Genomic DNA, 51,252 nt, shown 5'->3' with positions numbered 1-51,252 from the left:
GCACTTCACCTTTCCTCTACCAAGGCGATGTGGGACTGTGCACCCTTAGCTCGCCAATATGGTAGCCTGACAGTGTCTCTTGCACCCTCTCACGGCACACCCGCCCACAAGGTCATCACATGAGGTCTCCCTTATCATCCGTTTATGCGAGATAAGAGGAGATCCGTTTGTTGCCAGATTTGTTGAGATATGATTGACTCCTTTGACTTCCTCAAATTGTACCAAGGTTATCCTTACCTTGTTGAACCACGTCATATTTCATTATCTTTGATAATGAAATATTATCATTCTTATCCAATGGAAATATTTTCCCTATCAGGTGGTATAAATAAAAAAGAATTTATTTATTTTTGCATTTCATAGGCAATAATTTTGGTAAAAAATAAAAATTCAATTATTCCAAACGTAACAATTATACAGAAATCAATAATTCAAAAAAATAGAAGTATTGAATTTCATGTGCTAATAACACCTATCTATTATGAGAATAGTAGCATATTACCCCATTGTATTTTTTTATAAAATGTCAAAGTAAGGGCATTTTAGGCTAACTCTACTTTAAATATGTCGATAGGACCTATTTGCACAAATTTGATACATTAGAGGTGTTTTTCGTACAAGAAGGGTGCGATGTGCATTGTAAACATGGTACATGGGCGTTTTATGCACTTGACCCTATTGTAAAACTAAAATAACTAAAACCACCATTAGTAATATGGTCTCACAACCCTACATGTGTATCACTATGCGTCAGTATTTAATAAGCTAGTGATACTATGTCAACACAATAACCAGTGTAATTAAAATTTTCTCATCAGGAGACGCCCTCACTCTAGCCCCATTCTACCGTAGAGATAAATGGTTCTTTTGTACGTGTAAAAAGTTTTATTGAGAGTAAACTGGCTAATTCGAATGTCAAAAAAGGTATTTTTCACAAGATTAAAAGGTACAAAAGTAATTTTATAAGATTATAAATTTTCACAAAATTCGGGCTGTTTTAACAAATTTTCTTTCACCTGAAAAATAGAAATGATATTAGTTATAAGAATAATGATATTGGAACCGAAAACTTGCGCACCGAATGAGCACCGAATTTGACTTGGCTTAGCCACATCAACATCTTTCAACGTCCTCTCAACGAGAGAATAAAATTCAAGAAAAACCAGATCAAATCCATGGTCGACGGCTCATGTACGGTAACTCTACCTACCACATCCACGTCGGCGACTGGACTCCACTAAGCGACTCCGATGACGGTCGGTTGGTCGTCTGGTAGGGGTTGGCTGACCCACTCCGGCTTTTAGTAATATACATCGGACTGGACATTGGTCCCGTGAAGGCGTGACCAAGGCGACCCCATCACCATGATCGAAAGGATTTCTTGATCTTCTTGGACTCGTCCTTCGAATGGGTTTTTGGATCTTGGTGTAAAGCGTATCTTGGTTTCTTGTTCTTCTTGGGTCAAATAAATTTCACACACAAAACACACATATGTACATAACAGATAAAAGTATAAAACCTGAAATAGTCAATCTCTTGTAAGACATTGTGTTCACAAAAATACAGAAATTGGGTCAAGAACTTTATACTTATACATACTATATATATGTGTAAGGTGGGACCTGAAAATATTTAATTTGACAGTTAAATTGTAGGCACTTTGATTCCCTGTTTCTCTCTGTAAATTCTTTCCAATAAACTTTTTTTTTCCTAGTTTTATCGCGTAAAGTAATATTTATTTTTATAGTCTGCCATGGATAAGCTAGGTCACATTCGATAACTCTTTCGGGTGTTTGTTTCGGGTTTCGATCACCACTCTAGTTATAAAATGATATAGAAATACGTAATATATATGTGTGTGTTTTATATTTACAAAAGGACATTTTAATATTTTAAAAAATATATAGAAATATTTATGTAATTATGAAATATAAACCTAGTGGAACACCACGGGATACCCATTACCCATCTCTGTCTCAGCCCGACCGTGCCTATCTCCATCCCAGCCCCGACCGCACTGGACCAAACCGAGCTCATATTCGCTCACCTCATCACTGGATACACCACCACCACCAAACTTCAATTAAGGTAGAGTAATCTGGCATCCTGGTATTAGATGTCTAACGAAACTACCAATTAGATTTTTCATTGGCAAAATATTCATACTTATCTTTGTCCACTTTTCAAATTAAGAGGTAAGAGGAGATACCATACTATAACAAATAGGTCGATAAGATATTGAAAAATAAAATAAATAAATAACGATGTCCCTAGTAAAAATCTCAGTTTAGGTTTATACTGATTTTATTTGGAAATCAAAACATGATGTATCATCCTTCTTCTCATGTTATCAGGTTATTATTTTATATAGAAATTTGTTTTTGTCTATTTTTAGTAAATTGGTTGCATTAATATGCTTTTGTTTGCACTAGAAATTATAATAATAATTTGGGTGGGGGTAACAAAGTATGTGTGCCATGTGCGATCTCTAAATTTAATAATTTATCAAGATCGTATTGAGGAAAAAAGGGTTGAATAGATCGATGCTTTGGTCCCAACAGAAATTACAGAGGAACTTTTCACAGAATACAATCTAAACCATCTAGAGCGGGTTCCTCATCTACGTCTCTCATGCAAGATGAAAATTTAAAAATTTCTCAAAAACAAACCTGTAATTGAAAAAGGGTAAAATAATTCTTTCAGTCTTTTCGTTTCCCTCAGCAAACAAGAAATGTCAATTGCATGCACCATAAATAAAATAAATTTTGCATCCCAGCAAGATGAAACACAAACCACATACTGTTTAACCAATAAACTCGGGGAGAAACAATAGCATCATCAATCGATACACAATAAAACAACTCCATATAGCTATTCAAAGGTGTAATGACATTTATCCTCAACGGTAAACATAACGCGCACCTCTGCAACTCAAGAAGACTCAAACCAGCACATGACCTAAGTACACAAGCACAAGACGTATAAAATTAAGATCCTATTTTGCACGAAAATTAAACTACTCTTAAGGCAAGACACAGATGCCAGAGCAGACTGTAGGAATGCGTTAGCATCAGTTCGGTAACACATCTATCATAACTTGAACGCCCCTATGATTCAGTGATCAGCAACTGAAAAATCTGATTGACAAACTCAGACTATTGTGCGACTTTCATGCGGGGATCATGTTGAACTGAAATCTCGAAAGTTGCTGTGGTATTGTAGATATAACAGGTCCATATCTCTGTGGCCAAGTAACAAATGCATGTTTCAGTATTCAGGAAGTAATAGATTGCAAAGACAATATTGTTCATCAAAAGGTATAGTTGACAGTATAAACACAATATAAAAAGATGAGAGCCAGATCTACCCCAGCCTCCAGTATTATCGGATGTACATATCTAAACAGCTGATGGCATTTCGAAAACCATCCTTCTTGTCATAATACTTTCAGAAGAATGACTTAAAAATTTCACTTTATAGCACTTAACAAGTATTTTTGAAATAAAAATACGAAGGAATAAAAATTAAATGTCTACACACCTGAACGTTGTCGTAGAGTTCAAACAGGGGAACAGCTAGCAGTTTCAGATTTTTTGGCACTGCAAAGTACTCTCTTTCAGACAAGTGAACAAGGAATAGTTTCTTACACTCCTGGAGTGCAAAAAATATTTTCATGTCAGCGGAGATCAAGAGAATGTGGTCTAGAAAGCAGAATACACTCTGAAGACAGAATATCCATTACCTTGGCTTTTGTGATGTGTGGAGGGCAGTATGGGTACATAATAGTTTCAAAATTTGGCCGCCACCAAGTAGCAACGCACTCACCAATCTGCAACAATGCGTAACAAAAGCACAAATCAATTCTCCTGCACAATAATATTATACTCTAAAGCAAGCAAATTCATAAAGTTTTCTACAAAAACGATGCATTTGGAAAACAGCAATGTGGAGATTTCTTTTAAATGCATGAGAGAAACAAAGCAATTTAACTCTACATGACAAGCACATGAGTATGCATCTGAGATGCGCCTAATATTCTGCAGGTGTCCATCTTCCTCATGAATTAGGCCCATCTTTTAAATCTGTCAGTAAAGGAAAAAACAACAATAATGCACACAATCATGGAAGTCATCATTTGCTTCACATATGTCCACCATTAATTGTGCATTTGATTTGAGGAATTGAAGGGAAACATTGTGCAGGTGTCCATCTTCTAGGCACATCTTTTAAATTCCTCAGTAAGGGGAAAAAAACAACAATAATGCACACTATCATGGAAGTCATCATTTGTTTTACATATGTCCATGATTAATTGTGCATTTGATTTGGAGAATTGGAGGGAGGAGGAAGGAGTGGTGGGGAGGGGAAAGAGAGAGAATAGGGAGGGGCTCTTCCTCAACCATACAAAGTTCTCTTCTGCCTAAAATCATAAGGAAAGGAGAACTTTTTTGCCCTTATATAAAAACCATTTTTATTACATATATACATATATCTTGAAAGGCACATATAGATATACACACATGTATATCTTGAAAGGTACATATCATTCTTTTAGCCTTTGTGATGAACCTATTTAATGTGAAAGGAAAAAAAAATAAACTTTGATATAATGATCAAATCACTAATATTCCTTCCCTTCCCTTCCTACTCAACCAAACAAAATGAGAGGAAGGATCCTTTCTTTCCTACATATACTTCTTCCTCCTTCCCACTTTTGCTTCCATCCAATTTTTCATCCTTCCTACCAAACAGACAGTTAAGGGGCCAACTATTGCCTTTGTTTCTCATTTACCCCACACATTTCTTTGTTCGCACAATACTCAATTATTAGAAACAATGAAAGAACAAACCTGCCAATTAGGCTGTAGTGAAGGTGAATTAGCAGCAAGTTTGCTCGACAATTTCCTTTTCAAGCCTTCAATTTCTGCAAAGAACAGACGGTCATATGAGAGAGAGAGTGCCTGAGAGAGATTTTTGAGAGGATAAGGGACAATATCTACCATTTTCTCCGGGCTTCAAACGACCACCAGGGAGTTTGCAAAAAGTGTTTCCAATTTGCAGAAGGAGAATATGTGGGTGGTTATGCTCTTGTACCTGCATAATTAAAGTGAAGTATGTTTTTGTTTACAGGCAGCAATTACAGAAATGAAGCTTCATGCCAACTGACAAATTTTTTTTTTTTTGAAAAGTAAATTTTATAAAAAATGCTCAAAAGGGGAGCGGATCCCAAAGAAAGACAAAGGCCAAAAAACGCCTCAAGCCTTCAAAGAGGCCAACTGACAATTTATGGGCACAATACATCTTTGTAAAATAATGCTGTAACATGGCTTCAGTGAATACTTTCTAAATTAAAGTTAAAGTATAAAATTTATGTAATGCAACTTGAAATTTTAAATGCGAATGACCAGATTAAATTACTATCATTGTTTTTCAATTCAGATACATGTATAGCACATTTCTTTGTGAGGATAAACTAAAAAATAGTCTGACAGTCAATTCCTGCGACTACTGAATTTGTCGTGAAATGGTATTAAGGAAGCAATTTGCATCTAGTTATCCCTGAAACATACTCTATTTTGGGAACGAACTATCATGTCTTCCAAGGATTTCGTTGAGAACTTAAAAGCAGCAACAAAGTAATAGAAAGTCTTTATTACTTCTCAATTCATCAGAATACATTAGATGGCTGGAGGAGTTAGGTAGCAGCCATTGGAAGTTTGCTCTAAAAGAGGCCTGGTGGTAACATCAATGGGTGATAAGTTAGGAGTAGTGGGCTGAGGACATTTTGATTTCCATAATGTTGTGGTAGTGGAAGTAGTATTAGCGACAACCAAGATGGATGCTTGGTGGTACTGTTGCCAGTTGAGGCAACATATTTTTCAAAGCCATATCAGATTATAAAAATTAAATCTTGGATCCATTCACAAATCACAGGATTCATTGCACATATCCTACATAAATCATAGGCCAAAGACAAATCATCTCAAAAAGTTCTTTAGACCCATACGTATCACTATATTGGTCACCTAGGGATGGATTTCATCATGTATTCAACCATAGCTAAATAAAATATAATAAAGGTTATTGAAATTGAATTTTGATTTTACATGCAAAAAGAAAAAAGAAGGCAACATTTGTGAATATTGTGAACACTGACCAGTAGGATTGCTTCAACGCTGGTTCTCATGCCTTCTTTCATATAGCTGTAAATCAAAACCAAAAAATAGTCATTCCATCCATTCTAATTGTAACAAAATAAAATGGGGAACATACATCTCTGTTTTTTAGGTGGGGGGGATCAACATAAACCTATCATAGGAATAGCTACTGTTACCCCCATTAAATACTAGTAACTCTTTGTGAACTTATAATTTCGCCATGCCCACTTTAGTATTAAATGCATTTACCATACTTGTTATTCACACCAAATATCAACTTAATTGGATGTGCATAAGCAGCTAATCCATATGCACTTTTTCCGATAATTATTAGAATAAAATTTTAATTTAATACATGATGTCAATACAACAAATCTTGACGATGATATTTGTAATACATGAGAACCATCGGAGGGACATTCAATCTAAAGGTTGACTTGACGAAAATCACTCATTCTCTCCGAGAAGCTCTTGCCATCAGGTTTGTTTTAGCATAAGTTTCTTTTTAAGTACCAAAATAGCTCATTGCAACATTTTCTGCCTGGATTTCGAACTTCCAACCCAATAACAATGTCTCCAAAGCAGCAAGCTTACATCTAATTTTATTTTGCTTTATAGGTACACACACATAAGCAATTCAAAACCGTGCTTTGCATTACATTATTAACCATCTTATTGATTCGCTTTGTTAAGTTTGCTTCTGTGTATCTCATTACATATATTCCAGCTTGAGGTCCAACGATATGAAAGAAGAAAAAAGGCTATAATTTTATGAGAATAACAAAATTACAAGTGCATTAAAAACCCTAAAACAAGTATAAACCCTGACTTTATTCCATACACAAAATTCAAGTTTTCTTTGAACTTCCGTTTCCAGAACGGAGGGGGAAAAGTGCAGATTACAGTGTATTCTTTGTTCTTAAAGAAACACAAAAAAAAAAAAAAAAAAAGGGAAAAAGAAAAAAGAAAATCAAAACCAGCCAAAAGCATCTTGGGAACTAAAACAAATAAAAGGTTGCGACTTTCAATTTTCCTTTTTATTTCCCGCAGTTTCTTGGTAACCAAACAGAAGGCTAGGGTTATTGTAGATACTGAAAGATAGATAGCGTACGTACTTGACTTTCATACGAGCGAGACGATCCGCGACTGAAGTGTCTTTCTCCATCTTTGGTTCTTTCGTCCCGAAAGTGTAGCTCGATAGAGGGTATGTGTTCACCACTGCCGACATCACCATCTTCACCTTCCACCCTCTCTTTCTCTCTCTAAATATATGTATATCAATAGATTATATACCCGGAGAGTATTTCTCAATCGAACCAGGCTGAGATCATCAGTTTATTTCTATTCTCAAGCTATGTTGAATTTCTGAACTACCGGTAATACCCCCAACATTTTGTTTATTTACCAGGAAAACTCTTTTCATTTCACATAAATGCCCTCGTTAATATTGGGACAATTGGAATAGGTATTCTTGTTAGTCACCCCTTTCTTGATCAATTTAGCTAAAACAAGCCTGTGTTTTTTTATTTTATTTTATGGTTTACACCCACGTCACAAAAAATGATTTTATAAGAATTTACTTGAGTTGTCGCTATAAAACAACTTTATATTTTAAATAATATAAAAATTAAAAAATTGTATAAAAATTAAATGTTTTGAAAATTTAATAGTATAAAAATATGTTTTTAGAGAACTTATCTTTTATAATTTTTTGAAAATGATTTTATGTTTTCTCAAGTTATTGATAATTGTTTACAGTCAAATTAAACAGGCCCTAAAAACATGCTTGGTTTGTCATTCAAAAAATAGAAGTTTGTATTTTCAATTCTTTTAAAATAAAAAACTTTACAAAACTCTCATTGGTTGAAAATTTAATTATAAAATACATATTTTCAAAAAACTGTATTTTATAATTAAATTTTCAACCAATGAGAGTTTTGTAAAGTTTTTTATTTTAAAAGAATTGAAAATACAAAATAAAACTTCTATTTTTATTTTATAATTTTTTGAAAATGATTTTATGTTTTCTCAAGTTATTGATAATTGTTTACAGTCAAATTAAACAGGCCCTAAAAACATGCTTGGTTTGTCATTCAAAAAATAGAAGTTTGTATTTTCAATTCTTTTAAAATAAAAAACTTTACAAAACTCTCATTGGTTGAAAATTTAATTATAAAATACATATTTTCAAAAAACTGTATTTTATAATTATTTTTTATATATTTCTAAATCGTTGAAAATTACCTATTTTATTTGCAGTGACATACCAAATATAACTAAAATTTTCAAATGGTCCAACCTAAAACCAAATACAATCAAAATCACTTATGCATTTCTTGTCACTTGCCAAAATTGACCTCTCAAGCAAACGCATGTAATATTCAGGTCTGAAGTGTCTTTTTCTAAAAAGGCTAATATGGTAATTACACTCAAATATTGACTTTTGTTTCATCCCAATTGCAGACGCTTCTTCCGGAGTTCTCAACACAACACAACACAACAGGGCTGTCAGGGGAGAAAACTCTACAGACAGCATTATGGACGAGGAGATGATATATTCATCAGCCTCAACAGTAAAATTCATATAATTTGATTTTGCTTTCTAATTCAATTCTTGCTACGTATCTATCATTTCATATATCCACTGAACGATTAAATGATTGGATATTTGTGTATACTCGTGTATGTATATCTAATTGTTCGTAATTTTAATGTACTGAAGTTTGGCTTCTTACCCTTTTGTTTTTCTTTGAAAATTGAACATTCAAGTGGCGTAATTGCATGTTTTGTCTAATTGGCTGATTGATATTCAACTGAGAAAATGATATTTTTCAGAGAAGTTTGCTGTTGCATTGCTCGGAAGTTTTTAATGGTTCTTTTTATTTTATTTTATTTTATTAATTAATTATTATTATTATTATTATTATTATTTTTTCTGACCTCATTTCATAACATGCAGCATGAATTGTAATAGGACCCAAGTATTGCCATATTAAAACTTGAATTTACTGGATAAATGGAATAGTTAGAACTCAGTCTATCAATGAAGGGAATACACTCTGATAAGTCTTGTGAAAGTATTCTAATTTCCCAGCTACCTATTCAATGCACCATTTTAGTTCACTATTCTTGTGGTGAGCATGCTAGATTGCCTACACAATAAATTTTCACGATGTAGTTCATGAAACTATTTTTTATGACGTAGGCTATGTAGCATTGCTCATTAAGTTTAATTATGATGCCAGGAGTTAGGGTTGTCTTGAATCTCACCATCTCCCTACCCGGGACCCTGCCATGTCAGGACCGTAAATGGATAATGTCTTTTCTGTACAAGCATTCAGTCACTTAGTGTGTCTTTGTTTCTTTTGATGCTTATTGTTTAACATTGCTTTCCAGTATTTATAAACACAATATCACATCTCACTGGATAACATGGATACATTTCTTCTATGAGTTTCTGTTTAAAATGGAAGCACATTGGGTATTAAAATTTCATAAATATTTTGTTTTCTTAAATAACTTATAGGAGCTTAACATGGTTACTTTTATGTTGCAACTCCTGATTTTTTATGGTGGATTTCAGGACTTAGTGGAAGAACTAAGCAGCAATGAAGTTGAGGTTCACAATTGCTTGATCAAGCTGGTTAGTTTGTTGTTTTTAATCATTTTTTGTTTTTGTTTTATTTTATTTTATTTTATATTATGGATATTAGATATGCTACGAAAACTGAAAAGCAATGAAAGAACTGAGTAAAATTGTTTTGAATTGAAGAGGGTGAATCCTAAAAGGAGAAGGGAAAAGGTTTACATTGGATGTGGAGCTGGATTTGGAGGTGACAGACCACTGGCAGCTCTTAAATTACTTCAGAGAGTCGAGGATCTAAACTATCTTGTCCTGGAATGCCTAGCGGAGCGCACCCTTGCCGATAGCTACCAAGCATTGCAGTCTGGTGCTGATGGTTATGATCCTCGTCGTATGTTTCTATCATCCATCTTTAATTTTTTATTTCCAATATGTTGCTAGGTGTCCTCCACAACTGACGCACTCCATAAGAAACTCTAGAAGTAGCAAATTTAAAGAAGAGATTAGAAATTGATTTTATTTTAAAGTGGTGGCCCACTTGGGACCTTGCGTTCTCGGCTCTTTGTTTTACAAGAGTCTTACTTGTTTAGTTTTAACTTATATGCTGCTGTTCCATTCCATATATGGTCTTTTTTATATTTTAGGAGTTGAAGGTATTTTGATGATTTAAAATTTTTTGGACATGGATTGTAGTAGTAATTTTGATTTATTTTTTGTATTAGGTTATGCTGTTGGATTTTTATATACGGTTTTTGACAGCTTTATATAAGTTGTACTAGTCAAAGTATTCTACTTCCTAATATGCAGTACAAGGCATGTTAGAGCTAGGAATACTTAGAGGTCTATATATTGCTGTACAAAGTTCTCATTTAACAAAGAACAAATTTAGGGAATTTCCAAAGCTTTTTAGTTTGTCTGGTATAATTCTGACTTCTAGTCTGTTGCCCGAGGGAATCAAAGTTTGATGCCAACTGATGCTTCTTCTTCTTTCTTTTAAGCTTATTGCAAATTTTTTTTTTTATAAGTTAAGCTTATTGCAATTTTGTACTTTGAACAAGAAAATTGTCAACCACTCTTTTCATCCTAAACCTTATTTTAATAATCTTATTTATTCCCTTCACAACAGTCCAAGTTTGGAAAAAGAATACCTCTTGTATATGTTTCTTGCCTATAATTCTTACAGAATCAATCTTTTTATGTATTAGCGAAACATAAATTCTCCCAAACAGGTTGCAGTTTTTTTTTTTTTAATCTTTTTTTGTGGGAATACGTAAGATCACGCACACCCAACACACTCAGACACCTGCTATTGCCCCAAGGGGGACTTATACCTCTACCTCCTATGTGGTAGGAGGAGGAAATACAAACATATTACAGCATGCTATTGTTGTTTGTCGGTGACATATCAGACAAGTTTGATAAATGTTGTTTATTAAGTGCTGGTTCTCTTCACACTAACTTTGGAAATGAGTGAAAGATATACACGGATGATAGAAATCAAATTCCAAAGCCTCCCTTCTTATCCCCAAAGAGGGGAAAAAAATAATTGGAGTGGTTAAATGAGAGTTTTGTTTGTTTTTTTTGGTATTTTCAATGATTGTGCAGTTACAGAGTGGATGCGTTTGCTCTTACCTTTGGCTGTGGAGAAAGGAATTTGCATAATTACCAACATGGGTGCAAGTAAGAAACTGAAGACTTGAATCGCCTGGCAAATCTGCAAAATTTGCTTAGCACTTTTAGTCAGTGGCCCTCTTTTTATATATGATTTTGGTTGTCTAAGTAAATATATATTATTTTCTCTGGGGAAGCGAGCGCGCTTGGTGCTCAGGAAAAAGTTCTAGAAATAGCGAGCAGTCTGGGTATTAGCATTACTGTTGGTGTGGCTCACCAACTCGCTATCGCAAAATCAGGTATTCTCTGACTTCCATGGAAGTTATGAAATAAATTCCGAAATTATTTTGATGCCACTTTAGAACCCAATTATGAATAATTCTTACTCCTAGCAACGTCATACATGTATTTTGATTTGAGATTTTTGGCAATTTTTTCTTAATATTCTCAAAAGGTCAATTTTGAGTGCCTGCACATCACTTTTTTCTTCACTTGTTCAGGTCTGGATCATCACCTGATAAATGATATCATGCACGGTGTAAGAAATTAGCACTCCTGAGTATACCTTTTCATTTTGGTAGTGTACAGTCTTTTATTATTATTATTTTATTTATTTATATATATATTTTTGGCGCTTATCTATAGTTCTACGTGTCATTTTTTGAGCTACCATTACACATCATTTTCACAAACATCTATATGATTGTTACCTTTATTTATTGTGTGTGTGTGGGTTGGGGGTGATGAAAATTTTGAGTCAGTAACAGAATTTATGTTTTGTTTCCTCCCTTTTCCTTTTTACCTAAATATTTCATCTTATCTTTCTGTTTAATCCGTGCAGGGTATTAGCACGTACCTGGGAGCAGCTCCCATTGTTGAATGCCTGGAGAAGTACAAACCTAATGTTGTTATTACTTCTCGAGTTGCCGATGCTGCCTTATTCTTAGGTCCAATGGTATGGAACTATCCCCCTCCCTCATCCTCCCTTTTATGTGAGATAGCTGTGTTCTTTTGCAGAATTCTTTGATATATTGGCACATTTTAAATTATTGCAAGTCGATTGATATCATCTTTTGGGGTTGGGGTTGGGGGTTGAAGAAAAAAGATTCATATCTTCCTGCAAGGCATGTGGTGTTATTGGACTTGCATCTCAGAAACTGAGTGAGCGGGTACCATATTCCACTTGATGGTATCACTGGAATCAATTATACTTTACTTAAAATGCTGCACCTCTTTGTGTGATGTGGTGTCGGAAGAGGGTGATCCTTTGAAGGACCGGAGGTCCAGAGGAGCCTACTCAAAAGTATTTTTTTAGGGAGGAGAGTTTATACCAGCTGCGCTCCACTGGTGTGCCTACTCAAAAGTTGAGGAACATCTTTTTGCAAGTCCTGTTTAGTTGGGTTTTTGGGAGGGCAAATTCTGCATTTGAGGTGGAGATTAGAGTCCTTTGAAGGAGTGGAGGGTCTATTCAACTAAACAGGACTTGAAAAACTAATCATCTTTATTTATTTATTTTTTAAAAGAATTAGTTTTCAAGTCCTGTTTTGTTGGGTTAGTGGGAGGGTTAATCCTTCCCTTGATATACTTAAAGAGAAAAAATGACAATTTTCCTTTTAACTTCCTTTCTGAAATCGATTTGAAGATCTCATTGTTTTATGATTAGATTTATGAACTAGGTTGGAATTGGAATGAGTTACAGCTGCTAGCACAAGGGTCTTTAGCTGGCCACCTGCTAGAGTGTGGTTGTCAGCTCACAGGTGGATATTTTATGCATCCGGGTGAGCATTTTGTTTTAGCTTTCTATTAAATCTGGAATTGTGTAGCTGTGTGTTAACCAAACAGAAGTGCAGCATTTGCTTTCCACCTCAGTATAACTTGTTGAAGTGTTCACACATTTGCCCCACTGTAGGAGATAAATACCGAGACATATCTTTCCCATGTCTCCTAGATTTGTCACTTCCTTTTGCTGAAGTTAGTTTTGATGGGAGAGTACATATAGCAAAGGCAGATGGCAGTGGTGGGGTTCTAAATTTTAGCACTTGCGCTGAGCAACTTCTTTATGAGGTGGGAGATCCTGGTGCTTACATTACCCCAGATGTGGTAAGTCAGATTTGCAAATTCTCTTACGATTTATAAACCATGTAAATTTATTTGGATAAAGAAGAGAAGAACTAAGTTTAAACTATCTTCACCTGAAGCAGGTGATAGATTTTCGAGATGTTTCATTTCAGTCGTTATCAAGAAGTAAAGTTCTTTGTTCCGGAGCAAAACCATCTGCTGCACTAAGACCTGATAAACTTTTGCTGTTGGCTCCGAAGGTAATATCATCCTTTCAAGTTCACAAAGTGCACAGTATAAATCAGCAACTGCAGAATTTACTTATTTGCCCGTCTTTTTTTTACTTTATTTTTTTTCACCCTCTTATAAGTTCAGGTTTGTTGGAGCTAGCACATGTATGCAGTTAAACTGGGGAATAAATTCTAAACATCTCCGAGAAAAAAAATTCTTATATGTACTTGTCCCTTCAAGGTCACCCTTGTGTACTTAGAGAAAAACTCAATGAAGTTTGAAGGAATATTCAAAATATGAGAGTTCTAAGCTGTAGCACAAGTACTCATCCACTGGAGATAATATCTCTTGCTTCAGCATTTTTTTTTATTTTATGATGACTGAGCTCTGGGGTACCTTCAATCTCATAGGAAATTGCATGCCAAACCTGTAAGGTGGGACGATGAGTTGCTTTCCTCGAAGTCTGGGAGTGCTTTCGAAAGACAATTTTGTCATTTCCTTCTTTTAGAAAAGCAATAAATTGTCATTTCCTTCTTTTAAAAAAGCAATTGCTGTGCAAGAGTAGAAAAGTTGAGTGATTAAATATCATTTCCATTTTAGATTTTGGTTATTATTTATTTGTTGTTTAGGTTTAGCTATATAAGGCCTTCATGTAATGGAAGATTATAACATTTTGAAAGGTAATAAACTATAAAATATATTGTTCCTCTTGCTTAATCTCTTCCCTCCTTTCCTTCCCGCTTGTTTCTTTCTACTCTTCCATTCTTTCTTTCTATCCTCTTTGAATCAATTTGTTGTCTGGTTTGTGATAAATTTTTGACATGCATCTTGCCAGTGACAATTGAATTTGATGGCGACCATTATTTTGTCATTGTAGTACTTATTTGCACTAATCAATTTATACAATGTGTTTTTCATCTACGTGAGATACTGTTCATTTTCTTTAAATTAATTTCTTCATTTCGAGGTTAGTTGAGTATACACGAGCATTATTTTATTCAACAATACTCTATTTGGCATTTCTAAGAATAATTATTTTATTCAACACCACTTCTTCGCTAATTTCTTTCTGTTGATAATGTTCTGATTCTTCTTCTGTCCAGCACTGTGGATGGAAAGGCTGGGGAGAGATATCCTATGGAGGATATGAATGTGTAAAACGAGCAAAAGCTGCTGAATATCTGGTAAATGATCTTACGCCTTCATAGTATTCTCCTTTTTATTTGTTGTAAATATTGTGCTACTATTATTTCTAGATAAATTAAATTCTTTTTGGGTCAATTAATTCATGCAAGACTCTAAAATTTGGAATTCTAATGATGTGGGTGGCTTGGCAACAGGCACTAACAGGGACGAAAAAGCTGTTTTAGGGAAGTATTTGAAAGAAACTTGGATAAGGGATGTATGTTTGTGGAGGGATTTTTGAATGATTTTCTTTTGCAGTTAACAAGTGTGGCTGGAGGATTATGTGGCTTGGGAGGAAGGGAACATGCAATTGAGTCCTAATTTTATAGTGTGTTACCAGGACTGGGAGCTTCAGGCAGTTATGGTTTTAAAGTTGTATAGGCATATAGCACTAACTTCTTTGGAAAGGTGAAGGTGCTATTATCATTTGGAGGTAGTGGTCTGGTTTTGCATTCTTCATGCTAGAAGTTATTGTCAGAAATGAAAGAAGGTGACTTTCCAGGTAACGAGGTGTGGGTTTGAATGTTGTCGAGGAAGCAGTTTTTGTGAGAAACAAAATTAAGGATGGATGTTTTATAGTGGACTTTTAAACTTTAGAGAGTAGGTAGATCTAGTCAGTGTTGTTGTATGTGTAAGTTGGGAGGCACATCTGTGAATTATCTTTTACTTGATTTTTTTTGGTATCAGTGAGCTTTGGGTTTTCTTATCTGTTTGGTGTTTAACGGGCCATGCCTAATGCGTTGGATATGTTGCAAGGGGTGATGTTTTAAGGTGGGACTAAGATTAAGAAGGAGGTTTTGTATAGGCTGTCCTCAAAATAGATCATGCTGTAATGGATGCGGAGAATATAGGAGGTTTTGTATAGGCTGTTGTAGTAGTGAATTTCCAATGATGCAGAACTCAATATAAAACACACAGATATACTTTTTTGTTTTAACTCCCGAATCCCATAGACATAAATTCTTAATGATTGTTGATGGATTTGTTGAATATTTGAAGATGATTTAATATGAGTAACGGTTTGTAAATTGAATTTTAAATATTTGTAATAGAAGCTTAGTAATTTCTACATTCACTAATTTATTGCAGTAAATACATATTCCATATTACTTATCAAAGAAAAAAAAAAAATACATATTCCATATCAACATTTATAATAAATTGTAAATTGAGTATTGGCAAATTACTGGGTTAGACCAAGGACCTCGAGAATTATTTGAGGGGCTTCCCCTTTGTGATTGTTGGTCTGTATGGTAAGAATGAAGGATTTTTTGAGTACTAAAAACTCAGTTACCACCTTGGTAAAGGATATCTTGACTTGACCGCTTTCCTTCTATGATCTTTTGTGTCTAATATTAGATGTTCTTCTCAGAATTTGTTGATAGTTGCTGTTCAATTGGAATGTTATAAGGTCCATGCATACCCTGTGTACCAGAGCCTTTCATTTCAATATTGATAAATTATTTTACTTATCTGAAAACAAGAGAAGTCATTTTAATATTGCTGTTAAAGAGAAAAGTGTTCAATTACCTATGTGAAAAGGACTGGTGTTTCATGAGTATATCTCATCAGTTGGTTCATGATGCAACATATTGTTCTTAATTCTTTTAGGTGAGGTCATGGATGGAAGAAGTATATCCTGGTGTTAACAACTGCATAATTTCATATATAATTGGATTGGATAGCCTTAAGGCAACCAGCATTGACAACAGCACCTCATTGCAAAGAACTGGTGAAGATATTAGGTTACGGATGGATGGTCTATTTGAGCAAGAGAAGCATGCAGTCCAATTCACAAGAGAATTTACAGCTTTGTATACAAATGGACCAGCTGGAGGAGGTGGTATCAGGTATATTTCTCATCAACTACTGGGTTTTTTTTTTTTTGGTGAGTCAACAGCATGTTGCTGATGGATGATTTTTAGCAAGACCTTTACTAACAGAAATCATGATTAAAACATTATTTTAATTGGTAAATGAACTAATCTGAGAGCGTTTTGTCTGATCATGAAAGCTCTGTTATTTCTTGGTAGCGGTCCAGAATCATCTTAGCTTGATTTTAATATGCCCATGCTGAAACCTTGGTAAATTTTGAGGGTTGGCATTAGGTCAGTTGGGGCATAATTTCCTGGACTCGCAAGAAGCTTAAAAGCTGAATACAAAAATCTTAGATTATAATGCAAACCACCAGGATTTGTGAGTTTACAAGGGGTTCACGATTTACAAGACATTTCAGTTGCGTGTAGGGATATGAATTGTGTAAGAGTAATCCTAATGTTTAATATAAAACATTGGAGAACATTTAATTGACTGGTAGTATAGGTTTTGTATAGATTACATTCTCTAAATCTTGGGAGAGGAAAATCTAAATATATGGAGACATTCATCAAATAATACTCTTTTCCAACCTATACGAGACGAGAATAATTTTGAGCTAGCTAAAGCAAAAGATATTATGTGCCCAAGACAAAACAATAGTTCATTTATTCTCATATTCTCAGAAATTAAAATAATAATCAACTTAAATGCTTTCAAAGAAGGCTGATCAGACCTCAAACCACTCCGATGTCGTTTATGTAGATGATTTCCTTGTCTCTGCTTCAGGTAGCTCCATATTATTCGGTTGTAACGCAAAATCTTTTGGTGGACATTGTAGCTCTTTGTTGTAATAATACCCTTCTATTTTTTTAATTTATTTTTGGCCTGCTGTAAATCTCTTATAATTTTAATGATCATGCAACAAAATTCTATTGCGACTGTCATTACAGTGGTATTTAAAAATGGATGTTATATCCCAAGGACAGTGTATTACATCTTGATTCTTGACAAAAGGGGCATCATTGATCATTTGGGTTATGGTATACCCATAATTTTGGTTTCTAATTTTTGTCATAACTTCAAAAACCGCTTATGATTTAGTCTTCATTTGCATTTGAAACTCATAACTAGTTATTACTTGACTTTTCTTTCTCTGAGAAATCTTTGGTTTCTTTGATATTTATTAATCGAAGCATTTATGTTCTACTGTTCTTTAATTCTCCTGCCCCTTGTGATCTTTTTTGTTCCTTACCAGCTTTTTCCCATTACACTCACATTTTTTATTATTTTTGTACAATTGCAGCACTGGACACAAGAAAGAGATTACACTTGAGAAAGGATTGGTATGGCTTCCTCTCCAATAGTCATTCTGTGTGCGTGTAATCATATATTATTAATTGATTTTGCAGTTATGATCATCATTAATTCTTCTCTCTCATCCTCTTCTTCTCTGTTGAAACTCTTTGCAAATGCAGTCAATTAAGTTACAGTTTTGGTTAAATAACCCCAAACTGTTTTAAAGTATGATTGATCTAAACTTGTCAACTTTCTAGAGTAATTAGATCATGTTTTTCATCTAATGACACTTTCAATATCATCAAATGCACGGGAAGGAATTTTTACAAAAAAATTCGTTTAGTCATTCAGGTAGGACGTGAACATGTTTATTGGCGAATTACTGCAAAGCAAAACAAAATAATGAATACAAATAAAGAAGATGCAGTGGAAACCCAAGCGCGGCACGAATCAGCCTCACCATCAGTCCCACAGGGAGCAACATACAATTCTTGCACGGAGTTCTCATCACCGGAAATTGAAGTCTGTCCTGCTCCATTTGGCGAGAAGATTCCTCTTTATAGTGTAGCCCATAGCAGGGTTGGTGACAAAGGAAATGACTTGAACTTTTCTATTATCCCTCACTTCCCACCAGATATTGAGAGGCTGCAGATGATCATTACACCTGTATGGGTAAAGGAAGTCGTCTCAACACTTCTAAATCCCTCTTCTTTTCCCAACTCCGATGATATCAGAAAGAGAGACCAGTGGGTCCATGAACATGTTAAGGTGGAGATCTATGAAGCTAGAGGGATTCATTCTTTAAATGTTGTGGTTCGGAACATTCTAGATGGCGGTGTCAACTGCTCTCGGAGAATTGACAGGCACGGGAAGACCATATCAGATCTCGTATTGTGCCAGCAAGTGGTGCTGCCTCCATGATTATACTTCCACTCCGGTAAGGCAGATGTCCTGCCGCTACTCAATGGAGTAAAACCTTCCATTAAAATATGTAGTGGAATTTCACAGCTATGTTATTTGAAATGCTAAGCAAAGTAAGTAAATTATGGTTTGTGTAAAATCCTAAAACTGTAACTTCATGCCTATCGAACAGTTTTTTTTTTTTTTTAGGTAAAAATGCCTATGAAACAGTTCATGATGTATATTCCATTGTTTTTTTTTTTGCTTCTTTTGTGTCACAGTTTAATATTATTTGTGCTGAAGCTGTCAGTTTCAATATTGTTGTAATGTCTTTCGATACTTGATGAGGGTCGCTAACAGAAGTGTCACAGTTTCAATATTGTTGTACTGACTACTGAAACTGTTAGTTTCAGTATTGTTGTAATGAAGCAGTGTCTCCGTACTTGACGAAGGTCCCTAACACTTCACATAATTTTTCGCATTATTATTATTATTTTTTCATTGATCTCATCATTTGAAAATTTATTCCATTTAAAGTGGTGGTGTTTTTTAAAGTTATATTCAAATTGCATTATCCATTTATTTAGTTAATTTATTTTTTAAAATAAATATATATATGTATGAATATATTTGCTTGCAACATATCTAACCAAAATAGCAATAGAAAGGGGGTTGCCTAACTTTATTTTTCCATTTTTGTCTTGGAAAGAGTCAAAAGCATCAGCCATGTTTCTCTCCATTTTCATCGGATTACATCCATAATTTACAGCATTAACATTCTTTCTCTGCCTCATAAAATTGGGATCTCCAATCACGTGTCTGTCATGAACAAATGCAACATATACCATTGCAAGAAAAGAAATGGATGAAATGAAACCCTATTTTAATCTCATACATAAATCACTTTTTCTTTGGATAAACACACACTTTATTTAGTTTCAATTGTCCCTCCTCTCCTTCAAACCTCACTTTTATCCTTTGACCCCTCACAACCCAAACCTATTGGGTTCATTTTCAAATTTACTTCTTCCAAAAAATCATTGGGTTTCTCACCATTTTTTCTTAGAAGAAAATTAAAAGAAAATGGCATTCACGGGGACTTTGGATAAATGCAAGGCTTGTGATAAGACTGTTTATTTTGTTGATTTGTTGTCTGCTGATGGAGTCACTTATCATAAATCATGCTTCAAATGTACCCATTGCAAAGGCACTCTTGTGGTAGGTTTTCAATTTGTTCATCCGTTCTAATGTGACATTTACTGAATAGAAAGAAAGAGACTCTACCTTATCATATATCGATCCAGTCTTTTATTTTTAATGTTTTATTGATTTAAATACCTTTTATTATCAAATCAACTTGGAATTTTTAAACAAAGTTGTCAACCAATTGAAATGATTTATTTGGGATTTGCAAAATACACAATTATTTTAGTTTTATGTGGAGTGTTTTCTTTTCTTGGTATTTATGTGAAGAATCAGATTATTTAAAGATGAATCATGACATTTGCTTGACAGATGAGTAACTACTCCTCCATGGATGGAATCCTCTACTGCAAACCTCATTTTGAACAACTTTACAAGGAGTCTGGCAACTTCAGCAAGAACTTTCAGACATGTAAGAAACTTTTCACTATACACACACACACACACACACACACACAGAGATTGAGTTTCTTTAGGTTTTATAATTTAACTTATTCAACTTGGCTAACTGGTACTTGTTTTTTATGAACAATTTAGCTGTGAGGCCTGACAGGGAAATTATGCTGGTATGTTCATATTCCTAAATTTCTGCATTCTTAGTGTGCATTTGGATGTCATTAGAAAGTACTATTGTATCCAATTTCTTTAATTTCTCAACCATTTAACTTGATTTATCATAAAGCCAATTTTAGGATTTCTTAAGATGGGCATAAATCTAATTGTTTGATGTGTCATTTGTTTATGACATATATATTTTGCTCTCAAATGATGAGCACTTAAGCAGTTAACATGATTTTTTTTAATATTAGAAGGATGTCTAAAAATAATCCTTACTTCTTTCTTTCAATATATATTTTTTCCCACTCCATTGATTAATGATAAAAATATGAATACAGAATAGGACCCCAAGCAAACTCTCTTCCATGTTCTCTGGAACCGTAGACAAATGCTCTGCATGTGACAAAACAGTATATCCATTGGAGAAGGTTCGTAATTCCATAGCTCACATTCTATACATACATACATACATACATACATATATATAGCTTAACACACACATATATACATGTATGTCCATAAACAGATATCTATGGAGGGAGAATCATACCACAAGTTGTGCTTCAAGTGTGCTCATGGAGGGTGTCCCCTTACACATTCATCTTATGCTGCTCTTGATGGAATTCTCTACTGCAGACATCATTTTGCTCAGCTTTTCATGGAGAAGGGGGAATTAAGCCATGTCCTCAAGGCTGCCACACACAGAAAAAGTGGCGTTGTGCGTGTCGATCCCGTACCAGAAGCAGAAGCAGAGTCCAAAGAGGACGAGCCTAAATTGGACTCTGACCAGACACAAGAGTAGCAAATCCTAAATGTATGAACCCTTCATACATATACAAGTTTCCAAAAATTTTCAGTCCTCAGCAGACCCTCTATACTGTAATTTAATTCCGAGTGTTCAAATTATATTTTCAGTTTGTAAGCAAATTCAAAAAGTTATGTATCTTATTTATACAAATACATGGGACAATATATAATTCTTTTTGATATTCTTGCTCAAGCTTAATGCAGTCACAGGTAATAGTTTTAATCATGCATGATTGTTCTGCACAGTTGTTTTTCACCTTTTTTAATAGTTTTGAGCTGAAGAGCACTCAATAATTTTACTGCATACAAGGAATATGAGTTACTAAACATGCAGCTACAACATCATATCTTGATCATTTAGCCAAGATGGTTGAAGCAATTTATTATACACACACTCCTTTATATGTATCATCTATATATTATTCTATATAAACATACATATATTCACCATATCAATATATTATTCAATGATGTTTCCACCTTCTCAATATTTTCACTATATAGTTTTATGGAGATCACAACACCATAGCTGATTATAAACTTATTTGGCCAACACTATTTTTGTGATTTCTTGTCAAACATGCATGTATTGCTACATTCCTAAAACATTCTAAATATGGTTCCAATCAAACCTGAGGCAGCAAAAAAGTATCTCCTAGATATCACATCGACAGTCAATGCATTATCATCTGCAATATTTCTGTCAAGACGAAAAGTTTTCAGAAATAAGGGTTTTATCAAACTTTTCCGTAATTAAATTACTTTTTTCTAATATTTTCTTCAGACCATTTTATCCATCAGACGGTCGGCGGGGCTAATTAATTGTGATGCAACAGCAGAATGACATTCCATCATCCAACTGAGATTTATAATGGTCGTTAGATCTGCCTAAGCACAAACCTGCATATTTCCTAGATTTTGTTTTGCTACCAGATAACTCTTATTAAGATATAATGAGATATGATTGCAGAAACAACAGAGATGAAAAACATATACAGGGTCCAAAAGAATAAAAAACTTGTATAACAATAGGTGCAAATATGAAACCAACTTTTAAACGCATCTGAGAGGGGATGTGAAACAATTGGTGAATCATTGAAAACATAAAAATGAATGTAAATATAAAGTCAATACAGATTTAAGCAGATAATTCTGCTGCTCATTTATTCTCTCCATGCATAAATTATAAACGAAATACAATTGAAAACATCAATAAACTCAGAGGCCTTCAACTTGCTTCCCCAAGAAGAGACTAGTACACTGCTCTACCGTATCCTCAGGGCTGGTAACTGAGAAGAAAATAAATAAGCAGTTCAACTACCATTTTACAGAAGTCACATTTTCAATTTTAATTATCACGAGGAAAAAAAAAAAAAAAAAAAAAACACCCTAAACAGAGTCGATTCATTTTTCTTCATGTACACCATTTCAAGATAAGCAAAAACATTTCCATTAAGCTATCTATCATTTGTTGGTGATGGATTCAATTTGTTTGCAACCATCCCATTCTTAGCATTCTAACAGATATATACACACACACACACACACACACATATACGCCTACGGTTGCAACTGAAAACAAAATGAATTGACTTAGTTCTGTGCTTTCTTTTTGGTGACTTCATTTTAACAGATAGATTTGGGCTTCTCGATGCTACCAGAAATAGAAATGGAATGATTTGCTCACCCTACATGTTCAATCAATTATTGAATAAGCTGATATTTAGAGCTAACCTGTGTGACCTACGGTTCGCTCAGATTCATAAATCTCGAAGTCATTTCCTCCCTGCTCAAACAAAACAACCATGCCTTTACTTTTAGTCCCCCCAAAAGAGAAAGATTAGTGAAGAGAGAAAAAACTAACATGATGTAATAATGGTACACGGAACACCCAACAGAACATCACATTACGAAGCCAATAAAGCTTCAGAATAAACAATTGGTATTGTGGAGACAAATGTCTACCTTGTAAGTTTTATCTCCAAAGAAGTGGATTTCGTGACAATCGTCAAGGTATCTCAAGCAATAAGTCTTGTCCCAACCTTGAGGAAAAACCTGTCATAGGCATTGTGACCCAAAATAAATTCAATCGCAGTACTCCCAACATTTAATTTCACCAACTTAAGAATAATTAAATCATCAATAAAGATCAATATAACTTACGTCAAAGCTTATTTGCCCCCCAATGGAAAATGTGAGATTAAAGTGTGCAAATTTCTCACGAAGCACAGATACCATTTTTGGGCGTATGTTGTGTATCTGAAAATAATTCCAAAATGCAATTTATAAAGGGTCACTAGTCATATAAAATGTAAAATACTCAAGCAATGAATTTTTGCCAGAAAGAACCTTCATTTTATACCTTATCATACTTTTCAAACTCGTCTCGTTCTTCCTGACTGCAGTTTCGCCCAATTGGTGATATATTGAGCATCCCACTTCGGAACTCTATAAAGGTCCCCCTGGAGGACAAAACAGAAAGAGGGTCTAAAAATTAGATCATCCCACTTTGGAACTTTATAAATGTTCCCCTCGAGGAAATAACAGAAAGAGGGTCTAAAAATTAGCACAAGTGAAGACCTGCTATTCAGGCATTGCTTCATTACCTTTTTATTGGGATATCTAGGTCAGCAATGTAATGTAGTGTAAAATTGATAAATTCCTGCACCATCAGTTGCAATTTTATCACAAAGAAATACCAATTAATGTTGTCATAACAATAATTGTTTTGAATGTTCGGTGTTCAAGGCTATCATCTATGTACAACCACAAAACCTATACTCCATAAATTGATCACAGAGATTGATGTCATCAGCCATATTAGGTGTCCTGATACTTTGATTCATTTGGCTTCTTTGGAGTTGCTTACAAAGAGAGAGAAGTGTGTTATGGTCTTACCTTGAGCTTTTCTTCCCCAAGAGATGACTTCAAGCTCTACACAGACGAAATCGATTGAGGGAGTCATTGTCAATAAAGAGAGAGTAAAAAATTAACATAAACTGACAACGAATTCAATGCATTTTCTTATGGATTCAAAGCATTATCAAATTTAGGTTGAGTGATTAAGAATTTCAAGCTGTGCATGTACCATATCCAAAAAGTTACAACATTAAGGAAACTTAGGTTGAGTGCTTAAGAATTTACATACTCATAGCATTATCAAACTTAGGTTGAGTGCTTAAGAATTTCAAGCTGTGCATGTACCATATCCAAAAAGTTACAACATTAAGGAAAGTGATAGAATCCAGAGATTAAGTCATGAAATCCTTATATCAAAAGTTTTGAGTAACAGTTCTCCTATTACTATTTCATCTTTCTCCCAGTTGTAACTCATTTGGCACATTTCTTTTTGAAGTACCTCCAGAAAATTTATATCACCACATAGGAAAAATATTTTTGGTCCTTAAACAAACATATATTTTTGGCCTTCAAGATAGGTTTAAATTTTTCCATGTCCACTTCCATCACATATTTAACATAAATCCATGGAATATTATGCTGGTTTTATTTTTTTCTATCACACAGCGGGTCAGCATATAACCCCAAAAATCTATTTGACAGGCATCCTTCATAACGTGTTTGATGCTTTAGAGAGTTAACAAGAAAGTATAGTCTTGGTGCTACTTGTATAAAGTTTTCAATTATATATCAATTTCCCAGACATCAGTGTCCACCAGGGGAAGTGAGACTATGTATGCATAAAAAGTACCCTCTATTCTCGGATTCAACTAACAAGATTCTAATTTAAGCTTTAAACAATACCTGAGTCCCAATAAGCTTCCCATCCTTATGAGCCACAAGGCCATTCTCAGAAAATACATAATCATAGTCGTTAATAACTGCACATAATTCACGGGCAGTGGACTTCAGACAGTGAAGTAGAATATAAGCAGTGAGCCACAACATTAATTTTGAAAAAGAAAATGAAAAAGGGAAATTTAGATAATAATATTTGGGGAAACAGCTACAACGTTGTAGTGTTACGTGGAGGACTAAAAAAGACCATCTGGAGAAATGCAGAAGTTTAGCTTCTAAAAATGGCAGGTACTTCATTGCCAATTAATTACCATGACTCGTAGAATCATATGGGTCAAGATAAATGTGGCATGAAAATATAGATGGGCTGGTGCATCACTGCAGATTGTTCCTCTATATAGTTCTTCGCAAATGAAACTTTTATGTTTGGACGCCCTAGATAATAAAAAGGGAGATAAACATAAAGTTGAGACAACCAACATTTTTCTTTCAAGTTATTAGGAAAGAAATAAGGCTTACAAAATGGCTTCCTCTTGGCATGGTTTTATAAAGCTTATTTATTATTTCCCTTCAGTATCAGTAATTAATATTTATTTATCCATGCAACTCTATATATAAAAGCTGAGATGAAAAAAGGATATTTGCATTTATAAGTTAATGATACATATTTTAGTAAAATAAGCACAAAATTTTCAATAAAAAATCTATTCAATGAGGAATTTTATTTTTTTCTTTTTATAGTAGCATCTTCAAGTTACCAGAAAACTATTTTGCTTCAAGTTTAGCAATAGCTAATGTAAAATACCAGTTGTAGTGCCACTTCTATTCTAATTTCAACAGGAAATGTAGATGAAGGAAACAAATAGTACTGAACGAGTAAATTTTCAATGCCAGTATTGAAGAACAAACTACGCCTTATCAATATAAGAAGTCAGGTCAAATCTGAGCCCTCAAATGATACATCTTGATCTAGAACCACAACAAAACAAATGTAAAATTACAAAATTTCACATTTCTAGCCCCATATTGTTGATCTCTCTAACAATTATTATTATTATTTTTTGATAAGTAAGTCTCTCTAACGTGAGAAATTTTAGGTGCTAGTTGGAGAAAAAAACCTGTCTTTCCAAGCTGCTCTGAAATTTTAACAAGGTCAGATCCACCAACGACACCAACAGTAATAACCTGTAGGCAGACAAAGCCGTAAATCAAAAACAATTTTACAAAGTAATCATATTTTAAAAAAGATAAAAACTGCAAATGAAGAGATAGCTTATGGATTTTGTGCTCATAAGGGCTGTTTGCTGATTTTAGGTGGTGAAGAACATTAACCAAAATACCTTTCGGAGTTCCTTCATGAACTCTAGCATCTTCAGAGTAACCTCCTGGTAGCCATTTGAGGGCAAAACTGAGTAAATTATGATGGTACGATAAAAAAATATCAACGGGAAATACCATATCTGATGACTAATAGATCAATGCATATTGTAAACTTGACTGAACAAAGCATTTGTCTGACAATTCAACATTGTAAAAATGATAACTTTCTGCATCAAGAAAAGTGTCACATACCTTCCGTGGAGCTGTCAGAGTCCCATCAACATCAAACAAAGCAATTAAACCAGGCTTCCTTGCAGCCATCATAACTACAGTTCACTCACTGCCACAAATCATTCAAACTCAAAATCATACGTGAACACGTCTTAAAAACAATAAATTCAGTCAATTCAGGGAGTGTTTAAATTGAAATTTAATAGAGTATGCGAAATCCAATAACTGGCATTATAATCCAATAAAACCCAATCCAAGAATTGGCATTATAACCCGATAAAACCTACTATAATTCCCAGTTAGGAAACCAGTTTCTGACATCTCTATGAATTATGGGGAAAAAATTAATTGATCGAACTACTCAGCTTATCAACCTCGTGTTGCTGATTCAAATTGAATATCAAGTGACAACTTCCAAATCAAATAGCAAAGCAACTGAATTAAGCTCAAAGTATTTTCACACAAAATAGCATAAAAAGAAAAATTTCCCAAAGATTTTACATCAAAGATCAATAATTATCAAAGCAACCAAAAAACCAATTCACCAAAAGAGTATTGAAACAAAGAAAGCAATCAACTTAAAACGAATAAAGCAATCAATTATAGAAATTTGAAAGCATTGAAAACCAATTGAGAAACAGAAATATATACTGCGAATTACGGATAATGATGGGAAAGTGATTAGAAACAACAAATTTTTAACTCACCTTAATGAAGAAATGAGAAATTGGGGAACAAATGTGGAATTAGATCTCTCTGATCTGAAACAGAGAGAAATTAGAGCAGATCTACAATGGAGGGAGTTTGGGGAGTTCATGGGAATTATATATATTGTTGAGGCTTAGCTTTGACTGACTGAGACTGTAGATCTACTCAAAGGCACTACTATTGGTCCGTGGTGGTGCTTCAACAACTACTTATAAAATCTGCCGATCACAGCCGACCACGTGTCATTCTTTTTTAATCATCATCTCCAAGATTAATTGGTTGGAATTAATAAGGAAAAAGAAACACAAACTGTTTCCTTTTTGGAAATTACCAACACGCAGTCGTTTAATCATCCATAATCATTGCTGAATTTCATAACCCTAATCCCTAATTTATTATTCAACAGACCCAACTCTTTCAAATTAAAAATCAAGATACGAGAGAGGTAGAAAGTGACGTAAGGAGGAGAGAGAGACCAAAATAGAGAGAGAGAGAGACCAAAATAGAGAGAGAGATGGATGGGCTTCATCTGGGTCTAACGACTCTAACCTATTCAAATTTAAATTGATATTGGGCCTTGGCCCAACATTGAGGTTGCTTTTTTATTTTTTCTTCCAACTTTAAACCATATTTCATGAGTCGCCAGTGCCATTTTCTTGGATGCATATATATATATATATATATATATATATATATATATATATATATTTGACCATTTCTTGGGTGCATTCAAAGGCGGATTTAGGGGTTTGATAAAAAAACATATATATTACTAGTATTAGTCCACCTAAAAAAATATTAGCACACTCTATTAATAATTCTTGAATCTGTATTGATGCATCACGAGTCACAAGAAAAAAAAATTAATAAATAAAAAAATATAAAAAAAATAAATTTATTAATATCAATTTACTTAAAAAAATATTAGCACATCTCATTAACAATTCTTAAGTCCGCTCTTGGTGCATAGGAGACATCAGAGTCAGTATAGATTAATGAAATAATTCTTTTATTTTTGTGAATCACACGCGCTGACGCATATTAAGAATGTGGGCATGAATATCGCATTTCATCAAACATGTACAAGCCTGTTAGTCATCAATCAAATTCATTTATAGTCCACAATATTCAGAGAGAGAAGAAATGAAGAATGTATCGATAGAATGACGTTATATAATGTAAATAAAAAATAAGTTGAGAAACACATTTGACTAAAAACCTCTTACCAAGTGACTTGAAAATTTAAAAGGACAATACTTTCTCACACAGCCCAGCCTCAAGCTTCTTCACTTGCAACTTCGCTCGCAGCTGTGGGTTGTGGAGATTGAAGTGTGTTAGTGTGTGCATATATATTGGCACAACACAACTAGATGAGTGGGGGGAAAAGCCAAAAGTTACTAGAACCCACATCTAAGCTTTGTGAAGCAGAGAGGAAATTTCCATGTATAGTAACGAAGTAGAGTAGGAAATTTCATCTATTTACCAATCACCTATAATTTACCATACCTATTTGACCAAGGAAATTTTCATGTATAATAACGAAGCAAAGTAGGGAATTTCATCCATTTACCAATCACCTATAACTCACGGTACCTACTTGACCAAGGAAATTTTCATGTATAGTAACGAAGCAGAGTAGGAAATTTCATCCATTTACCAATCACTATCACTTAGTGTACCTATGTAATAACCCGAATTTTTTATAATTTTAAATTTATATTTATTTCATAATTTTTAATTATTAGAGATTGATTATTTGATTAAAAATTTATTCAATTGGAGATTTTGGATTATTAATATTTTGTTTTTTAGTATTGATTTTAATAAAGAGGTGTGGTGGGGTGGTTATTTTGTTTTTTAGTATTGATTTTAATAAGGTAAATGTTGTGTATCAGAGCATCTCCAATGCTAAAACCTATTTTTACATACCAAATTTATATTTTGACAGGTGCTACGGTGCCAAAATGCTACATTTTAACAATTCTGCTCCAATGGTACATCTCACGCAAAATGTTATTTTTTAACACAACCACCATTCTTATTCAACTACCATTCTCACCATTCATATTTGCATCAGTAATATTTGTTGTCCAAAATATGGTCTAAGTATACCATATACTATAGTATTATTTATTTAAATATTATCTGTAAATATAAAATAATATAATGCTTATATATATAAATATTATAAAATAATAATCTATATATATAATTACTTATAATGTATAGTTTAATAAAATAAAATAAAAATTATAAATAAAGGAACCTGATTAAAAGTCGAGGCTAGAATTTGATTCTATATCCTTAAGACAGGTTCGCCCCGTTATGGTGCTTACGGACTCAGTGGCGTCTATCTCCCAGGATACAGCGACTTGTCTTCCTTCGGTAGTAGCACTGTAAACCAAAAGAATAGGCGAACCGGTTCGGTGTAGTACTCTCTGACTCGAACTCGGACTCGGAGTGACTGACTAAGGCTCGAACCCAAATACTAAGGCTCGAACCCACAGACTAAAGAGAGAAGGAAGAAGAAGAAAATTCAGAATAAGAGAAGAATTCTCTGAATTTGGTGTGATTTACAAATGATCCAAAGGGGGGTATTTATAGGTAGTAAGGTGCCTTTTCGGGTAGGTGCAACCATGGGTTATGATGGTTAGGAAAAAGGTGTAACCCTTTGAAAAAACTAAAAAGTGGTTTTTTTAATTTAAAAGGTGTAATCCATTAGAAAAATTTAAAAATGATTTTTTTTTTTTTTTTTTTTAATTTAAAAGGTGTAACCTTTTAGAAAAACTAAAAAATAGTTTTTTTAATTCAAAAAACCAACCACCCAAAAAACCCACCCAGTGAAACCCATTTAAATAAGCCCAACCCAAAAATAGGCCCAATCTAAAATTCCATTTAATAAAATGAATAATCCGGACTTTACAATTAGGCCCAAGCCTAAGCCCAAATCCAAGCCTAAGCTTGACTTATTTAAACTTCAATTGGTTTCAACATTTTTTCCATTTACGCTTTTCAAACACCTCACTTTGGATCTAATTTCTCATTCACCCAGAAACGGATTTGAGAAAGTAAATATACCGCGTTCATCTCTTTGCGGAGAGTAACGCGCTGGTCTATAGATCCACAAAAAATTCTTAGTGGAATCTATTCCCAATTTCATCCAAAGTTTTTGTTTTGTATACCCCGTTTCCAACAATCCCCCAATTTGCATCAGGATAGGTAGTTTTTGGCCTTGAACCTTCCCTAGTGTATTACTATCGGATTTACTGGCTAACCAGTGAACATGATGTCTTGAACTGTTTAGCCGTTGATGTAAACCAAGACAATAGCAAACACACAATTCCTTCTCGCACAAAGTCGGTTCTCACGGTTGTGTTCATACGGCCCTGAATAACTCCTGGTATTTCATGAGCGCTCTAGAAAACTTAGCCTTAGAAGTTCTCATAGAAGCGGCCCCACTTCTCATATAGGTTACTTCTTATTAAGAGTATTCTACAATAGCCCACTTGAATTTTCAAGATATAAGAGTCATTAAAAGCATAGCTTATCCTACTCATCGCTGTAGGTAGCACTGTCTCATCAGAGAAATGGGTAGAAGATTAATTCTTCCCAGTGCTTCTGGTGAGCCATTTAGAATTTCTGTTGTCCATTTGAACCTAGATCTTAGGATCTCCAGTCAACTAGGTTGGGTTTCTATTAAGATGACTCATTAGCTTTCAGCTTTAATCCCATTCCCCTTGATGAACTATACATTTGCTCTCTTATCAAACCTTTTGTAAACGGATCCGCTAAATTATCTTTTGACCTGATATAATCTATTGAGATTATCCCACTTGAGAGCAATTGTTTAACGGTATTATGTCATCGACGTATATATCGAGACTTACCGTTATACATATTACTTTGTGCCCTTCCAATTGCTGATTGACTATCACAATGTATACATATAACGGGTACAGGTTTAGGCCAATTTGGAATATCTTCTAAGAAATTACGAAGCCACTCAGCTTCTTCACCAGCTTTATTCAAAGCAATAAATTCAGATTCTATAGTGGATCTGGCAATACAAGTTTGTTTTGAAGATTTCCAAGATATGGCACCTCCTCCAATAGTAAAGACATAGCCACTTGTGGATTTAGATCCTTTGTATCTGATATCCAATTAGCATCACTGTATCCTTCAAGTACTGTTGGATATCTAGAATAATGTAATCCATAACTTATGGTATATCTTAAATACTTTAGAACCCTGATTATTGCAGTCCAATGGTTCTTTCTTGGGTTACTTGTATATCTATTCAATTTATTAACTGAGTATGCTATGTCTGGTCGTGTGTAATTCATCAAATACATTAAACTTCCTATAATGCGAGAATACTCAAGTTGTGATATGATAGAACCTGTATTTTTCGATATATAAAGATTTACATCAACAGGAGTCTTTACAAGACTACTATCTTCCTTATAAAACTTTTCTAATATTTTCTCAATATAGTGAGATTGAGATAATACTAGACCATCTGATGTTCTAGAAATCTTGATTCCTAGTATGACATCAGCTATGCCTAAATATTTCATATCAAAATTTTTGGTCAATATCTTTTTAGTAGTTTTGATTATAACATCATTACTACCCATTATTAGCATATCATCCACATATAGGCACACAATGACATATCTATTTTGAGTATTTTTCACATAAATACATTTATCACACTCATTAATTTTAAAACCATTTGACAACATCACTTTGTCAAATTTTTCATGCCATTGTTTAGGTGCTTGTTTCAATCTATATAAGGATTTTACAAGCTTGCACACCTTCTTTTCTTTTCCTGAAACTATAAAACCTTCAGGTTGTTCCATATAGATTTCCTCCTCTAATTCACCATTCAAAAAGGCTGTCTTAACATCCATTTGATGTATTTCTAAATTTTACAATGCTGCAATAGCTAGTAACAATCTAATGGATGTTATTCTTGTGACTGGTGAATATATATCAAAATAATCCAAGCCTTCCTTTTGCCTGTATCCCTTAGCAACAAGTCGGCCTTTATATTTATCAATTGAACCATTAGGCTTCATTTTCCTCTTGAAAATCCACTTATACCCTAAAAGTTTAGTACTAGGAGGAAGATCCACTAGCTCCCAAGTATGATTTTGCATGATGGATTCAATTTCACTATTTATGGCTTCTTTCCATAAAGGAGCTTCAGGAGAAGACATAGCTTCCTTATAACTTTGTGGCTCATTCTCCAATATATATGTCAGAAAATCAGGACCAAATGACTTAGACGTTCTACCTCTTTTGCTATGCTTAGGTTCTTCCTTATTTTCATCATATATAGACTCTTGGTCTATATTCTCTTGTATATTGCTATTAGCAATATCATGATTTCTTTTAAGAGGATTTATTTACAAGGAAATATATCCTCAAAAAAAACAAGCATTCCTTAACTCAATAATTGTATTGACATGAATGTCAGGAATGTCTGATTTATGCACAATGAAACGATATGCAGTACTATTCTGTGCATAGCTTATAAAAATACCATCAAAGGTTTTTGGTCCTTTCTTAACTTTCTTAGGAGTAGGAACCGCAACCTTAGCTAAACACCCCCACACATTTAAGAATTTATAGGAAGGTTTTTGACCTTCCCATAATTCATAAGGTGTCACATTTGTTTTCTTTTGAGGTATTTTGTTAAGAACATAATTAGCAGAGAGCAAAGCTTCCCCCCTACAAATTCTGGGTTAAACCAGAACTTATCAACATAGCATTTATCATTTATTTTAAGGTACGATTTTTGCGTTCAGTAACACCGTTCTGTTGTGGTGAATAAGGAGCGGTAGTTTGGTGAATAATACCATGTTCTGAGCAAATGTTAGTGAATGGTACTTCGTATTCACCACCTCTATCACTTCTAAACACCTTTATCTTTTTGCCAAGTTGATTCTCAACCTCATTCTTGTAATGTTTAAACATTTCCAAGGCTTCATCTTTACTTCTTAACAAATATACATAGCAGTATCTTGTGCAATCATCAATAAAAGTAATGAAATACTTTTTCCCACCTCTAGTTGGCACAGATTTAAAGTCACAGATATCACTGTGAATTAATGATAGAGGTTCAGTACTCCGCTTTATAGAGTGAAATGAGGTTCTAGTCAATTTTGCTTCTACACATGTTTGACATTTTTGATTTAAATCAATACTAAATTTAGGTAGAGACTCTATGTTAATTAATCTACGAATCGTATCATAATTAACATGTCCTAACCTACCATGCCACACATCAGATGATTCAATCATATAAGCACAAGAAACATTAGCTTTATTATTATTATTAATAGCTTTGGGTAGAACAGTCATTACATTGAACTTAAATAGTCCATTACTTAGATACCCTTTGCCACATACACCCCATTCTTAGTCAGCACAAACTTGTCAGATACAAATACTTCTTGCTTAGAAGTGACCCGGAGACCAAGTTATTCCTGATGTCTGGTACATGCAACACATTATTAAGAGTGAGTTCTTTCCATGAGGTCATTAGTAGCTTGATTTTTCCTTGTCCTTCAACCTTTGCAGTAGAAGAGTTCCCTATGTAGAGTTATTCTTCATTATTTATAGCTTCATAGGTAGTGAATATCTTCTTTTCAGAGCAAACATGACGAGTAGCTTCTGTGTCCACCCACCATTCTCTATTGTTGCTCACCAGGTTGATTTCAGAAATCACAGCTGAAGGATTTAGCTCTGACACATCAACTGTCAACTTATCTTCCTCAGCAATATGCACCTCAGTGGTCTTTTTCTTGGGGTTGTGTTGTGCTTTGCGGCTACGACAGTCTTTAGCTCGGTGTCCTAGCTTGCCGCATATGAAGCACTTCCCAGTGAACTTCTTGTAGTTTCCTTGGTTGGGACCAGCACTTCCCAGTGAACTTCTTGTAGTTTCCTTGGTTGGGACCTTCGCCAGAGTACTTCCTCTTCTTATTCTTCTGTCCAACTTCCATTACATTTGCCTTTAACACCATTGAAGAATTCCTGGCTTTCTTTTCAGATGAGTGGTTATCTTCTTCAATTCTTAGCCTGACAATCAGGTCTTCGAGCCCCATTTCCTTGCGCTTATGCTTTAAGTAATTTTTGAAATCTTTCCAAGTAGGTGGCAGCTTTTCACTCAATGTCATCATCTCAGCATGTATCTCATGTAGGATCAGCTGGAGCTCCTGCACTTGGCTCATGACTGTCTTGGAGTCTATAATTTTGAAGTCCAGATTTCGTCCGATCACGAACTTCTTCAAGCCAGCATCCTTTGTTTTATATTTTTTGTCTAGTGACTCCCAGAGCTCTTTAGCAGTATTTATTGGACTGTACATATTATATAAAGTGTTGTCCAATCCATTGAGGATGTAGTTCTTGCATAGAAAGTTTCCATACTTCCATGTATCAACAGCTCCTAGCTTGGTAATGTCAGTCTCACCCTCATCTAGCACTGGGGCAGTCTCAGTTAGATACTTGCTTAGATTCAGAGTTGTAAGGTAGACCATCATTTTTTGTTGCCACCTTTTAAACTCCGCCCCATTGAATTTTTCGGGCTTCTCCCCATGATTGACGGGAACATTAGGCATAGTTGTACTCATACTTGCCATTTGTCTGATTATATATTAAATATACAGACCACAGTCAAATTTACATAAATAAAATACAACAATATTTAAATAATTAAACTATAGTATAATATGAATCTGTCTTAAGATTGTTGTCCAAAATATGGTCTAAGTATACCATATACTATAGTATTATTTATTTAAACATTATCTGTAAATATAAAATAATATAATGCTTATATATATAAATATTATAAAATAATAATCTATATATATAATTACTTATAATGTATAGTTTAATAAAATAAAATAAAAATTATAAATAAAGGAACCTGATTAAAAGTCGAGGCTAGAATTTGATTCTATATCCTTAAGACAGATTCGCCCCGTTATGGTGCTTACGGACTCAGTGGCGTCTATCTCCCAGGATACAACGACTTGTCTTCCTTCGGTAGTAGCACTGTAAACCAAAGGAATAGGTGAACCGGCTCGGTGTAGTACTCTCTGACTCGAACTCGGACTCGGAGTGACTGACTAAGGCTCGAACCCAAATACTAAGGCTCGAACCCACAGACTAAAGAGAGAAGGAAGAAGAAGAAAATTCAGAATAAGAGAAGAATTCTCTGAATTTGGTGTGATTTACAAATGATCCAAAGGGGGGTATTTATAGGTAGTAAGGTGCCTTTTCGGGTGGGTGCAACCATGGGTTATGATGGTTCGGAAAAAGGTGTAACCCTTTGAAAAAACTAAAAAATGGTTTTTTTAATTTAAAAGGTGTAACCCTTTAGAAAAACTAAAAAATGGTTTTTTTTTTTTAATTTAAAAGGTGTAACCTTTTAGAAAAACTAAAAAGTAGTTTTTTTAATTCAAAAAACCAACCACCCAAAAAACCCACCCATTTGTGAAACCCATTTAAATAAGCCCAACCCAAAAATAGGCCCAATCTAAAATTCCATTTAATAAAAGGAATAATCCGGACTTTACAATTAGGCCCAAGCCCAAGCCCAAATCCAAGCCCAAGCTTGACTTATTTAAACTTCAATTGGTTTCAACATTTTTTTCATTTAGGCTTTTCAAACACCTCACTTTGGATATAATTTCTCATTCACCCAGAAACGGATTTGAGAAAGTAAATATACCACATTCATCTCCTTGCGGAGAGTAACGCGCTGGTCTATAGATTCGCAAAAAATTCTTAGCGGAATCTATTCCCAATTTCATCCAAAGTTTTTGTTTTGTATACCCCGTTTCCAACAATATTAATATTAGACACATTCCAAGTTAAGTTGTAAACAATAGAAGGAAATTAAAATTAAACCTAATTAAAAAGATGAACAAATCTAAAATATTTGGTCAAAAAAAGACCCAAAAAAAAAAAAAAAAAAAATTTTTATAATTTTTTTACCACTATTTGTGAATTAATTTTTTTATATAATTTTTTTTTTCAGAAATTTATATATATTATATATATATAATATACATATAAAGATGCGAGTGGGTGATGACTGGTGAGAAACGGCACCGTTTTGAGAAATGAGAGACTTGCCAAAAAAATTTAGCAGCTGCCATATACGAGAAAAAATTTGAGAATCTCAAATTTTGAGAACTCAAATAAGAGCTCATTGGAGAGGCCCTTTTTTACCCAACTCTTACATTTTGAGTTTGAGAGGCTCAAATGAGAGAGCATTGGAGTTGCTCTTAGATGGAGAAGGAAACAAAGTGGGTTGGCCGAAGTGGAAAGAGAGAAAATTGTGATGATGGTGTGTGTACTTGTGGGACCCAATGGAAGACTCTTTGGCCAAAATCCTTTGGCTTGCCTAAGATTCTTATGACTTGGTTTATTTCTTCATGCGACTTTGCCTTTTAGGTGGCTGATAATTGGTACTGAAATGATGGAAAGGGGACACCTAGCCGAGATGGGAAGAAAGAGAAAGGAAAAAGGATGAGATGAAAAGAATTGAAAAGATAATGAAGCAGTGGGCTTCACGTGGGTTTCTGTTAGGTTTTCACAGTATAAAGTTTTTAAAACTTCATTCTACGATTAAATTAAAGAAGTATGAGTAAATATGAAAAGGTATCTCTGACAAGGGTTGTATCTATTGACTAAAGGCATAAGGTAACCCATAAATATATGGTCTCTTCAACAAAATAATTAATACTTAACTTATATATCTTTATACGTTGCTTCTCTATTCTCTTCCTACAACCTATATATATTATTATATTATATTCTTATCTTTGAGTTTTTGGGGGCAACATGACCAAAGACTTGGTGATTCGTCTCTCTGTGAACGTACTTATAGATGACACTGGAGTTGTATCTTGGAGCCTTTCATAGTCGTTACAACCTGCACGTAGGGAGACTGTAAAGGTTTTAGGACAGCGAAAATACTGCGTGCCTCTCTATTAAACAGGCCAGAAGTTTCTTTACTACTCTTATTGATTTTATATATTTTACTGGCGTATTATTTTAGTATATTGTTTTATTTATACTATATTTATTGTAGTATGATTATACTGTGATATGAATATATAAGTGTTTTAGTCAAAGTGAATTTTAATAAAATTATATGAATGGACTTATAAATGAGATTGTATAAAAATATAAAAAATCTCCAACAATTTGTTGGTGGAATGGCCTTTAAATAAGGTGTATGAGTTTTGGTTTGCATGAGGAAAGCAAAAGAGAAAAATTAGAGTGTACACAGAAAGAGTGAGCCAAGAAAGTTAGTAAGTAGAGAGAGAGAGAGACAGAGAGTGTTCGAGCACAGAGTGAGAGGTCGAGGTTGTAGAGGAGGTCGAAGCTTGAGGTCTTGATGATCTTATCAGTGTAGGGTTCTCTATACATTGAATGGCTTGGAGTGGTTTTGCTTTAATGGTTTTGATTAAATGTTTTAATTAAATGCATATGTATTTTGTTTATATACTAACATGACTGTATATTTTGTGAAGCTGTTTTATTAAACCTCCATAAAATTTTTGTTATGGTTTTTTCTACTGGGACTTTTGTCTCACCACCCTCCAATTTCAGGTACCGAAGATGAACGGCGGGCTTAGGCTGAAGAGTCGGCGTTGCAGGATTTTATTTTATTTATTTGGAGATTTTTTTTGTGTATTTGAGGAAATTGACTTTGTATAAAAAAGGATATTTTATTTGTTCCTGGGTGTATTTTGATGTATTTGGATTTGTATAAATCGAAGATTTTATTATAATTTTCGGGTCGTGACAACCTACTTGACCAAGCAAATTTCCATGTATAGTAACGAAACAAAGTAGAAAATTTCATCCATTTACCAATCACCTATAACTCACGGTACCTACTTGACCAAGGAAATTTCCATGTATAGTAACGAAGCGGAGTAGGAAATTTCATCCATTTACCAATCACCTATAACTTATGGTACCTACTTGACCAAGGAAATTCTATTTTTGAAAAAAAAAAAAAAAAAAAAAAATGATCTATCTAGGACTTGAACAATCCTTTACTTTAAAAGACGATAAAGGACTTGATTATCATATGTAAAATTAAGAATTTTTTATTGATTTTGTTTTATTTTAGTTTTAGTTCTCAAAGGAAAAAATTGCTATTGAAGTGGCAAGAAGAAGAAATAATATCCACAATTTACTTACTTTTTTTTTCTCCTTATTATTGAAACTTACAGCATTTATAATTCAAAAGAATTTTCACACTTGCTCTTTTCTTTCAATAATCTAAAATGTATTTAAAAAAAAAAAAAAAATCAAGTCGGATTTAAAAGTACAAAGGTGGGGTGACAATGTTATATGACTTTATATCTCTTAAAAGAAAATATATTAAATTATTCCTTGAGAACGGACCATTTAAAAAATATATACATTTTTTCACAATTTTGTTTTGTTTTGTTTTCGGGTCCTATTTTTGACAAATATTTACCATTCTATTTTTCTTGTAATTTTTATTTTAAAAACCAAGAGAAGTCACAAGTGGTATTATGTAACAATGGTACTTTTTTACCTTTCAAAAAAGAAGTTGAAGGTTTAAATCTATGCGCGGCCGCCCGGGAGTTTTTTGCCAAGGAAAATCTCAAGGCTAATAAAGCAAAATGATGAGCATGGCTTTTAACCAGGTGAAAAACTGTCAAAATAAAATTTTAGAAGAGAAGTTTGATTTTTAATTAGTCAATAAATTACATAGAAGTGTTGGGTTTATTTCCTTCTATATGGAGGAAAGCCCAAGTGGGTTTTATTAAAAGCCTAAAGCCCAGCCTTTAGGGAAAAGAAAACCCTAAGGAAGTTAGTATAAAAAGAGAGAGAGGTTAGCAGCAAGTGAAAGAACAAAGAGAAGAAAAACGCAGGTTTTTCCATTCTGCCCAGGTTTGATCAAACGTCCGAGCCCACTTCGTCCGTGGTCCGATCAAGCTGAAATTTGGAGGAGAGGTTCACGACTAAGTGACGCACAATCTGAATGGTGAAGATCATATTTTGAGCTCCGGAATAGTGATTCATGCCCGTGAACAGTAACTGGATTTTGGTAGAAAAACGCAGGTTTTTCTATTCTGCCCAGATTTCATCAAACGTCCGATCCTGCTTTGTCTATGGTCCGATCAAGTTAAAATTTGGAGGAGAGGTTCATGACTTAATGAGTTAAAATCTGAACGGTGAAGATCGAATTTTGAGCTCGGGAACAGTGATTCGTGCCCATAAACAGTAACCGGATTTTGGTATTTTTCTCTCCAATTCTCTTTGTTTTTTGCCAAGATTGTTGCTATCTTGATGAGATGTTTTGTAGCCTCTAATTGCAATTAGAGAAGACTTTGTGTACCCATTATCTGGTTGATAGTGAAGTTTTTAATTGGACTAGGTCCCGTGGTTTTTCTTCCTCACATTGGGGAAGTTTTCCACGTAAACAATTGCTTGTGTTCTTGTGGCTTTGTGTGATTGATGGTTTCTCTATTATTTTTAGCACATATAAAACTAGAGATATACTATATTTGCTTGCATATAGGGAGAAGAATTATTCCGCTGTATTTGTTTATTGTCATCTCTCCCAACAAAGTGGTATCAGAGCTCTAGGTTGACAGATTGCCGGGTTGGCAGTTTGAGTTATGGAAGCAAATACGAGTAGAATGATTAATTTAAATGGTTCAAATTATCACATATGGAAAGGAAAAATAGAGGATCTTCTTTATGTGAAAGATTATTACCTACCGGTGTTTAGTGCTGAAAAACCAGAAAACAAATCTGATGTGTAATGGACTTTGTTACATCGACAGGTGTGTGGGTATATCAGGCAGTGGGCAGATGATAATGTTTTGAACCATATTAGTGGAGAGACACAAACACGTTCTCTATGGAGTAAGCTTGAACAGTTATATGCTAGAAAGACTGGAAATAATAAATTGTTTCTGATTAAGCAAATGATGGCTTTGAGATACCAGGACGGGACTCCTTTATCTGATCACCTGAATACATTCCAAGGAATTATTAATCAGCTGGCTGGAATGGGTATTAAGTTTGATGATGAGATACAAGGGTTATGGTTGCTTGGTTCATTACCGGACTCGTGGGAGATGCTCAGAACTTCATTGTCTAACTCCGCTCCAGAAGGTGTAATCACAATGGATATAGCCAATAGTTGTTTGCTAAATGAAGAGATGAGAAGAAAAACACAAGGATCCTTTTCACAGTCAGAGATCTTGGTTACAGAAAAAAGGGGGAGAAGTAAGAGCAGAGGTCCGAAGAACAGAGATAACAGCAGAAGCAAGTTCAACAAGTTTGCAAATGTTAAGTGTCATCATTGCGGGAAAAAGTAACACATCAAGAAATATTGCAGGCAATTGAAGAAAGAAAACAAGAATGAGAAAGGGAAGGGAACTAAGAATGGAGATGACAAAGATGGTGATGACAGAGTTGCTACCACCACTCGTGTAGACTTCCTCATTGTTTATGATGATGAGACGATAAATGTTGCATACCATAAGATTAGTTGGGTGATTGACAGTGGTGCCTCTATTCATGCTACATCTCGGAAGGATTTCTTTACATCTTATAAATCTGGTGATTTTGGAATAGTAAAGATGGGCAACGATGGCTTGGTTAAAGTCATTGGAATTGGAGATGTGTATCTGAAGATGAATAATGGCACGAAGTTAGTTCTCAGAGATGTGAAGCATGTTCCTGACATTCATTTGAATTTGATTTCTGCAGGTAAACTTGATTATGAAGGGTATTGCAGCACTTTCAGTGATGGCCAGTGGAAGCTCACTAGGGGTGCTATGGTTATGGCTCGAGGTATGAAGCACTCTGCACTGTACGTTCTGCAAACAAAAATCTCCAACGACATTGTTAATGCGATGGAGGATATTGATACAACAGAATTGTGGCACAAGAGACTGGCTCACATGAGTGAGAAATGATTAGCTCTACTAGGGAAGAAAAGTCTACTATATGAACTGAAAAGTACACTTCTGAAAAGGTGTACTCATTGTTTGTCAGGGAAGCAGAGCAGAGTCTCCTTCAAGAATTCCTCTCATTCGAGAAAGTTAGAGATACTGGATTTGGTACATTCAGATGTGTGTGGCCTTATGAAGACGAGAACACTTAGTGGGTCTAGATACTTTGTAACTTTCATAGATGACTATTCAAGGAAGTTGTTGGTATATACCTTGAATTCAAAAGACCAAGTGTTCGCAGTGTTCAAACAATTCCAAGCCCTAGTTGAGAGACAGACTGGGAAGAAACTGAGATGCATTCGTACTGATAAGGGCGGAGAGTATTCTGGTCCTTTTGATGAGTATTGTAGACAACAGGGTATCCGGCATCAAAAGACAACTCCAAAAACTCCTCAGTTGAATGGCGTAGCAGAAAGGATAAACAGGACACTGGTTGAGAGAGTGAGATGTTTGCTTTCACAAGCCAAATTGCCAAAATCTTTTTGGGGGGAGGCATTGAGCACAGTTGTTCATGTGTTGAATCTTACACCCTGTGTTCCTCTACAGTTTGATGTGCCAGGCCTAGTTTGGACAAGTAAGGATGTATCCTATAATCATCTGCGGGTTTTTGGGTGCAAAGCATTTATGCATATTCCAAAAGATGAAAGGTCCAAACTTGATGTGAAAACGCGACAGTGTATATTCCTTGGCTATGGCCAAGATGAGTTTGGGTACAAGCTTTATGATCCAGTTGAGAAGAAAATTGTGAGAAGCAAAGATGTCGTGTTTGTAGAAGATCAGACGATTCAGGATATTGAGAAAGCAGGAAAATCTATGTCTCAACAAGGTGATATCTTGACTGATATGGATCCAGCTCCTCTGAAGAATTTGCCATCTCAGGTTAAGAATGATGGTTAGGATGACCACCAGTGTACAGGTGATGTGGATGTTCCCTTACAGGTTCAGGGAAATGTTGAGACTGATGAACAGTTGACAGCGCCAGAGATTCCACCAGTGATTCCATCCAGGAAGTCTGGCAGAGACCGACGTTCTTCCACTCAGTATTCAGCAGAGCAGTATCTGTTATTGACTGACGGGGGAGAGCCCCAGTGTTTTGCAGAAGCCAGAGAAGATGAACAAAAGACAGAGTGGGTTAAGGCCATGCAAGATGAGATGCAGTCATTGTATGATAACCACACCTTTGAGTTAGTGAAGCTACCTAAAGGAAAAAGAGCTTTGGAAAATAAGTGGATTTACAGGAAGAAGCAAAATGAGTTATCTTTACGGTTACGGTACAAAGCTAGATTGGTTGTCAAAGGGTTCGGTCAGAGAAAAGGTATTGACTTTGATGAGATCTTCTTTCCAGTCATAAAGATGTCATCGATCCGTATAGCACTCGGCTTAGCAGCTAGTCTTGACTTGGAAGTTGAGTAGATGGATGCGAAAACTGCCTTCCTTCATGGTGATTTGGAGGAAGAGATTTATATGAAGCAGCCAGAGGGTTTCAAAGTGAAAAGGAAAGAGGATTATGTGTGCAAGCTGAAGAAAAGCCTATATGGTTTGAAATAAGCACCGAGACAGTGGTATAAGAACTTCTGATCACTGTGTATTTGTTCAAAAATTCTCTGATGATGATTTTATTATTCTACTGCTTTATGTGGATGACATGTTGATTGTTGGCAGGAATGCTTCAAGGATTGACCAGTTGAAGAAGCAATTGAGTAAGTCATTTGCTATGAAGGATTTAGGGCCCAGCAAAGAAAATTCTTGGCATAAGAATCAGTCGTGATAGGAGTGCCAAGAAGTTATATTTGTCACAGGAGGAGTACATTGAAAAAGTGCTTCAGAGGTTCAATATGGACAACTCTAAAGTAGTTAGCTCTCCTCTTGCTACCCACTTCAGACTGAGTACAAATGAATGCCCTTCTACAGATAAGGAAAATGGAGACATGGAAAGAGTTTCTTACGCCTCAGCAGTAGGAAGTTTGATGTATGCAATGATTTGTGTAATACCCCTAATTTTAAAAGGATAGTCTCGGCATTTATTTATTATTTTAATTGTATTTTTGCGTGATTATTTGGTTTAAGTATTTTATTTAATTGTTTACCTATGTGACATGTATTTAATTGGTATTTATTTATTTGTTTAATTGCATTTTATTTTATTTAATTGATTATTTGCTTGCTGGAATGTTTGAATTAATTGTGATTTTATTTAGTTGTTATTTTAATTGGTTTTGGTTTTGGTTTTGTTTGAATTGATTAATTGAGTATTTTTCATTTTTATGTTAATGGGTTGTTTATAAATTGACTTAATTTAATTTATTTAATTTAATTGGTTTAATTTAAATGTTTAAGTTTTTCACGGTGTAATTATTTTATTTATCTAAATTTAGGTTTTAGGATTTATCGTTGGCCGACTTATAGTCAGAGTTGGAATAGGATTTGGTAAATTGAAGCCTATATATACATGTACATACTGGGGTTTAAGGTTTTAGAAAACATAAAGTTACGTCTGTATCACTAAGGGCTGCTAAGAAACAGAGCGTGAACTTAGGGAATTGGCAGAGCAGTTCAAGGAAGACTACATAAACTGTGGAATTAGAGTTTCAAAGTCTGAAACTCAAGGCAAGTCTTGTTCTTCTCTATCTCTCTAATCTGTGTTCTGTGCATGGTTAGGAAGACTCCAGGGATTAAACTAAGGCTTAATTACAACTTTTATGCATATTTAATCAATTTTTAACTTCATGGAATTGAACCTGTTCTTCGTTGTTTCAGAAAGATAGTAAATAAACCATAGTTCTGTAATTTGGCTTCGTTGTGTAGTATTTTGTTTTCAATTCTAGTTTGATGATATATCATTGCTTTACAATCAATCTGGAACTGAATTAGGCCTTAAAACATGCACTAAAAATTTCTACAAGAACTGGTACTCACATAAAATAGAGAAGACGACGAAGCGGACGAAGCTGCTAAGGGGAAAAGGGAGCAGGCTCTTATAACCCCTTAAAGCCGGCTCCTAGAAGGTAGAGCCGGCTCTAAGATGTTGTGGAGCCGGCTTTAATGAGCGTAGAGCCGGCTCTGAAGAAAAGAAGACCAGGCTCTTTTAATTTCTAGAGCCTGCTCTCTCTTAAAAGGTCCAGAAACTGTTTTTTTGTGGTTCGTTTGGCTGAAATTGAATTTTCTGGAACTGTTTGAAGCTACCGAATGTTGTAAATATGTGTTTGAGACTTATAATAATGTTGAGAAGCAAGTTCACATTCAGTTATTGAGGATAGAAATTAATTTAAGATTAAATAGAGGGCTCGTAGGTGAATGGTTAAATATTTACATTATGCTGCTTACTGTTTTAGCAATTGGTTTTATTACATGATCTTAAATTATGAATCATATTGTTAGTTGTGTTAAGAGCATATGACTGTTAAAATATATGTGTTCTTAGCTGGAATTAACTGATGTTTACAAACTAACATACAACGCATCAGTTATGGTATTATATGGAGAAATAAATTGTATAATCTTGATTTGTCAATTTAAAGGATTGGAACTGGGATTCTAAAATTGTTATTGGAGGCACAATTTGGTTATACACATGTAAACTATATTTATGCAAATTTGGAAGTATGGTTGGTTAGTATCTGATACTGTTTTCGTCAAACTACGCTAACTGGATGAGCTAAGTGTACAGTCTTTTATTTTTATAAAGAACTGCAATGGGATATCTAAATGTTATATTGGAGGCAGAAATTGGTTGTATACATGCTAAACTATATTTATGCTTATTCTGGGATGTGGTTAATAAATAGATATACTGTGTTATTAACTATGTAAACTGGAGGATGGTATGCACCGATATGGGACGGTGTCATACTAGGTACGAATTAGTTTAGACACTAAGCCTACCTAAATTTGGATTAAGGTATGGATTAATTATAAAGGTTAAGTCCATCACCTACATGTGTCATATCAATTGTGAATTGAATGACCTACTATAGTTTCAGGATGGATTGGTTATACATATATCAGACCACTACACAGATGGATGGTATTTTGTATTAGGAGGAGTACGGACTTTATATATATATTATATGGTGCCGTGGTATGAGCTTGAGTCTCATAACCATGGTTAGGGCGCGTATATCGCCTAGGATGGATAACTGGACATAGGTGTTGTTCCCTGGTAGGTCTAGGTACTCATGCCCACCTTAGGGTGCGTATTCGCATGTTGCCTTCTATTCAGGCTGAGACAGACCTACTGGACTAGCGAACGTCCTATAGTGTGCACTATATACTTATATGGACTACTCTAGATATTGTTGAGTCTTCATAGGATGTATCTGCGTATCGGATTACTGTTTGGATTGTAGTAGATCAGGACTTGCATGTGGGCTTGACCCACTTCTTTATTTTTCAGGTGCTCGTCAGTTCCAGGGTTAGAGTTTGGACGTCCATAACAGATACAGCTATTCACTCCTCCGATTATGTAGGAATTTTCTCTGTGTTAGCTTTGGATTTTATTTTTATTATTTCAGTATCATTTGGAGAATTTAAATAAGGGGTCCAATGGATGGATTCCCGAGTTGTAAACTTACGGAGTTTTGGATTATCAGGTTTTAAGTATTTAATTATAAAGGATTGTATTTCTAGATTCTTTCAGCTTATTATTATTTTTATTTCGTATTTTATCTTGTATTCTGTGTTTGGTTACATATTAATTGTTTGACATCCCTCGGGTTTAGGCCTGGGCCTGATCAACCCATGTCTCAGATCCGAGGGGTATCACAGTTGGTATCAGAATACTTCAGGTTCAAGTGTCTCTAGGATTCTATCGTATAAGACTTCCGCGTGGCGTTCTCTATTGTTTAGAGCTTAAGTTTAGGATTCATTGTATTCTTTACGGTTCGGTTTAATCGTGCTGATGTCTGTCTTTCTATGTTGATAGAATGGCTAATGCAAGAACCAGACGGAACAACCGGCAACGAAGGGAAGCGGCCCGTAGGCAGCGTCAGGAGGATGAAGGTCAGTTTTATGAGGAACAGGAGGAAGTTCAACAGACTGTGGATCAGGAAGGAAATCCAGAGTTTCCTCCTTACCTTAATGACCTTATTGCTCGGGCTATAGAGGCAGGGGCAACAGCTGCACTTCGGAATCAACCTCAGGTACAGCCGGCACCACTACTAGCACCAGTAGTTCAAACGGATTCTTGGGGAAAGGCTAGGAGCTCTTTCACAAAGGGGAGTCCACCTGTGTTCTCAGGCTCCATCGATGCGAGAGCAGCTCACCAATGGAAACAGGACATTGAGCGTCATATTCGTTTGGTTCAGTCTATGGAGGTGCAGAAGCAAATGCTTGCTACTTTCAAGCTGGTTGGGGATGCACTAAAGTGGTGGGAGTCAGTTACCACCCCAGAGGAGAGGATGACATTGACTTATGATGAGTTTAGTACTCGTTTTGACGAGAAATATTTTCCCTATGCTGTCAGGGCAGCTATGAAGACCGAGTTTCTAAATCTGCAGCAGGGAAACATGACAGTGGCGGAGTATGAGCAGCAGTTCACACACTTGTCTCTCTTTACACCGGAGGAGGTGGATACAGAGGAGAAGAAGTGTAACAGTTTTGTCAAGGGACTAATGTGGTCTATCAAGAGAGCTATTACAGGTAGTCCAGCCTATACTACCTATGCTCAGGTGGTAGACGCCGCTCTACAACAGTATCAGTTGACTGTGGACATCAGACAGGCTCGTGGTGAGAAGCGAGGTGATAAAGACTCTACTAATCAGTCAGCTGAAAAGGGGAACGGCAATGGTCACCAGGAGAATGACAAAGGCAAGTTCCAGGGACAACAGTCTTGGAAGAAGCACAAGGGTGGTTCAGATGCTCATCGGAATGGGGCACCTATTCAGAGGCAACAGAATGGGGGACCACAGGCAGGACAGGGTCAGCCACAGGCTAACCGACAGAGGAGGTCATTTGGTACTTTTCAGGGTAGTTGTTACACTTGTGGAGAGTATGGTCATACCACCAGGCAGTGTCCTAAAGCAGGACAGGGATAGGGACAGGGACAGTATGTGCAGCAAGGACAGAGGGCGCTAGTGCCTCTACCAGCTCCACAGGTTCCACGGATTCAGGGACAGACACATCTAGCTTTACCGGCACCGCCGCAGACTCAGGGACAGGCACCACAGCAGTTGCACTATGGCAGGGTGTATAACCCCAAGCCACAGGATGTTCAGGCACCTTAGACTATTGAGGGTAAGTTTCTTATTCATGGTTTACATGGACGTGTTTTATTTGATACGGGTGCTACACACTCATTTGTAGCTAGGACTTTTGTTGCTTTATCTGGGATGAGGACGAGGGTATGCACTAGACCTCAAGGTATTTCTACACCATTGGGTGATACAGCTATTATACATGAGAGTGATGGGCCTGTGACATTAGATATTGGCAGACTCAGATTTCTAGCCAATCTACTGGTCTTGGACATACACACTTATGATGTGATACTTGGGATGGATTGGTTGTCTCACTACCATGCTCAAGTTGATTGTTTTGATAGATCTGTTATTTTTACCATACCTGGTCAGGATATGTATGTAGTAGCTATGCCATGTTCTAAAGGAGGCGGTAACACCTATTTGTTCCATGTGGAGGAGAAAAAGGATGAGGGGATTACTGTGTCATTGGATAACATACCAATTGTACAGGATTTCCCGGATGTATTTCAGGAGATTCCAGGATTGCCACCTAGTCGCGAGATCGATTTTGTGATAGCCTTAGCTCCAGGCACTGCGCCTATTGCTAGGGCACCCTATAGGATGACACCGGTAGAGATGAGAGAGATGAGGGATCAGATTCAGCAGTTACTCAGCCAGGGTTTTATTCATAGGAGTACATCACCTTGGGGAGCACCGGTTCTATTTGTGAAGAAGAAGGATGGTTCGCTTCGTCTGTGTATAGATTATAGGGAGTTGAACAAGGTTACGATTCGTAACAAGTATCCTTTGCCCAGGATTGATGACTTGTTTGATCAGTTAAGAGGAGCCACATACTTCTCCAAGATTGATCTGCGTTCTGGGTATCATCAGCTGAGGGTTAGGGAGCAGGATGTTCCTAAGACAGCATTTCTGACGAGATATGGTTCTTATGAGTTTCGTGTTATGCCGTTTGGGACGACTAATGCACATGCAGTATTCATGGACTTAATGAATAGAGTCTTCTGGGCTTATTTGGATCAGTTTGTTATTGTCTTTATTGATGACATCTTGATCTATTCTCGGTCGGAGGACGATCATGCTAGACATCTTCGCATAGTCTTGCAGACACTTCGTGAGCACTAGTTATATGCCAAGTTCGAGAAGTGTGAATTTTGGCAGCGGGAGGTGAAATTTCTGGGTCACGTGGTGTCAGAAAAGGGGATAGCAGTGGATCCGGCCAAGGTTTCAGCGGTGGTTGAGTGGGGACAGCCTACATCACCTACTGAGATTCGGAGTTTTCTCGGTCTGGCAGGATATTACAGGAGATTCATCCAGGGGTTTTCCAAGATAGCAGGACCACTCACTCATCTGACCAAGAAGGGTATACAGTTCGTGTGGGATGAACACTGTCAACGAGCTTTTGATGAGCTGAAAAGGAAATTGACTTCTGCACCGGTTCTAGCTACTCCGCAGAGCGGGATAGAGTATCTTGTTTACATGGATGCATCGTTACAGGGTCTTGGATGTGTATTGATGCAGGAGGAGCGACCGATTTCTTATGGATCTCGGAAACTTAAGCCTCATGAGCTTAATTATCTAACACATGATTTGGAGTTGGCAGCAGTGGTCTTTGCCTTGCGTATTTGGAGGCATTATCTGTTGGGTGAGTCCTTCAGATTATTCAGTGATCACAAGAGTCTGCAGTACTTGTTCACTCAGCTGGAGCTAAATATGAGACAGCGCAGGTGGTTGGAGTTTGTAAAAGACTATCATTTTTCTATACAGTACCATCCAGGGAAAACGAATGTGGTGGCGGATGCACTCAGTCGCAGACCTGTTGGTAGTCTTTCTGCTCTATTCATTACTGAGTGGAATGCTTTGAAGAGTGTGGATGAGTTATCGGATGCTTTTATGGCTTGCATGGTGGTTACACCTTCTATCATTCGCAAGGTTTTACAAGCACAACTCACGGATCAGCAGTGCATTAACAAGGTTGCAGAGATAGCTTCTGGAGAGGTTCCATTTTACTATGTTAGGGCTGACGGAGGTTTGAGGTACAAGGGGCGTATAGTAGTACCTTCTGCTGATGGTTTAAGGAAGGATGTGATGACTGAGACTCACCACTCTGAGTTCTCTGTTCATCTAGGAGGCGATAAGATGTATCAAGATATGAAGCGGCAGTTTTGGTAGGCAGGTATGAAGAGGGACATTGCTCTTTTTGTTTCTCAGTGTAGTACTTGTCAGATGGTTAAGATTGATCATCAGAGGCCGCAAGGAGCTCTACAGCCACTACCAATTCCGGAGTGGAAATGGTAGAGCATATCTATGGATTTTGTGGAAGGGTTGCCAAATTCTTTCAAGGGGCATAATTCCATATTGGTCATTGTGGATAGGTTGACCAAGTTAGCTTATTTCTTACCTATTTGCACTGACTACACTTCGGAGCAGTTGGCGAGGCTTTACATTTCAGAGATTGTGAAGCTACATGGCATTCCATTGTCTATTATATCAGACAGGGATTCGAGCTTTGTATCTGGATTTTGGAAGAGTTTTCAGCAGGCCTTATGTGATACCCCTCGATTCTAGAGCCACGGGTGATCAAGTCCGGACACAGATCCGAGGGATACCAGACAATCAATATATAAACAAGCAAGAATAAAACTGAATTAAGAATAAAATAATGATACGCTGAAAAGAATTCTAATTGTAAAACCTCCAAAATAAAAGTTTTAATATAAATAAACTTTCCAATCCGTACAACTCGGGAATCCATCTAGTGGACCCCTAATATTTCCAACTGGTAAAACATTTACAGAATTAAAATCCAAAACCAAAATAAGAAAGAAAATCCTATGTAGTCGGAAGAGTGAGTGACTGTATCTGCATCACCACGATCAAACCCTAAGCCTGGTACTCACGAACACCTGAAAAAAATAAAGGTGGGTCAGACCCACATGCAAGTTCCATCCTACTACAATCCGTACATAAACCCGATACGCAGATACATCCTAGATAGCTCGGCAATATCTACAATAGTCCATAGATATATAAATACACACTATAGGATGCTCACTAGCCTATAGCATAGTTCAGCCTGGGTAGAAGGTGACCTATAAAACACGCTTTTCAGCGGCCAAGTACCTAGACCTACCAGGGAACATTTGCTATATCTAGCTACTCAACCTTTGCGATATACGCACCCTAACCGTGATCAGGAGACTCAAGCTCGTATCACAGTACCATAAATATATATATAAATTCCTTCCTAATGCCGAAAGATAAAACAAGCATCCATTATGTCGTTCAACTGTTTTAGTTGACAGGACATGTATCCATGTAGGAGTTAACTATTTTAGTTAATCCATTCCGTATGTAAGAAGGGGTAGGACTTAGCTTTTTGATCTAATCCATCCCTGATATGTCACCGTCCCATACCGGTACATATAATGCAAATGATCCATAAACGATGCACATTCATTAGAACATCAAATAAATTCAGAAACTAGCATAATAGAAAACCGATATTATTAAGATCCTATTATGCATCCAGTATATGATTATAATCATAGATCCTCCTTTTAAATTGTTAAAGTACTGATAAACAATTTAAGCCA

The 51,252-nt window shown here is 35.5% G+C and overlaps 5 protein-coding genes across 8 annotated transcripts; 2 read left to right on the top strand and 3 right to left on the bottom strand.

The window, feature by feature from the left end:
- Positions 1 to 2,781: 2,781 nt before the first annotated feature.
- On the bottom strand, positions 2,782 to 7,473 carry LOC132276631 (pre-mRNA cleavage factor Im 25 kDa subunit 2). The gene is made up of 7 exons (XM_059778152.1): positions 7,274 to 7,473; positions 6,158 to 6,203; positions 5,001 to 5,094; positions 4,851 to 4,924; positions 3,743 to 3,829; positions 3,541 to 3,651; positions 2,782 to 3,241 (listed from the first exon to the last, which is right to left on the bottom strand). The coding sequence occupies exons 1-7, from the start codon at positions 7,390 to 7,392 to the stop codon at positions 3,170 to 3,172; spliced, it is 603 nt and encodes a 200-aa protein (XP_059634135.1). The 5' UTR covers positions 7,393 to 7,473; the 3' UTR covers positions 2,782 to 3,169.
- Positions 7,474 to 8,623: 1,150 nt separating this feature from the next.
- LOC132276630 (uncharacterized) lies at positions 8,624 to 19,106 on the top strand. Of its 2 annotated transcripts, none has more exons than XM_059778150.1 (14): positions 8,624 to 8,731; positions 9,742 to 9,801; positions 9,931 to 10,132; positions 11,347 to 11,421; positions 11,550 to 11,651; positions 11,853 to 11,890; positions 12,194 to 12,307; positions 13,016 to 13,130; positions 13,262 to 13,452; positions 13,551 to 13,670; positions 14,745 to 14,825; positions 16,438 to 16,676; positions 17,948 to 17,987; positions 18,292 to 19,106. In XM_059778150.1, the coding sequence occupies exons 1-14, from the start codon at positions 8,696 to 8,698 to the stop codon at positions 18,859 to 18,861; spliced, it is 1,983 nt and encodes a 660-aa protein (XP_059634133.1). In that variant the 5' UTR covers positions 8,624 to 8,695; the 3' UTR covers positions 18,862 to 19,106. The 2 variants fall into 2 exon arrangements, with proteins under 2 accessions (XP_059634133.1, XP_059634134.1); XM_059778151.1 differs by having other exon boundaries at positions 8,625 to 8,731; positions 13,554 to 13,670.
- Positions 19,107 to 19,783: 677 nt separating this feature from the next.
- Positions 19,784 to 21,560, top strand: LOC132279650 (LIM domain-containing protein PLIM2b-like). Its single transcript, XM_059781677.1, has 5 exons — positions 19,784 to 20,058; positions 20,356 to 20,455; positions 20,581 to 20,609; positions 20,940 to 21,029; positions 21,128 to 21,560. The coding sequence occupies exons 1-5, from the start codon at positions 19,924 to 19,926 to the stop codon at positions 21,401 to 21,403; spliced, it is 630 nt and encodes a 209-aa protein (XP_059637660.1). The 5' UTR covers positions 19,784 to 19,923; the 3' UTR covers positions 21,404 to 21,560.
- Positions 21,561 to 22,484: 924 nt separating this feature from the next.
- On the bottom strand, positions 22,485 to 28,718 carry LOC132276629 (phosphomannomutase). 3 transcript variants are annotated; one of them, XM_059778148.1, is made up of 12 exons: positions 28,650 to 28,718; positions 26,737 to 26,824; positions 26,505 to 26,549; positions 26,283 to 26,349; positions 25,171 to 25,247; positions 24,307 to 24,342; positions 24,015 to 24,070; positions 23,771 to 23,870; positions 23,572 to 23,667; positions 23,374 to 23,463; positions 23,143 to 23,194; positions 22,485 to 22,697 (listed from the first exon to the last, which is right to left on the bottom strand). In XM_059778148.1, exons 2-12 carry the CDS (start codon positions 26,806 to 26,808, stop codon positions 22,627 to 22,629), a joined length of 762 nt encoding a protein of 253 aa, XP_059634131.1. In that variant the 5' UTR covers positions 26,809 to 26,824; positions 28,650 to 28,718; the 3' UTR covers positions 22,485 to 22,626. The 3 variants fall into 3 exon arrangements, with proteins under 3 accessions (XP_059634131.1, XP_059634130.1, XP_059634132.1); XM_059778147.1 differs by lacking the exon at positions 28,650 to 28,718 and adding an exon at positions 27,423 to 27,581; XM_059778149.1 differs by lacking the exon at positions 28,650 to 28,718 and having other exon boundaries at positions 26,737 to 26,846.
- Positions 28,719 to 34,036: 5,318 nt separating this feature from the next.
- On the bottom strand, positions 34,037 to 35,072 carry LOC132278315 (uncharacterized). Its single transcript, XM_059780110.1, has 2 exons — positions 34,656 to 35,072; positions 34,037 to 34,429 (listed from the first exon to the last, which is right to left on the bottom strand). The coding sequence occupies exons 1-2, from the start codon at positions 35,070 to 35,072 to the stop codon at positions 34,037 to 34,039; spliced, it is 810 nt and encodes a 269-aa protein (XP_059636093.1).
- Between the last annotated feature and the right edge of the window lie 16,180 nt (positions 35,073 to 51,252).

The sequence above is a fragment of the Cornus florida genome, unplaced genomic scaffold (assembly GCF_030987335.1).
Source record: "Cornus florida cultivar Cherokee Brave unplaced genomic scaffold, ASM3098733v1 CherokeeBrave_3.0.0_Hap2_Chr10, whole genome shotgun sequence".
NCBI lineage: Eukaryota > Viridiplantae > Streptophyta > Magnoliopsida > Cornales > Cornaceae > Cornus > Cornus florida.
This window is presented reverse-complemented; position numbering and strand designations above follow the sequence as displayed.

Coding starts and splice junctions, on each gene's coding strand:
- LOC132276631 (XM_059778152.1), bottom strand. CDS start 7,392: ATGGTGATGTCGGCAGTGGTGAACACATACCCTCTATCGAGCTACACT. Junction 6,204..7,273: donor CTCGCTCGTATGAAAGTCAA/GTACGTACGCTA, acceptor TTTGATTTACAG/CTATATGAAAGAAGGCATGA. Junction 3,830..4,850: donor CACTACAGCCTAATTGGCAG/GTTTGTTCTTTC, acceptor GCATTGTTGCAG/ATTGGTGAGTGCGTTGCTAC.
- LOC132276630 (XM_059778150.1), top strand. CDS start 8,696: ATGGACGAGGAGATGATATATTCATCAGCCTCAACA. Junction 11,891..12,193: donor TAAATGATATCATGCACGGT/GTAAGAAATTAG, acceptor TAATCCGTGCAG/GGTATTAGCACGTACCTGGG. Junction 16,677..17,947: donor GCTGGAGGAGGTGGTATCAG/GTATATTTCTCA, acceptor GTACAATTGCAG/CACTGGACACAAGAAAGAGA.
- LOC132279650 (XM_059781677.1), top strand. CDS start 19,924: ATGGCATTCACGGGGACTTTGGATAAATGCAAGGCTTGTGATAAGACT. Junction 20,456..20,580: donor CAGCAAGAACTTTCAGACAT/GTAAGAAACTTT, acceptor TGAACAATTTAG/CTGTGAGGCCTGACAGGGAA. Junction 20,610..20,939: donor CTGACAGGGAAATTATGCTG/GTATGTTCATAT, acceptor ATATGAATACAG/AATAGGACCCCAAGCAAACT.
- LOC132276629 (XM_059778148.1), bottom strand. CDS start 26,808: ATGATGGCTGCAAGGAAGCCTGGTTTAATTGCTTTGTTTGATGTTGAT. Junction 24,343..25,170: donor GGAAGCTTATTGGGACTCAG/GTATTGTTTAAA, acceptor TCGTCTGTGTAG/AGCTTGAAGTCATCTCTTGG. Junction 23,464..23,571: donor GGGGGCAAATAAGCTTTGAC/GTAAGTTATATT, acceptor TGCCTATGACAG/GTTTTTCCTCAAGGTTGGGA.
- LOC132278315 (XM_059780110.1), bottom strand. CDS start 35,072: ATGGCAAGTATGAGTACAACTATGCCTAATGTTCCCGTCAATCATGGG. Junction 34,430..34,655: donor CCAAGACAGTCATGAGCCAA/GTGCAGGAGCTC, acceptor ATGTAATGGAAG/TTGGACAGAAGAATAAGAAG.